The 71859-nt window shown below is 30.7% G+C and overlaps 7 protein-coding genes across 14 annotated transcripts; 5 read left to right on the plus strand and 2 right to left on the minus strand.

Annotated features, from left to right (window-relative positions):
- The first annotated feature begins 1694 nt into the window (after positions 1-1694).
- On the plus strand, positions 1695-4234 carry LOC105773151 (stromal cell-derived factor 2-like protein). The gene is made up of 6 exons (XM_012594876.2): positions 1695-2080; positions 2171-2311; positions 2971-3111; positions 3324-3373; positions 3468-3597; positions 3910-4234. Exons 1-6 carry the CDS (start codon positions 1964-1966, stop codon positions 3991-3993), a joined length of 663 nt encoding a protein of 220 aa, XP_012450330.1. The 5' UTR covers positions 1695-1963; the 3' UTR covers positions 3994-4234.
- A 3796-nt stretch (positions 4235-8030) lies between these two features.
- Positions 8031-9397, plus strand: LOC105773080 (probable CCR4-associated factor 1 homolog 7). The gene is made up of 2 exons (XM_052634003.1): positions 8031-8214; positions 8286-9397. The coding sequence occupies exon 2, from the start codon at positions 8349-8351 to the stop codon at positions 9168-9170; it is 822 nt and encodes a 273-aa protein (XP_052489963.1). The 5' UTR covers positions 8031-8214; positions 8286-8348; the 3' UTR covers positions 9171-9397.
- A 1690-nt stretch (positions 9398-11087) lies between these two features.
- LOC105772926 (CHD3-type chromatin-remodeling factor PICKLE) lies at positions 11088-27412 on the plus strand. 4 transcript variants are annotated; one of them, XM_012594474.2, is made up of 31 exons: positions 11088-11253; positions 14092-14241; positions 14535-14675; positions 14763-14917; positions 14993-15154; positions 15406-15647; positions 15750-15845; positions 15936-16072; positions 16150-16365; positions 16441-16548; positions 17200-17250; positions 17366-17465; positions 17755-17897; positions 18004-18107; positions 18296-18434; positions 18541-18710; positions 19288-19354; positions 19439-19561; positions 20421-20530; positions 20627-20708; positions 21861-22058; positions 22273-22423; positions 22519-22624; positions 22732-22806; positions 23221-23282; positions 23405-23481; positions 23702-23832; positions 24629-25004; positions 25942-26074; positions 26446-26519; positions 26660-27412. In XM_012594474.2, the coding sequence occupies exons 2-31, from the start codon at positions 14095-14097 to the stop codon at positions 27149-27151; spliced, it is 4368 nt and encodes a 1455-aa protein (XP_012449928.1). In that variant the 5' UTR covers positions 11088-11253; positions 14092-14094; the 3' UTR covers positions 27152-27412. The 4 variants fall into 4 exon arrangements, with proteins under 4 accessions (XP_012449928.1, XP_012450084.1, XP_012449998.1 ...); XM_012594630.2 differs by having other exon boundaries at positions 11096-11253; positions 14095-14241; XM_012594544.2 differs by lacking the exon at positions 11088-11253 and adding an exon at positions 11350-11365.
- A 3342-nt stretch (positions 27413-30754) lies between these two features.
- LOC105803315 (probable serine/threonine-protein kinase At1g01540) lies at positions 30755-32680 on the plus strand. Its single transcript, XM_012635438.2, has 4 exons — positions 30755-31303; positions 31421-31480; positions 31627-32062; positions 32139-32680. The coding sequence occupies exons 3-4, from the start codon at positions 31657-31659 to the stop codon at positions 32507-32509; spliced, it is 777 nt and encodes a 258-aa protein (XP_012490892.1). The 5' UTR covers positions 30755-31303; positions 31421-31480; positions 31627-31656; the 3' UTR covers positions 32510-32680.
- A 3797-nt stretch (positions 32681-36477) lies between these two features.
- Positions 36478-39376, plus strand: LOC105772798 (zinc finger protein 3). Of its 4 annotated transcripts, none has more exons than XM_052633271.1 (2): positions 36478-37368; positions 38802-39376. In XM_052633271.1, exons 1-2 carry the CDS (start codon positions 36577-36579, stop codon positions 38835-38837), a joined length of 828 nt encoding a protein of 275 aa, XP_052489231.1. In that variant the 5' UTR covers positions 36478-36576; the 3' UTR covers positions 38838-39376. The 4 variants fall into 4 exon arrangements, with proteins under 4 accessions (XP_052489231.1, XP_012449816.1, XP_052489232.1 ...); XM_012594362.2 differs by having other exon boundaries at positions 38897-39373; XM_052633272.1 differs by having other exon boundaries at positions 36478-37359; positions 38802-38852.
- Positions 39377-41942: 2566 nt separating this feature from the next.
- On the minus strand, positions 41943-43305 carry LOC105772720 (uncharacterized). 2 transcript variants are annotated; one of them, XM_052633079.1, is made up of 2 exons: positions 43080-43242; positions 41943-42814 (listed from the first exon to the last, which is right to left on the minus strand). In XM_052633079.1, the coding sequence occupies exon 2, from the start codon at positions 42745-42747 to the stop codon at positions 42121-42123; it is 627 nt and encodes a 208-aa protein (XP_052489039.1). In that variant the 5' UTR covers positions 42748-42814; positions 43080-43242; the 3' UTR covers positions 41943-42120. The 2 variants fall into 2 exon arrangements, with proteins under 2 accessions (XP_052489039.1, XP_012449626.1); XM_012594172.2 differs by having other exon boundaries at positions 41943-43305.
- A 21798-nt stretch (positions 43306-65103) lies between these two features.
- Positions 65104-66060, minus strand: LOC105772639 (ethylene-responsive transcription factor ERF003). Its single transcript, XM_012594069.2, has 2 exons — positions 65870-66060; positions 65104-65782 (listed from the first exon to the last, which is right to left on the minus strand). The coding sequence occupies exons 1-2, from the start codon at positions 65950-65952 to the stop codon at positions 65305-65307; spliced, it is 561 nt and encodes a 186-aa protein (XP_012449523.1). The 5' UTR covers positions 65953-66060; the 3' UTR covers positions 65104-65304.
- Positions 66061-71859: the final 5799 nt, after the last annotated feature.

Consider the following 71859-nt stretch of genomic DNA (forward strand, 5'->3'; position numbering starts at 1 on the left):
TTAAAAATTCATCTGTAAAATATATTTTCTTTTGTTTATAGTTTTCATCCTCCTGTAGGTGTTTTATAATGTTATATATACTCCATACTCCATAGGCATTGCCTTGATAAATTCAAAAATAAATAGATATATGATAGCTGGACAATAAATGATTTCATATTGTTACAAGAGCATATAAGGTGTTAATGCAGGTTACACATTTCAATTGCAACTTAACTTGCATTCAAAGTACCGTCTAATTTATCATATATATGTTGGCATCTTTTTACCGACTCTTTAATACATTTCTTTGAGGATTTTAAAACAACTAATTAAATTGAAACATGAAAAAGATCAAGTCAAGTAAAGACTTTTTAAAAATTTCAATGTGATCGATTTTCTTTAGTTGAAGAGATTATTTTTTAATAATACCGTATTTAGAATGTCTTTGTTATTTGATTCCATATCGAAGCCCCGCTCGAGCTAAATTAAAGGAAATTAAAGTCCATATTTATTGAAGCTTACAAACATTTTTAGACATACAGTTAATTGATGCTTTAAGAACCGTATATTCGATTTGAGGGGATTTTGATTGCATTGGAAGTTTGAACAAACTTTGATTATTGCTTGGCTCGATTCTTCTACATCAAGTTTTTACTACTGGTTTGTTTGGACAGCATAGAGTAATTCAATGACAAACATGTTTGGCTGACACAGTGTAATTATAACGTAATTATTTATGTTATGTTTGGTAGTATAAATTGTAATTATATAGTTATATCTTTTATATATTTAAAAAATACCAATAACTATAAAATTATTAGTACGATGAAAATAATTTCTAAGCAAGTGCCAAAATTGAAATCAAATCATTATATATATTTTGTTAGTATAAAAAGTGGTTAATAATACTAATAATAATAAAAACATCATATGCGCTTTTATCTAATTGTTTTAGTGAATATTTGTTGGGTTTTCCTTTTTCTAATATTTAACCCTTTCATCATCTTTTAAACATTAATTGAGTTCATCACCATTTGAATTTGAATATATATATTTTTATATTATCAAGATTTTCATTTTCCATGTACTATTTGATGTATAAATCATCTCGATTCCACTTATGATTGAAGTTATGAAATAAGCAACATACTAGTACGATCCAACAAATTTTCATGCCACACTAAGAAGATGTTGTTAATACGAGAATTTTTTTTTTAGAATAACAAATGTCTTCTCAATCACATTTCGAAGTCTTGAATATATCAAATTAAAGAGTTTGCAAGCTGTCTGTAGTGCTTGTGTTGGGTTTAAAATAATTAATTACCTTTTTAATTAAAATATCTAAATTTCCATTAACTTTTAATACCTAAATTACCCCTACTCCTAACTTTTAATACCTAAACTATCCCTATTTACTCCAAATAATTCCCAAAAGAATTAGTTTTATATAATACATTAATATACCATTAATCAGCTAAATCTTTAACCCAAGATTGGATTGGATTCAAACCCAAATTCGGCCCAAAGGTTCACTAAAGCGGGTAAATTAAAGAAACAATTTCCCGACTTCAATTAAGTCAATAGTCAACCCTAGTTCCAACCAACGAAATTCATCCACATCACCATTTCTCCATATGTCAACTTCCTATTGGTCCATACAGTGTAACTCCAACGTGTCAAATGTTCTTCATCTTCCCTCTCAAAAAGCCATTTTCCATTTTACCTATTCTTTCCAGGTCTCAAGCCAGATCCATTAAAAATCCTTCAAAATACGAAACCGTTAAAGACTTTCCGTTAGATCTGAAAAAAAGTTCCCTCCACGGTGGCGCCGTCGGGGCCGCAAGCCCTCTCTCGCAGAAAACCACCACCTTCTTCAAGTCCAGGTGCGAGCAGAGAAGATCGAACAGAACCTTCTAGAAAGAGTCCGACGGTTGATTATCCATTTTGGCAACAGAATTGGTTTATCGGATTACTATTCCTGATGGCGATGGGATTCTTAGGTTTCGCTCTCTTCCTCTTCCTATCTCTCGATCTCGATCAAGGTTCCACTTCCTCCGCATCCGCCGCCTCCTCCTCCTCCACCTCCCAAAACGTCGAGGTTTTTAAAATTCTATTTTCACTTATTTCTTTATATAATTAAAAGCATCTCTTGCTTCCTAATTTTATTAAATAAAATGAATGGGAGCAGATTACTTATGGGACGGTTCTAAAGCTAATGCACGAGAAAACGAAATTTAGGCTGCATTCACACGATGTGCCGTACGGTTCTGGAAGTGGACAGCAATCTGTTACCGGCTTTCCTAATGTAGATGATTCCAACAGCTACTGGGTATTCTCTTTCTCTCTATCTCTATTATCAGATGTTTTAGAGTAGTTTCCGAATGTTTCATGTAAGTGGATTTGGATTCAGTTCGGTAGGAATTGCTTGTAATTACACGTATCATTGTGATTAGTGAGTCTATTAAACTGAATAGCTCTTTAATTCTTAGGGAGGTTGAGATTGGTATTACGCTGGTATTTAATTATGATGAATTTAAATTTTTTTTTTATTTGATGCAATTCATGAGATGAACTAGAGTTAGAATTTCTTAATATTGCAAATGTTGAGCGTTGCTTTTGTTGATTGCGATTGGACTTTTGTTGATGATTAATCCAGTGGATCAATGAAATTTCCAAGTTAATAGTCACTTTTGTTTGTTTTGACACAATTAACCCTGTAAATATATTATTTGCGTCTTTCACTTAGAATTCTTATGATATGGTTCAAGCATGAAATTCTTCCATTGTTTTTGCGATTTCTATGTTTATACTGGCTAGTTTTTTTGTTTTGGTTTCTACATTCCTTTTCTTGCTATAGTTTGTGATCACTTGAGAAAGTTAAATTAAAGTTTGGGCTTTTACTACATTTTGCAGTCAACTTCTCTACTAATTGTGTGATAAGAGTATATTTCATCATCATCCCATTTAATTTGTGATTATGCTTTGCAGATTGTTAGGCCTGAACCTGATACATCTGCTAAACAAGGAGACACCATTCCTAGTGGAACAATTATTAGGTTGCAACACATGAGAACTAGAAAATGGCTGCATAGCCATTTGCATGCATCTCCAATATCAGGAAACCTAGAGGTTAGTATCTTTTACATATTTCAACAGCCAGTCTTAACTGGAACTTCTCAAATTTGTCAACTTTTAAGTTAATTTCATTGATGTCTGTAAATGGTGATGTGCCTCTAAATTTGTTAACAGGTAACTAATAACTTTCAAAAGTAAAGCCCATGTTTTCTATTCATTGAATACAAACTTAGTGATATTAACTTCATCATATGGTGTTGGTGTAGGTTAGCTGCTTTGGAGGAGAATCAGAATCAGATACCGGTGATTACTGGAGGTGAGACCCAAAATTTTCCTTTTACCTAATTTATGCGTATCTTTTTCTGGTTTTCTGTTTTGCTGGTATTTCATTATTGGACAATTCTCATCAGGCTCATTATTGAGGGAAGTGGGAAGACTTGGAAGCAAGATCAAAAGATCCGGCTTCAACATGTGGACACTGGTGGTTACCTCCATAGTCATGATAAGAAATATGCCAGAATAGCTGGTGGACAGCAAGAGGTGAGAATGGAAAAATATTCTAATATTAATATAATATGAAGCACAAATACAGGTGCCTTTATGGTCCATCATAAGTATTAAGTAATTCCCTTCTTAAATTCCACTCTAGGAATACATTTTCCTTCCACTCGTATTTTAATTAGTAATATTTGATACTTGCTAGCTCATCAGTGAGTGCAAAAGCTTACTTTTCATCGTTTTTCTAAATTTAAAAACGTGTTTCTGTTAATGAACTGTTAATGGTGAAGGCAGTTGGCCTGTTGGCTTTTGCTAGTTGTTTGTATGTTCAACCATTTCAACATTTTGGTGTAGGTTTGTGGTGTTCGAGAAAAACGTGCCGACAATGTATGGTTGGCTGCAGAAGGTGTGTATCTCCCCATTACCGAAAGTAAGTAGTATATATGTTTAACGGATCACTACTTCAGAAAAGCAGGTACATGGGTTTTTTGGATTTGTAGGTGGTTGGTGCCTGTTTATTTAGTACCTATAACCATCTTATGAAATCAAGTAGTATATTTGCAGGACAATTCTCTGCTAAGTACTTTATAATGCATGCTTATGTAACTTGAGAGTTGAGACTATGTATTCATGAGTTTAATTTTTTCACTAAAAAGCAGCTTTTCCTCATTTTCCTAAACAGTGTGTGTGAACAAGGGAAAGAAGGGTTGAGGGTAGTTTGGTTCAGTTTGGTCAAGTCTTTTTTTTAAATTTTTTATTCTTGATAACTCAATTTAGTTTTGGTTAGTTTTTTTTTCATATTAAGTTTGGGTTTTAGATTTTATTTTGATAGAATGGGTTTTGTTTTATGGTTTTACAATTAATTGCTAAAGTTTAAATCTTTAGAAAAATTTAAAGTAAATGAAAAATAATATGTATTTTAAAGTTATTTTCAATATAAAATGTTTATTATTACATTATAAAAATTAAAATAACATTAGATACTATTCAAGTAATCATTCAAATAACATGATCTGGAATGATGTTTTGCTTTTTCTATTTAGGAATTTGTTTTTCAATCCTATATGAAAGTAATTGATGCAAGACACTGCGCAAGTAAAACACTTTTTTTAGCCTAATCTGTAAGTTTTTTTTCATTAAAAAGATTCAAATCAGAGTTGAATACGAAGTCAAGTAAAACTTTACAAATATCACCCTTAAAATCAAAGTTAAAAGTAGGTAAATTCTATTCACACATCACGCGGATCACGGGAAGTTATAAGTAAGTGACGAACATGTTTGCCTTGCGAAAGCAAAACAAGTAGAGGTCAAAGTCAAATGCTAGCACCATGCCGTTAGGAATACTAGCGGGGAGGGATCCAAGCCCATGGGAATACTGAAAAATATTAAAATGATCAAACTAAACTATATTCTTCAAATATATAGAAAGTACAATCATCATTAGCATTTATTCTTAGAATGTTTAAATGAGTATATCACTGTAGATATTGAAAGAAAATAATCTTAATTTGAGTTTTGGACAAAAAATTCTGTGAAGGAAATTAACAAAAGTTTGCCCAAGATATTATTTTTGTTATTTCCCAAAATCTCAAATCTGCTTGAAATTTAAGGTGCAGAACCAAGTTACGTACTTGAATGACCACTTATGAGTAGTGAAATTCATCTAACAATATTCCAGGCATTCTCAAGTTTTTAATTTATTTTAGAATCATTCAACTACCTAAATCAAATGGCAACTTAATTTCATCACTCATAAATAGTGAAATCAAGTTAAATGCTATTAATTGAATTAATTCCCTCTCCTTCTAATTAAATAAAGCATGGCCAAAAGTGATCTAAAACCTTCCAATTTATATTTTCCGATTTTTTACATCTTAAGTTTTTTATTTGCACATGCTTTAGTAAAATGATTATAACATGAGCTCTAGAAGTCGGACCAAAGCGCTTCAAAATAAGTTGGAAAGCTAAAAAGTAGTTATGCAAGCTTATGTTGATAAACCTAGTAAGATATGCTTGGATTGTTGAGATCTAGTATCTTTAGTATAGTGATTTTGACTATATACTTGTAATTTTTTGATCAATTTGGTTTAATAAAAAATTATTTTAAATGTATTTTATACATATTTTAATTATTAGAAATAAATATCCATTATATCATTAATATTTTAAACGTATTTAGAATTTTAACAGTTTAAAAATATCATTAATTAGTAATTCAAATATCATTGATGAAAGTTTAATCTAAACAAAATATTTTTCTCTGTTTTTTGAACAATTTTATTATAAATTTTGATCATATCTGTTTTTTTTTAATATATAATGCCTAAAACTACTCATAACCTTTCCTCAACCCATAAATAAAAGGATAATGTGTTTCAACACACTTGAACTCACGTCTTTCTACATTTACAATAATATCTGTGTCAATCAAAATAAATTTGAAGAAACAATTTTCTCGACCTTTTTAACTTTGATGTTAGGAGAAATGTATTTATCTATATCATTCCTTAATTCAAGGGCTTAACTTAAGCGAATCTTATTTAAATAATCTATTTGCATTATGTATTTCATCTCGATGTTTGATGGCACTACAATTCTCTCTCGACTCTCATAGTCAAAAAAAAAAAGGCTATAATTTTTAATAAAAATTAGTTATGTTGTTTTACAAAAGGGTTGGTATTTATAAGAAATTTGTATATTCATATTATATCTATTTTTGGTAAAAATTTCAAATATTTTATATTTATGGTAAATTTAATATATTAATAAAATTGAAATAGTATATTATTTAAATTATTTTTAATCATTTTTCCCATTATTATATCTTGTATAATATAGTAGTTTTATATTATACATTTAGCATTTTATAATAACCATATGCTATAACAACATTTTGCTATAATAATCAATTTCTAGTAGAATTGATATTTTGCGTTTTATTTTAACTCTCTGTAATGATTTTCACTTATAACAATAACATCCATAGTTATGAAGTACATTCTTTATTAAATTAGTTTTCTATAACAACATATTGTCTAAATTTTTAAGTAAAATTATAACTATTTCATACGAGCAACTCTATTAATTGTCATTTATTAAATGAAAATGATCTTAATTAAAATATTGTTTCAATTAAATAAATGAATTTCACGTGAAAAAATCTATCAATCGTATCTTATTAAATGAAAACAATCTTCAATGAGAATCAAACATATCAATTCAATAAACTATTAAATTTACTAATTAAATATTCTATTTTAAATTGGAACATCATAAACTTATAAGTTCATTACTTGAATTTAGCAATTCATGATAATTTAATTAATTTAATTTGATAACTCACATTGATTAATTGAATTTATTAGTTTTACAATCTTTATAATTAATCATGTGAAAAATAAAATATGCATAAAAGCAACAATGCATGCACTTATTATCGACTTTTAAATTTGTTGATTGATTCTCACTTTCTTTTTTTTTTTTAGCATAATTCACACTTTCTTTATTTAATGGAAATTCACGATATGAATTCTATGATAAGTTTACAACAATTATCTCTCTATAATAAAATGATGTTATAGGTGTGTAACAGTCACCTCTCTATAAAAAGCATAATCTAAGCAGACAAATAGGACTATTACAGATGTGGTTGATTGTACTAAAAATCCTATCACACACGTATGTATGTGAAAACCACAAAATTAGATCACAGACGCGTGTTTAAAAATAACCTACAATAAATAATGAAAAGTATGGCTTGAAACTAATTAATCATAATAAAATATGAAATATGCCCGTTACTAAAATAAAAATAGATTAAATTGAGAGTAAAACGAAAATTAAACAAACAAATACATCATATAAACAATTTTAAATGCGCTACAATTGTTTAAAATGTTATTTATAGATACAATTGATGAATATCGTAAATTATGCATATTAAAATAAAAATGAATATATCCAAATAAAGATTTGATTAAGTAGTAAATATATATTTTACTAATTCAATTAGGGTGGGTTCAAAACCCCATAAGCATATTTTAATTTTTTGTTAAAATGAAAAATTAAAGTGCCCTTAAATAAATAATTTATTTTAATTATAGAAGAATATTTTCGTAATTTTTAAATCGAGTTAATGTTCAATTGACTCATTACACCAATTTAATCATGGGCTTATTAAAAATATGGATAGATATACATATACAATGGATGGGGATAATAAATTAGACATATTAAAATTAAAATGTATAAATCATGTTAAAATAAAACTTTATTTTAACCGGTAAATACAATATTTTACCAATTAAATCAGCGTGGGTTTAAATCCCACTATACATATTTTAAATTTCAAAAGAAAAACCCTCGAATAGCTAGGAAAAAATGCAAAGCCAAATACGGCGGCGTATTGGGAACAGCTTGTAAACAGAAACCGCCTATCGCTTTTCCCTTTTAACCACTCTCCTTTTTATAGTCATTTAAGATGACACCCATAAGCAAAGGGGGTTCAAACAGGCTAGGCTGCCTTGTCCGCTTCTTTTTTCCTTCCCTTTGCCTCTGATTCGTTGACCCACAATCACTCGCCTCAATCCCCAAACACGATTCACTGTTTCGCAAAAGAGCTCTTTAAGATCTGTTGTTTTTCGATTTCACAATTCCAAGGTCAAATCTCTTCTCTTCCTTCCCTTTCTTTTTTTTTTTTTTCATTTGCTTCTCTGCATTTGTTTTTCCAGATCTGCTCTCAAGATCGAAACGACACCATTTTCCAGATCTGGGTTTGGTTGTATTTGTCTGGAATGTCGGTTTTGCCCAAAGGTGATTCGGTTCAAATTCGAAAAGTTTGGAACGATAATCTAGAAGAAGAGTTTGTTTTGATCCGTGAAATTGTTGATACTTACAATTATGTTGCTATGGATACTGAGTTCCCAGGTGTTGTTCTACGCCCCGTTGGAACTTTCAAGAACGTAAGTGATTATAACTACCAAACTTTGAAAGGTAATGTGGATATGTTGAAATTGATCCAGTTAGGTCTCACTTTTTCGGATGCCAACGGGAATCTTCCCACTTGTGGAACCGACAACTTTTGCATTTGGCAATTCAATTTCCGCGAGTTTAATATCAGTGAAGATATCTTCGTTAGTGATTCCATCGAGTTGTTGCTTCAGTGTGGGATTGATTTTAAGAAGAACAATGAAAAAGGTATTGATGTGAAACGGTTCGGTGAGCTTTTGATGTCGTCCGGGATTGTGTTGAATGATGATGTGCATTGGGTCACTTTTCATAGCGGATATGATTTCGGGTATTTGCTTAAACTATTGACCTGCAGGAGTTTGCCCGATTCTCAAACTGGCTTCTTCAAACTGATCAAATTGTATTTTCCGATGGTATACGATATCAAACATATGATGAAGTTCTGCAATGGCCTACATGGTGGTTTAAACAAGCTGGCCGAGTTGTTAGAAGTGGAAAGAGTTGGTGTATGCCATCAAGCTGGTTCGGATAGTTTGCTCACATCATGCACATTTAGGAAGTTGAGGGATAACTTTTTCAAATCAGTACAGAAATATGCAGGTGTACTGTATGGCTTAGAGGTCGAGGGCGGGCAGAATTCGGATTAAAAGAGAAAATAATTGGGAAAAAGGATGTAGACTACTAAGTGTGTGAGACTTAATTTTATTTGTATACATTGGCCAAAGAAGAAAGATTGTTGATTTAGTTGTGACTTTTTCTCTTTTGCTTGCGTTGTAACTAAAACCTTTAACTGGTGTTCAAGTTAAAGTCCAGTGTAAATTATGCAGTTAGTGTTTCAATAATAATTGTAACAATTCCCATCTTATCATTTTAACAGCTTGTTTAATCGTTTTATTTAGATGATTATAACATATCAACAGTTTAGCCATAGATAGCTTTTGTTGTTGTAAGAGCATTATTTCTGTATGGCATTATACTTCTCTTTGGAAGTCCTCAATTGGAAATTGGTATCTCTTTTGGAGACTTTATGACTTGAATTTGTTCTGGAAGATGTGGGAGTTAGTAGTGATGAAGTACTCGGATTTCTGCATTCGAGTTCATAGATGTTGCATGGGGTGGTATTGTATTATATTGTTTTGAAAGCTCTTTTTCTAAGAACTTGTTAATATCAATGTTGCATGATTGGTTCTTACAACAGTAATACTTGAAATTGTGTACTCGTTCACGATTAGCCGGACTTGATGTGTGGGGGTAACCCTTTAAGTGTGTGTTTTACAAGCTTTGTTGCATTGGATTGGTAGGTTATGCAAATCAGGCATCTTTACAAGGAAAAGCTTGCAAGGCTTGTACCAGCTCGGAATGCATCATCGGATACATGCTTAATAATGAAAGGCCTGCAAGACATGCATCGACTCGGAATGCATCATGCAATATAGTCTCTATTGCACCAAATCCAGTAGGTTTAGCATACCAAAGCATGCTTTTAAGGAAAACACACGCAACACCTGTACCGTATTGAAATGCCTCGTGCAATACAGGCTCTGTTGCGCTGGATGATTGGATCTGGTAAGTTCGGCGAATCAAGGCATGCTTATAAGGAAAAGCTCGTAATGCCTCTACCAGATCGAACGCATTGTGCAATACAGCCTTGGTTGATACGGTGGCTTCATCTTATCAAAGCATCCATACAAGGAAAAACTTATCGCTGAAGTTATCAAGTGTCCTTACACCTGATACCATATAGGCAAAGGCCTTCAATTCCACCCAACTCATTTCAATTAGATTCTTAACAGCTAACTTTTCCTTAACTACTACACTCAATAGTATAGCTCTGTAGAACAATGTAACTCAAAATTTTCATCTTTTCCTGTGTCTGACATTCAGATAAAAGCTCGTAATGTATAATGAGATCAGACGACCATAATGTTAGTTTAAGTAAAATGAAGAAGTTCAAGATTAGACAGAGAGAATGTCAGCTCAAATACTCTAAAGCCGCGAGTGCAACTCATCCATCGAAAGAAGGAAATATTTAGTACATTCCAAAATGTGTTATTTTTATCATTTGTTTTCCTAAAAAAACCTATATAAATAATTTTTAAAAGTTCAATATGTGTATATTTGTGTCTACATTGTGAGATATATATGCATATATAAATTACTTTGAGATTACTTATATGTATTTAAAAAATATAAATCTGCCGATTAGCTTAATTGACATCGACATTGTTGCCGTGCAGGAGGTAATGAGTTCAAATGTGTTGAAACACGTTATTCTCTAATTTGACATTAAATAAAATCCAAATGACAAGAAATAGTACATTTGACATTAAATTTTGATTTAAAAAATATACATCCTCAAGTGAAAAGATTATAATACCCATACCAATTTGTTGCCCTTAATTACCGAAAAAGAAAAATATAACGCATGCCTGTATAAAATTTGCCAAATACGTCCTCTCAAATGTCATTTACAGCCTGTAAATTGCAAATTAAAGGACAATAATACCCATCCTAATAATCAATATTATCATGCACCTCATAGTAATTACGTCACTTCATAGCCCCAATAAAAACCGGCGGTTCAAGTTAATTTTTTTTGCACTGTATCGGTGATTTTTTTTATCGTTACTTTCCTCTTGCCCCCAACCCCGGTCCACCACCGTCTCTCCGGTTCTAGGGTCGGGTGCTACTTCAACGTACTTGAAGGGAGTTCAGATCCCTTAATTTTCGGTAATTCTCTATGCCTACGTTGTACATTTGTTTTAACGTTTGAAATTTCAGTTCTTAGATTCTAGTGCCGAAGAATGCTGGGATTTGAGCTTTTAATTTTAACTTCCACGAGGTCTGTAAGTGGGGAATGTTTATTTTTGCACGGAATTTTGTGTGTCTATTGAGATTTTTTTTTACTTAGATATGCTTGCTTTAATTTTTGGTACTTTGTTTACTTGTCAGCTTGGAAGTTCATTTTTAGGGTTGAAAATTAGGTCATTTCTTATTTCTTTTATTTGTTAAAGATATGAATATATGTAAGTGTGTGCCTAGCTTTCTTGTGCTTAGAGCTAAATTTGGTTCAAAGTTATGGATCAGTTTAAGAAACAGGTATGGAACCTTTAGTTTATAGTTGTTTGATGGTGGTTATGCATTAAGCTTCCGCGCCTAGGGTAAATTTTAACTATAATCTCCCCTTTATGAACATCTATTTGGCGCTCTGAGCTAATCTATGTTGTTGCATGTTGTCACTATGCATGTTTTCCTTCCTTCTCCTGTCCATTTAATTGTTGTTCTCAGTTTTTTATCGCGCCATTATCCAATTAGGTTTTCCAGGGTGTCTTCTCACTTTTGGATTTAAACTACATGCCGGTTTATTGACTTAAACTGTTTTTCATCGTGATCTGAGTGATTCTTCTCCTTGATCATTTCCTTTGTTGTCCTGTAGTATTTGCTGCAGAAAGCTCTGCCTGTTAGGTTATTTTATCATTCAATGTTTCCTGTGCTAGGTAAAGGTGGCTGTGATGATTGGACAAACTTGTACAATTATGATCTATTGAGAGTTAATACACTTATGAAGTATGGTCCCTGCATTTTTGTTTGACGTGCATGCCCATTTTTTGCATGGAACACTTTTAATTTAATGAACAATGAGACAAGGAACATGAACGACCGTTTATGTTAATTTGTGGTTTGCCATTTTTTTTGAATGTGGGTTGGCGGGGAGCAATTACTCCTTTTATCAATTTCATCTTAAGCACGTGTTTCACGTTTTAAATGAAAGGTTGTGTGTGCTCTTTTTTTTTCGAGCTGGAAGTTTTCCTATTTAAGGAAGTACTTAGATCGGTAAAGAAAAATTATATATAGAAGTAGATTTAAAGAAACAATATGCTGCTCGAATCCATGTCGGTTGAATTTATTGACTAAGTTGTGTTTCTTCATAATTTCACCCCTCACTTCGATAAATATTTGCACTTTTTGCCCCTATGGATTTTTGTCTGCATCGAAATAATTCTCGTGTAAAGCGTGTTAGGATTTTCACATTGTTTTGCATGTTGTTTGAGATCCATTCATATTATCGCTGCCAGTGCAACTGTAGGGATGGCAGTAGCCAAAAGTGTATGTCTCTCACTATGTTGCTCTGGCCCTTCATTTTGCTTGAAGTACTGAATACCCATGTCCGACACATTCCAGGGCATGGTTATGGGGATATGAACCTCCAAAAACATGGAAAGCCGTAGCAAAAAACTGAACATGTTTGTGCCGAGTGTATACCCATATCTGATACTCAGACTCGAGTTTGAGTAAGATAGGTCTCTTATGCATTGAAAATGATAATTAAGTTGTATGTAGTTAGTTGCACAATTCTGTGTGGATATTAGCACCTCTGTGGTGCACAGGTATCATAATATGAGGACTTTATTAGCCTTTTTTTTGGCATTTCAAAGATATATAAAAAAAACCACTTCTTTGCATCAACATAATGTCAGATTATCAGAAATTTTTGGCACAAACAGAAGAGTACTTCCAATCTGATGAAGGCCACTGAACTTAGAATTTTTGCTGGAAACCTTTTTCTCAAAAAAGATTTTTGAGTATCAAAATCTAATTAAATGTGAATTATCTAATTTTATTCTTGGTGAAAACTTACTGGGAAAGAAATAGTCTGGAAGAACTTTTTCGTATTTAAAAAATCTGGAGGTAGTTTTTTTTTTTTTTAATCTTGACATATCTTCAATATGGTAATTCACAATGTTATTTATTTATTATTATTTTTAAACTTTTTTTCTGGTCTTTCTTACAATTGTTCTCTCTTTGAAGTTCATTTGATATGCATGAAGCTATATTAAATGTGATATGATTGACTAAGATCTTGAAGATTTTGCAGTTTCCTTGAGTCTTCGAAACTTATTCTTCATTTCTTCTTGGTAATGACTAAGGAGCCAAGTACCTGTAAGATACCACAAGCTGATAATTGATACTAAAACGTGATTGAGACCATTAGAATCATCAAAGATCATAAAGTATTCATAAGCTGAAGAGAGAAAGGATCTTCAAGTGACAGCAAGGCTTAGGTTGGCCTTGTGTTATAACTTAAAGTTGAAATTGAGTGTAAATTCTCTGTAAAGAAGGTAGAAACCTAGTTATGTAATGAGTGCAAATTCATTGCATTCAGAATCTTTGACTGCAATTTTGCCGTATCTGGCATTTTGCTTATGGTAAAATTTAGACCTTGATTTGCTTTGGTTAACTTGTAAAAGTGGGTGCTAGCTTTGGTACTGCAAGGTAAAAGAAGGAAACACAAGAATTTGTTGTTTTAGATATGCTTAAATTAATTGACATTATAACATCTCAATAATAAAATGTGGGGAAAAGACTACAATCCTTCTATCTCTTATGTAGTTTTTGAATAATCCCCATGTTTTTGTTTTAGATTGGGTTTGATGCTTTCTTGTGAATTTTAGTAATTTCTGTTTTTATTGTTTAATTCATTCAACAGCATTGCACAAGTTATGTAGGTGAACAGTAGTCTTGCTACTTTAAAGTCTTCAAAATACGTATATGTTGTCTTTTTTGCAGAAGATGAGTAGCTTGGTTGAGAGGCTCCGGGATAGATCAGATCGAAAGCCAATTTACAATTTGGATGAATCAGATGATGATGCAGATTTTGTGTCCAGAAAATCTGGTAAAACTGAAGAGAAGTTAGAAAGGATAGTCAGGGATGATGCGGTTAGTCTCTTTTTGCTTCTGTGATATTAGCTTTTATGTTTCCAATAAAAGAATTGCCTCTAATTAGGATGACTTTTCTTCCTTTCCATATTGTATCAGATTTAAGCTTTATATAGTCTATGTTGTGAAAAGCGCTGATTCTCAATTGCTGAGAACAATGTTGACATTCTGTTACCTTCTTTAGTTTATGTTTTTGTTCATTCTAATTTAGATATGGAACATTCAGATGGTTGTTGTTGTTATTATTATGATTTTTACTTTCCACTTACCACTTTTAATGATTAAAATCACAGAAAGAAAACACGTGCCAAGCTTGTGGAGTGACTGAGAATCTCTTGAATTGTGCAACATGTACTTATGCATACCACCCAAAGTGTTTACTTCCTCCATTGAAAGCTCCTCCTCTTCCTAACAACTGGAGATGCCCTGAATGTGTATGATTAAATAGTGTTTTCTGATATTGCGAATACCTCTATATATTGGATACACAGCAGCTTAGGATTACCTTTTTTCTCTTGCAGGTTAGCCCTCTGAATGACATTGAAAAGATATTGGATTGCGAAATGCGTCCTACTGTGGCTGATGACAATGATGCTTCCAAGTTGGGTTCAAAGCAAATATTTGTGAAACAGTATCTTGTAAAGTGGAAGGGATTATCTTATTTGCATTGCACTTGGTAATTTTCTGGTTAATTATGTTTGTAATAATGTTTTTAGCAAACATTAACTATATATCTACTTGGCTGTGTTAGGGTACCTGAGAAGGAGTTCCTAAAAGCTTTCAAGTCCAATCCTCGTTTAAGGACTAAGGTGAACAACTTCCATCGACAAATGGCATCAAAGAATAGCTCTGAAGATGACTTTGTTGCCATTAGACCTGAGTGGACAACAGTTGATCGAATTCTTGCTTGCAGGTTCACCTATCTAATAACTTTATTATATGTATATACACATATGCATATTATACATTTAAATCATAGTTCTATGTCCTTGATTTTTATCATTTGATTTCAATAATCACCCTCATGTACATTATCATCCAAGTTCTGAATATTGATTTACTTACTGTTTGTGAATCTGGCTTGGTATTTTTGTGTGCTGTTTTGAGCATTGGTTTCTGGTTCAGTAGCTAATGTATGTCTATTACGTATGCTGACTTCTTTAGGGGAGACGAGGATGAGAAGGAGTACCTTGTTAAGTATAAAGAACTATCTTATGATGAATGTTATTGGGAGTTCGAATCAGACATATCTGCATTTCAACCTGAAATTGAGAAATTCAATAAAATTAGGTCCAGATCTCGTAAATCTGCTAGGCAAAAAAGCAGCCTTCGAGATGCTGTTGAGTCCAAGAAAAAATCAAAGGAATTTCAGCAGTACGAACAGAGTCCTGAATTTCTTACTGGAGGTACATTCTAATGCTTTTTCCCTGCAATCTGGCAATTGTCTGAGTAGGCTCACACATACACGGTCATCATTAATTGCTGACAGCATTTTCCTGGAATTCTAGGAACGCTGCACCCTTACCAGCTTGAAGGGTTGAACTTCTTGCGATTTTCTTGGTCCAAACAAACACATGTAATTCTTGCTGATGAAATGGGCCTTGGTAAGTCCTGTTTGAAGACAGGTTGCTTTTTGAAGGAATTTGAGTAGCTTATATAATGGGTTGCAAATTTTCTGTCTTGTTTGTGTGCAGGTAAAACAATCCAGAGTATTGCTTTTTTAGCATCTCTTTTTGAAGATAACATTGCTCCTCATTTGGTTGTAGCACCACTATCAACATTACGGAACTGGGAACGGGAGTTTGCAACATGGGCTCCCCAAATGAATGTTGTATGTACATGAAAAATATAAAATTACATGTTATGATTCCCAATATATGCTATTTGATTGTGAATACTATGATGCAGGTTATGTATGTAGGCTCTGCTCAAGCTCGTGCAGTAATAAGGGAGTATGAATTTTATCATCCTAAAAAGAGTCACAAGAAGATCAAAAAAAAGAAATCTGGCCATATTGTTAGTGAAAGCAAGCAAGATAGGATAAAATTTGATGTTCTTTTAACATCATATGAGATGATTAACTTGGACACAGCATCATTGAAGCCAATAATGTGGGAGTGCATGGTAAATCTTTTTGCTCATTGAGTCTGTTTGGTAGTTCTTGTGTGAGTTTTTGATCATACATGATCTATTGTGTAGATCGTTGATGAAGGACATCGGCTTAAGAATAAGGATTCAAAGTTGTTTCTTTCATTGAAGCAGTATACCACTTACCACCGCACTCTTTTGACTGGAACTCCTCTTCAGGTTTGTTCTTTGTTTTTGGTATTACATTGGAGATCTTGAAAGCTATCGCAAATAGCATTGAAATTTGTCCAATGAGTTATGACTTGCTTTCCAGCAGTGGCGCAATTATTTGCATGTTATTCTTTTCATACCATGTTTTGCTACATAATTCTTTTGATATCTCAAGACCAATGCTGCTTTCCAAGCCTTTTATTTATTTATCTCTTTTATTTTCTGATTATCTTCTTATCTAAAAAGCCATTAAATTCTTATCAGAGAAAATTTTCGAATTTAAATATTTGATGTTAAGAAATAAAGTCAGGCTGCATATGCCACTTTTTTAAGAGCTGTTGCTAACTTTTATGATTAAAATACGCCTGCAGTGTCTTGTATTTGTTTTTAGATAAATTGATTTAAAATGTTCGTATTAAGAAGTTCCTTAAATAGCATTGTTTCTGTTTATATTGTACTTGCTCTTCAATTCTTTCTCAAGGATGCAAGAAGCTTACCAAGTTTGTTCTGGTTCTAGCTTTGTGGTTGCTGGTTCTAAACGTTTATGATTATTTCAGTTTGTCTTTGTTTTGTGATTATCTCAGAATATGCATACACACATACTTCTGTATGTTTAATATTATGATTTATGACTTACTCGTGGAATCTGTTTGGTTTTAGAACAATCTGGATGAACTTTTCATGCTAATGCACTTTCTTGATGCTGGAAAGGTTAGTGTCAATTTACTTCTATGGAATATGGATTTTCAATAAAGGAGAGTTGCAGGAAGATTTTATAGATTTTTCAGCATTTTCTAAAACTTTTTTTTGGTTCACCTATGTGTAGTTTGGAAGTTTGGAGGAGTTCCAGGAGGAATTTAAGGATATTAGTCAGGAGGAGCAGATTTCCAGGCTTCATACAATGTTGGCGCCACATCTCCTTAGAAGTATATATCTTACTACATAGGATCATATGCACTATTCTCTTGCTTAGTTACTTCTTTGTTCTAACTTGTCTGAAGAATGTAGTCTATGTTGTTGTGGCTTTAATTCAATACCCTCGTATCCCGCGGATAACATTACTGTTTGTTCAACGCCTGCTCCTGCAAAGCAATGCAGGCTCTCACCTTGGCGCATTTTTAAAAATTATTTTTATGACTCAGTTGCTTTTGTTTTATAGGGAATAAATATTTTTATTCTTGTGGACTTGCTTTAGCTGATTGTTTATGAATGCAGGAGTGAAGAAGGACGTCATGAAGAAACTTCCTCCAAAAAAAGAACTCATTTTACGTGTTGAATTAAGTAGCAAGCAGAAAGAATATTACAAGGCAATTCTGACTCGCAACTATCAAATACTTACCCGACGCGGTGGTGCACAAGTAGGCTCACTTGTTTTAATGAAATAAGCCTCCACTTTCCCGCATCCCTTAGCTAGTAGGGTGCATTGCCCTACTACTTAGCTGACATATGTTTTTCCTGGATTAGATATCTCTAATCAATGTGGTTATGGAGTTGCGGAAGTTATGCTGTCATCCTTATATGTTGGAAGGGGTTGAACCAGTTATCGAAGATGCGAATGAAGCTCACAAGTAAAGTTTTATTCGTGTTTTTTGGCTAAAATTTCTATGTATTATCAATTTTGCCAAATTTTTTCATCTTAATCTACAATTGAAACTATTCTTTTATATGCTATATCTGTTTTAGACAGTCAAAATATTTTGTATTGATCCATTAAATGCCTGTCTTCTGCTTCTACCTTTTCTGTATGGCTCTACAGACAGCTCCTGGAGTCTTCTGGGAAATTGCAACTATTGGACAAGATGATGGTAAAGCTTAAAGAGCAGGGACATAGAGTTCTTATATATTCGCAATTCCAGCACATGTTGGACTTACTAGAGGATTACTGTACTTACAAGGTGTTAATATCTGCATTAGCATGATGTTTTTATGGTTAAATAGTTGGTTTGCTGATAAATGAAGAAATTTTACTTATTATCTTGTTGCCCCTTGTATATTTTACAGAACTGGCAATATGAACGGATAGATGGAAAGGTTGGTGGAGCTGAGAGGCAGATACGCATAGACCGGTTTAATGCCAAAAATTCTTCTCGGTTTTGCTTTTTGCTTTCTACTAGAGCTGGTGGCTTGGGTATAAATCTTGCAACTGCCGATACAGTTATCATTTATGACAGGTCAAGCAATTACCCTCTTATATATCCTTTTCTTTTTTGTTTATTTGTTTGTAGTGGGAGATTTATCCGATGGAAATGCTTTTTCCCATAATTGTCAATTGGTTTAGTTTTATGCTTTGTTTCATTTAAGTAGGGTAAATCTTGACTGCTGGTTAAGATAAACTAGTGTGCGAATTGGGATTTGAGCATAAAGCAGTAAAAAAGTGTTTTCATGGATGATGGATAAAGATCGCGAAGATGAAAGCACTTAATTCCAGAATTTGATGTAAAAGTTGTAGCAATTCAGTATGTTGCACATTGTGTTGTAATCACTACCTGAATGGTATAAGGACCAGAAATCTGATATTGTCTATGTGGCAGCATATTAGGTTTCTGGTATTGTAGAGCAAATGATATAAGGACTGTAATTTGATGAACTATTACTAGTCCTCTGATATGATGTTGAAACCTCCTTTTGATGACTTCTATTTTTGTTACCTATTTGTATATTGTTTTAAGGTTTAGGTTTAGGGATATTACATGCTCCCTTTGGTATTTGTTTAAGTGAAAAGTGAAAATATGGGTAATGCCTCTACAGTGATTGGAATCCTCATGCTGATTTACAAGCAATGGCAAGAGCTCATCGACTCGGCCAAATGAATAAGGTGCAATTTGATTCCTTGATTTTGTAAGGCAAGCCATTCTCTCTCATTTTTATTTTTTCCTATAAAGAGTTTTCTGTATTGTAGGTGATGATTTATCGGCTCATAACTCGAGGATCCATTGAAGAAAGGATGATGCAGATGACTAAGAAGAAAATGGTTTTGGAGCATCTTGTTGTTGGGAGGCTAAAAGCTCAAAATATTAATCAGGTATTTTTGTTTATCACATAGCAGTTTATAAAAGGATATAGAAATTAACTAATTTGTGGGCTGGGTATGAGGTTATAATGGTTACATGGTTTAAGAAAGATCTAACTTATCAGGCTCTAAATGGTATTTTCATATATTATTGGAGTAAATCTCAAAACTGCACATGAGCTTTGGTCCAATGTGCTATGGAATATGGGAACTTTGATTTGATGCAATTGTACACATGAAACTTTGATTTTGATTCAATTCTAAATATCAACTTCGATTTTGGTTCAAATTGTACACAATAGAAAATCAAATATATCCAACTCTTTTTGTGTTGCATAAATATTTTTTGTGTGTATGCAGTAAGTAAATTTAAAATTGTGCCTAGTAGGAATAGTGTTAGTGGTATGTGAAAAATAAATCAAAATCAGAGTTTCAGGTACATAATTGCACCAAATCAGAATTCCTATATTTTGTTGCGTATTGGATCAAAGTTCATGTGTAGTTTTGGGATTTTTCCCTATATAATTTTGTTGGAATAAACTGGGTTTTAGAAGAAAAATTAGAAGAACCCTAAATGAACAGATTGTTGAAGAATGACAACACGGTTGAAGTTTGATATCCCAACCAATTATGGAAATGCATTTGTCCTTGGCTGCCCTTGCTAATTGTCCGTGTGGAGTGACTTCTTGAAGTTTTAGCCCTCTGTTTCTCATACTTGTTCTATTGAATGGAACTTGGAAGTCTAATTTTTTGGTGTCTATTGGTAGATGTTAGGCTAACGTAGAGTTTATGGTCAGATCTTGCTTCCTCTCTGGAAAGAAAAGGTTGCAATTATTTAGCTAAAGTTTTAATTTGTTATTATTTGCTTTAGGAAGAGTTAGATGATATCATCAGATATGGCTCAAAGGAACTATTTGCTGATGAAAATGATGAAGCAGGAAAGTCCCGCCAAATTCATTATGATGCTGCTGCTATTGATAGGTAACCTATTATTCACTATTGTTGCTACAACTTGATTGATGTATGGCCTCAGCAGATTTAAAGTTAATTTTTTGGTTTTGTTTTTCCTTTCGATAGATTACTTGATCGTGAACAAGTTGGGGATGAAGAGGCCTCAGTGGATGATGAAGAGGAGGATGGATTTTTGAAGGCATTCAAGGTTTTGTCTATTTTTATATCTTGTTTTAATTTAGCTGTTACTTATTGGTTATGTATTCTTCTTTTATTGGCTGATGAACTAAGATGGCTTATTGCATCTTGAATAACCGACTTTAGGCTTGACACTAATATGATCCGATACATGTTGCTAATTGATTTTCGTTTACTGAAATTCTCATCATTAAAATTCCAAATCTAGCACATTTAAAATTTACATTTTTTTGGAAGAAAGAATAGAATTTTCATCTGTGTGCATCCCTAATATATTGATTTTTTTTTTTGGAGTGCCCAAATTTAGTAATTGTGGAGTCTGCCTTTTATGGTGTTTTATTTTGCATAATATCTCGACTAATAGAACATTCAGAGCAATGATAGTAGACTGCGCTCTTGAAGGTTTCAGTGTTGGATTTGAGTACTTAGATTGGTCAATTAATTGTCTAAGGTATTTTACTTTGATGAGACTTCTTTCGCTTGGAATTAATCAATACCCCATCATAGTCTTTGCCATATAGTTAAGGCTGTTTATTTCTCTATGGGCCCAGTTATGTTAGGGTAATCATCTGTCGGAACTCAATTGCTCTTTTCAAATGTTTGATTTCTTAAATACAGGCAAGTTCAGTAAGTAACACCATAGTCGTGCCATATATGTAAGGCTGTTTATTTCTCCATGGGTCCAGTTATGTCAGGGTAACCATCTGTCAGTATTTCCGTTACGTACAGCATCATTTTAAAAGAGCAATATAGTTTTGAAGGTCAGTTACATGGATTGTTGGGCGTAATCTGTTCCAATGGAAAAATAGAAGCTGACGTAAGCATTGGGTTTTTCTTGTTTTTTCTTTGTAGACAGTTCATTACTAAGAAATGGGCGTATCCTGGTTTGGATGTAGAGTATCCATTTTTGGCCATTTTCAATGAATGGCATTTAAAACAGTGGTAGGTATGAAGTAAAAAATGGTAAAAGTTCTGAGCAAGTCTGACCTATCATTAGGTAATTGACATTCTTGGTCTGTGTGTGTGAATGGACCTGCCAAATAGAGAACTTTACCATGTATGCTGCCGACAATATATATTTGGTGTTGCAAGTTTGTTGAATCAAATGAAGTCACAGCCTTTTAGACTCACATCTCTAAATAACTACTGTTCTTTTCTGCAGGTAGCTAATTTTGAATATAAGGACGAAGCAGAAACTGTTGTGGAGGAAGAAGCTCAAAAAGTGGCCGTGGAGGATAAAAATACCATGAATAATTCTGAAAGAACAAGTTACTGGGAAGAGTTGTTACGAGACCGATATGAAGTTCATAAAGTTGAGGAGTTCAATGCTCTGGGAAAAGGAAAGAGAAGCCGTAAGCAGGTATGTATTATGCCATAATGGCAAAACTCAAAATTAGATCGAGTCAGATATTGGTTTATTTGAGGTGTCTCATGAGTCAGCATAAGTCTACTCCGCTTATAGATTTTCTGGTTACAAATATTGCCATGGTACTTACTAATTTTCTAGCGTAATCTTTCGGAAGATATATTTTCTATTCTTTTTGCCAAGACTTTTGCTCTTTAAATTTCTACAGATGGTATCTGTTGAAGAAGATGACCTTGCTGGTTTGGAAGATGTAAGCTCTGATGGTGAGGACGATAACTTTGAAGCTGAACTGACTGATGGTGATACAACTTCATCTGGAACTCAATCTGGTAGAAGGCCCTACAGGAAGAGGAATCGTGGTATATTTTGCCTGTCCTCAAAGGGTGTTAATGCTTCAACGGCCATAAATTATTCATATGGTTGTGATAATTTGTCTAATTTCTAATCATTGCAGTGGATAGTACGGAGCCAATTCCTCTAATGGAAGGTGAAGGAAAGTCATTTAGAGTGCTTGGTTTCAATCAGAGTCAGAGGGCTGCATTTGTACAGATATTGATGAGGTCAATTTTTTGTTGATTGTTTTATGTGTTATTTGATTGAGTTAATTTCCCCTAATATTCCATGCCCCATCATGTTATTTTGATTGGTATATTTTATATTGCATCAGGTTTGGGGTTGGGGACTTTGATTGGAAGGAGTTTGCACCTCGTTTAAAACAGAAGACATATGAAGAAATAAAAGAGTATGCAAAGTGGCTTTTCCTTATTTGTTTATCTCTTGCCAGAGTATGTATATTGTATATGTTTTAAACATTTGATAGTTAAGTGTTAGCTATTATTTTCCTAGTGGTGACATTTTCTGTTGGGTTTGAATGGTCTGCGAGCATGTCTGATTGGAATGCATATAAATTATGGTTAAGGAGTTTTTAATTTCCCATCAGTTGGTGTGCCGTATAATGGGAGGTGGTTTGAATTCATGCTAATGAGAATACACTTTATGCCTTCTTGATCTCATTCTCTTCTAATGCCAGTCTCGATGTCTGTTATTGCAATTTGCTTGTGCAGATTTTATTCTCCTGTTGTACTTGCTGCATGTTGAGAACACAACAGTATAAAGTGTTAATTTATAGTCCTTTTTTTTCCTATCTTATTTTCAGTTATGGTGTTCTTTTCTTGTCACATATTTCTGAAGATATAACCGAATCTCCAACATTTTCAGGTGATTGATCAATGCTGCATGGCATTCTTTTTCTTTCTTTCTTTCTTTTTTTTACTTCAACTTTTGGTTTCTTCCCTGGGTGTTTGGCTTTTGATCTATATGACGTATTTCTTTGGCTGTAGATGGTGTTCCCAAAGAAGGTCTCAGAATTCAAGATGTACTGGTTAGGATAGCTGTCCTGCTTTTAGTAAGCAACAAGGTGAGCATGCCAAGTTGGATTCTTGGAGTTTGATTCTTAGAGAGAGATTAATTTTTTAACTCATCTTGTTTAATTATAAAATGTCCTTGTGCATTTTTAAGGATACTTTTTAGTGTTTTGGGAAACTAAAACAATATGGAAAATATGAAAGTAATTTTAATTAAATTACCCATGAGATAGGTCCGTTGAATATTTTATATTGTTACATTTGAAATAACAGGTGAAGACTGCATCAGAACATCCTGGGACCCGCCTTTTTACCGATGATATTATCATGCGCTATCCAACATTAAAGGGTGGGAAATTTTGGAAAGAGGAACATGATTTGTTGTTACTGAGTGCTGTTCTAAAGTACGTATCTCTGAAGTTCTTGGACATACTCTGAATGGCTGCTCCTATATTTCCTATGTTCTTTTCTTTTTCCTTTTCCTTTCTTGTAGTTGATGAAATATTAGTGACTGGACAATGAGGAATTATATTTTTTGACTGTCAATATTTCTCAAAGGTCTTTTAATTGTGGAGGTGCAATTTTGAAAGTGCATCCTCCTCTGGAATAAATCACACTCTGTTGACAAATTTGTGGCCTGTTTTTTGTACTCTTGAAGCTCATGAAATTGGGTACCCTGATGCCTATGACGCCCCAGGAATACCTTTTTGTTGACAATCTAACTCTAACCTAGATGATTTTGGAGTTTGGATGGATGTGCTCTATCCGTAGTGAGCCCTCTGCATGGTGTGACTACACTGTATGTAGTTTATGGTAGGGAGATCTTAGATGTTAAAAAAAAGTAAAGCATGTGAACAACATTAAGTTAGATATTTCTATGTCCGCATAATAAGATATCTTGGGAGCTACATTTCTTCATTTAGCTTGCTGGGACTAGTGTTTTATGTTTCGTTGCTAGTTGCTTCCTCCTTTGTATCTTACTTTTGGTGTACCAAGGTAATCAAGGACATCTGTCCAAGTTTTTGAGTGATAATTTGCATACATTCATGATAAGCATGAGAGCATATAAAATTTATGCATGATATGGTAGGCTCTTTCTTTATCTACTGTAATGTCATTCTTATGCTGCTATGAGTCAAGATCTGAATTGGCCATCATATTAATGTTTTGTTACTTACCATTTGCTTATTTGATTGTTAGGCATGGGTATGGAAGATGGCAGGCTATTGTTGATGATAAAGAATTGAGGATTCAGGAGGTCATTTGTCAAGAGCTTAATCTTCCCTTTATAAATCTTCCTGTTCCAGGGCAAGCTGGTTCTCAAGTGCAATATGGTGTTAATGTGACCAATATAGAATCGACCGGAAACCAGACTCGGGGAAATGGATCTGGGAATGATGTAGGAGGTGAGGTAGGCCAGGGAGCAACTGATGCTGGAAACCAAGCACAAATATACCAGGATCCTTCCATTTTGTATCATTTTAGAGATATGCAGAGAAGGCAGGTTGAATATGTCAAGAAAAGGGTGCTTCTCTTGGAAAAAGGGCTCAATGCTGAGTATCAGAAAGAATACTATGTAAGTTGAATGCTTTTCTTGGAACAATGGCATTGTCTGGCTCGAGATATAATACCTGGTTAGAAGTTCTGGCCTAAGCAATTATTATGAACTTTAAGCTTGTAGTGCGTTATATAGTTTTTGACTTAGTTTTAATAAGAGAGGAGAAAGGTATATCATATTGCCTTCAAGAGGAAAAGTAAAAATTAAAAAGGAATGCTACCAAGTCAACAGAGAAATATGTTAGCTTTTATTTATCTATTTATTAGATGGAGGAGGTGGGTTTTTTGGGTGGAGGAACTGTTTCTAATTACACCGTTTTTTCACTTGAAAAGTCAGACTGCCGACACATTCAAGGATTTTGTTTGGTGCCTTAGCATATTTTCTTATGATAATATGAGCCTAGGAACAAGTCCAAATTTTTACTCCAGTAGTGTGTGTTTATTTTTTTCACCGTTGAACTGATTGTTGATTTTGAATTTTGAGAAGTCATTTCCGAATGATCATTAAAAAACATGATAAAAAGAGTTTTGTTATATTTATGCGGTTTTTGGAATGCGACATATATTTGGAGCTTTGAAGTTTGAAAGTGGGATCTTGGCCTCATTTGAAATTGAAATTAAAACTTCGACATGTCTTTCATCAGGTACATTAGTAATCTGTAGTGCTGCTTGTACAATTCTGCTGATGCAGTGTGTTCTGGTAAATTATAGTTTGACTTCTTGCACTGCTGTCAGTATTTTAAGATCATTTTACAAGTCCTTTTTATGTGTTCCAAGGTTGCAAGGCTTTTCATAATTTATTTGAAGACAATCCATTTGGTCGTCCAATTGTTGGCTGTGCATACTACTATCTTGTAGTTCTTGTAACATGGACTCCTGCTTTCATGTTGAATCTATTATAAACTTCAAGATGATCATGGACTTTCAGTATGTTCTCATCCATAATTTTCTTTTAGGGTGAATTAAAAGCAAATGAGGTGACAAGTGAAGAGCCAGACAATGCACAAAAGGTTGCTAGCATGCCAAGTACAAGCTCAAAAGAGATGCCTTCGAAAGTGTTTGACGCGTTACCTTCAATAGAAGTTATCGGTAGGCCATAATTTCTTCAAACATAAAACTCATTGAGAAAAATTCTTACCTACATACCATATATCAGAGAATATTATCATATATGAGTACCATTGTCATATACAAGATAGGATGAATTCATCCTGGTGACTATTTCTTCCTTTTTTAACTATAGGTAGTTTGCTTTCCATATGATCTGGTGTCTGAGTAAAGAACAATTATATATCGATAGCTAATGCTCTAAAAGTTAAAAAAAAAAAAAAAGGTGAAAAAAATAAAATAGGAAAAAAAGAAAGAGATATCTGGTCCTCTATCACCCGTACTTCACCCTTATGTGCTTGTTTTCTGTTGGTTAAAGAGTTTCTTCCTAGGGTTTTATTATCCTTGTGCAGATTCAGAAGAAATTTCAGCAGCTACTTGCGATGATGATGCAGATCGATTGGAATTGCCTCAACATTACAATAAGGTACATAATTGTATTTGAGGGGGCTTGAATTTGCAAAGATCAAGTGGAAAGGATGTTGCACTTTGTTCAACATCCTAGAAATGGAAATTGTAGCGAGTGTCTGTTTTGAAGCTTTCTTTATTTTATCCAATTTGTTGCAGATATGCAAGATCTTGGAGGAGAATCAGGGTGAGAATCAATCAAGTGTTGATTTGAAGAAGAACCTCCTTTCGTTGGAAGAAACTTGTGGGGACATATCTCGGATTCTTTCACTCTCGGAGCCTCTAGGTGGCACAGCTGCAGGTTCAGAGAGCACAACTGCAGTTTCACCACCTAACCAACAGCCTGCTGATGTGACCGAAATTGAGATGGAGGATTCACCAGGCGAATCTGAATCAGTGAAACCTGCTGGTGGTAGTGGAGAAACTGGAAAAGGGTCAATGGGATCGGATCCGGTTAGCAGAGTAGTGGATTCAGATGCGGCAGATTCATCTCAAATAGACCCAAAAAGTTTGGGAACGACTACTAACACAAATGATGACGTGATAATGGAAGAAACAGGGAATGAAGAGTGCAAAAGTGATGGTGTGGCAACTGAAACTGAAACCGAGAAACCTGAAGCAGCAGCTGGGGTTGTTTTGTTGGATGATTAAAAAGCATTGCTGCGTAGAGGTCAGGTGATTTGAGCCTAAACTTTGAGTGACCCTCTTTCTTTTTTAATTATATAATCCGGTTAGACATGATGAAAAGGGTTCTCCCTGGCACTAATCCATTTAGGAAACCCAAAGGATTTAGCTAATTAGTTAAAAGCTTTACCCATCTGCATGACATGTAGACATTTGAAGACATCTTATTCATTGCTGAACTGAATATATTTATATTTATATTTATATATGTGGTCTTTCTTTTTATAATTATCGATAATCTTTCAAGCGAACCATCCTTTTTGTCAAAAATGTTCTGTTTTCTACTATTTGGAATCCCTTGGGAATTTTATTTATATTTGTCCAAACACATACCATTGAAAGCCAAACAGTAAATACATCCTCCGAGTTCACCCAAAGAAAAACTAGTAAATAGTTCAAGAATATTGGATTGGGAATTAATTTTCCATTTAATATATAAAATAATGTAAGCTTTGTGACACCTACAAATGTCACCCAACAACGCTTATGCATTGCACTAAAAAGGACCTAAATTGAGTTCAAATCCACACTCTAGTTGATCAGGAATAAAAATATGACTACTACCATCATGGGAGGATAAAGGATGAAAATGTAAAAAAGAAAGATTAATAAGCAACTTGGTGGTGGATGTACCATTGAGATCTGATGGATGAAATTGAAAACTATACCTGATCAAATCTCTGACGAGTAATCATAAATTGACACTCTCTATATCCTAATTGTACCTTTTACCAAATGAATCCCAAAACTGAAGCGTAATATCTACCCATAGTGTGTGTATGTGTGAAGGATCTGTCTATCAACAGGTATCTTGGTCCCAAAATGGTTAAAATTGTCTTAAAATTATGAAATCACAATCAATTCTCTTTATTATAATAGTCTTATTTGTTTCTCCAAATTTTGGAAAAGTGGTTGTTTGAGGTTCCATTCGTGTTTGATTTTTTCTTTTAATTTTTAAAAAACTCCAAATTATAATATATTAATTAGTGGGAATTAAAACACATCTTTAATACAATTTAGATTCTATTTATTCAATATTATTTTTATTTAATAAATAATATAAAATTTAAATGTTTTGAAACAATATCTTAACTAAAATTTATTATTTTTACTTCATTTAGGAATAGGAATAATTTTACTAAAATATGACACGAGGTTATCATAGAGAATTGATTTAGTAAAGAGTGTACCTCATATTTTATGGCGGTTGCTGTTGTAGATGAGAAGTTATCATAGAGGGTAAAAATAAAACATGAAAATTGATTCTACACCAAAATTAACTGTTGTAATAAAATCTTGTTATAGAGAATTGTTATTCACTATTCAATTTTAACTTCAACTAATTTTAATGAAACTTTTTCATACTTTATTTCAGTATTTAACAATAGTAAGTTAATTAATATAATATTAAAATCAGTAAAATGGTTGTTTTTTAAATAAAATTATTTTTATATTATTTTTCAAGTACTTATTTAATTAAATAAAATCCTAAATTAATTTATACAATTTTAATATTTATAAATTAAATTATTGTTAACTATTTTGAAAGAATTTTTAATTAAATTATGTTTTCAAATCACGAGAATTAATATGGAGTAGTAAACTCTAATTAAAAAATCAAAATTAATAACAAAATTTAATAAAATTTAAAGTTTAGCAGTAAAATTTAATCACTAATAAATTTATTCATTTTTCACGATACAATAACAAATATGAATAAAAATAAAATATAATGACAAATTTTAATATTCAGATGATAAATTTTCTTTTAACCCTAGACTAGAGGTGTCCTGGGCCGCCCGGCCGTCGAAATATGGGAGGGTTCGGGTAAAAATATAGGTCCGAAATATGGATTTGGGCAAAAAGTGAGGCCCGTTTAGAAAACAGGTCGGGCCGCAGGCACCACTTTTTTGGCCCGGGTCCGGTCCGGCCCGAATATAATAAATAAATATATTTTTTAATTTTTTAAATTTTTAAAATACTTTTTTTATTATTTATTTTTTAAATAAATTTTTAGTGTTTATTAAAAAAAGGGACCGGGCCGGGATCAGGCTTAGAAATTTTTTACCCGGACTGAGTCTGGACAAAAATTTAGGCCCATATTTCGGGCTGGACCTAGGACACGGGCTGAATTTTTTCTGAACCTGGCCCAGCCCATGCCCTAGACTCTAAAGAAAATTTAGTGATGTGTCACTTATCATGCCATCTTTATATGTAGTTTAAAAGTAGTTGATGGATCCCTTTAGAAGTCATGTTGTTGAAAATGTAGACTTGGAAAAGCAAGACAGGGAAATCTACATAAAGAGATCTGATGACACTATTAATTGCCCATTAAATCATTAGCCTAACCTTAATTATTGTTGTCCAATTTTAAAAGTTTGATGCTGCTTTTCTGCCTTTTCCTCGAAAAAATAAATTTAATTATATTTTTTATATAATATTTAGAGTTATCTATAGTCTCTTTTTAATTCATAAATAAGAGAATAATACGCTTCAATGCACTCGAATTAGAGATGTGCATGGGCCAAGTCTGGCTAGGCTCAACTAAAAATTTAGGCCCGTTTGCTAGGCTCGGCCCAAAAAATGGGCCTAAAATTTTACCTAAGCCTGACCCGAATAAAAATGCTAAAATCTAGGCCCAACCCGGCTTGCCCATATTGATTTTTATATTATTTTAAAATATATATAATACATCAAAAATACTAAAAACATCAAAATAAACATTTCCCAACAAATAGAAAATAAATTTTAAAAAATATGTCTACTTAAATAACACTAAGATAGATACAACTTAACAAGTAAATGTCTCTAAAATAATAACAAAATTAACAAATCTCTTTAAAATAATAAAAAAATTAACAATAAAATAAGTTTTATATAATATCCAAACAATAACAACAAAATAGTAGTAACATAATAACAAAATGATAGCAAAATAGAGAGAAAACAACAAGAAAATAATATTTAAAAAAAAAGATTTCTTTTGTCGTTTAATGAATTCGGGCCGGGCTGGACCCGAGCCAAAAATGCCTTACCCAAGGCTTGATCTGTTTTTAAACAGGCCTTATTTTTTTGTCCAAGCCCATTTTTTGGGCCTATATTTTTTTCCCAAACCCTCCCACATTTCGGGCTGGCCTGGTACCCCTACCCATGAGCAGATCTAACTCAAATCTACGTCCTCTTATATTACTAACAATACCCATATTAATCAAACTAAAACTCAATCGACTTATCCATAAGTTTTTACTAGAAAAAGACATTATATAATCATTCATATGTTGTTGGATCCACAACTTTTTAAAATATTTATAAGCATCATGTGATTGAGTATTTATAAGTGTTAATGGTTTGGATTTAGTAACATAGGATGACACTGTCACAGCATGAGGGCTCCACATCAGCTACACAATTTCTTTGTCGGCCATTTGTAACTGGCCCCAACACCATTAAGTTTCCAACAAATCCAACCTACATTTTGACTTACATTAATGGGGAATTTCTTTCTAGTTTACATTTTATAGCTTTAAATATCCATTTTCTTGAGAATAACTTAATATCCGGAGTCCATTACGAAATTGAGATGCAATACAAAGTCTTGAGGCTATACCAATTTACAGCATAAACTTCATACTTTGGTTCATATGATTTGCATCCCCATGCTTGTGGCGAATTTATGTCGAAACAATTCTGCCTTTTCTCTTTTAAGTTTTTCGTTGAAGTAGTAAAAGGATTTTATTAGAATTACGACTCATGCTTTCTTTTGGAAGTTGAGTAGTAGATATTGTAACCACGATTGTGTCCATTAACCTCCCTGATAATAAAAGTAATTGCTGATATTACTAAGGAAAAATAGTAATACATGCATAGTTGCTTGAGCACATTAAAACTGGAGTGGTGCTAGACATGTGATCTTATGTTTAACTATGTTGCTCGAAAGAGTTAAAGACATATGTTAAAGTACTTGCATTGTTATGTAATTTGATAGTTTGCTCCTTTGAATTCATCACTGAGATGAGTTGTGACTGTAGGTCTTCAAAATGGCCAAAGCACTACAACGTTTTGGCATGAAAAGAGCATTAGTTGTGCACTCAGAGGGTTTAGATGAAATGAGTCCCCTTGGTAAGCTTCATTTTATTACTCATTTCCCTCGGCTCAATCATCGGCTCATGTCGTCTTTGTTTGCTGTTCCTTATATCTAAATCATTACAATCTCACAACATATATCCATCCATACAGGGCCAGGGCGAGTCCTTGATGTCACTCTAGAAAAAATTGAGAAGTTCTCATTTGATCCATGTAAGATCCTGTTTGTATTTCATGATGTTTTCTTCCTTCCTTTATTGATACCATAGATGTATTTTATTGAATGATACACAAGATTTTGAAACTGCTGTATTTATATACTGATCAAGTTGTGCTAAGAAAATGCAATGTTTGGACAGTGGAATTTGGCATTCCTCGTTGTGCTCTAGATGGACAGTGGAATTTGGCAAAGTTTTAGGTTCAATTTAGAAGAAATAGAGACTGCAACTCAGTACTTTTCGGAGCCGAATTTGTTGGGAAGAAGTAACTTTGCTGCTACATATAAAGGGTTCCTTAGAGATGGATCAGCTGTTGTGATTAAAAGCATTAGCAAAACTAGTTGTAAATCAGATGATTCCGAGTTCTTGAAAGGATCGAATGTTTTAGCATCGTTGAAACACGAGAATGTAGTCCGGTCAAGAGGATTTTGTTGCTCAAAAGCACGCGGTGGGTGCTTCCTCGTTTATGATTTCATCCCTAACGGAAATTTGCTACAGTATCTCGACGTAAAGGATGGTGACGGCACAGTCCTAGATTGGTCTACTAGAGTTTCCATTGTTAAAGGCATAGCCAAAGGTTGGTCTCTAGTTATGTTTTTTTGCCTTGTTTTAAGTGGTTCCTATTAGCTAACTAGACATGTTTGTTGCAACAGGGATAGCATACTTGCATGAATACAAAGTAAACAAACCGGCTCTCGTTCACCAAAACATATCAGCCGAGAAAGTGCTCGTCGACCACCGGTTTAATCCCCTACTTTCAGATTCCGGCTTACACAACATCCTCACCATTGACATTGTCTTTGGTTCACTCAAAGCCAGTGCTGCCATGGGTTATCTCGCACCCGAATATGCCAACACGGGTCGTTTCACCGAGAAGAGCGACGTTTACGCGTTCGGGACACTCGTTCTCCAACTCCTTTCGGGTAAACAAAAGGTGACCAGCTCGGTACGTTTAGGAGCTGAAACTCGTAAGTACCAAGATTTCATAGACTCGAACCTTCACGGTCGGTTCTTTGAAGCATAGGGGTAAATTATTAGTTAGTCATTCAATTTTTAGAGCATTTTCATTTTGGGTGACTAAAATGAAATCCTTGCAATTTTGCTACTTAACTTTTAAGGCGCTTTCATTTTAGTTATCAAAGCGTTAAATCTCTAATGGCGGTTAACTATACACGCCACATCATGTTTACACTTACATTTTGCTCATCCAAAAATTTTTTTAATTATTGATGGGGGTAAAAATATATTAAAAAAACTGAAAAATGATAAAAACTAAAATAATGCATTAAAAATTGTTAAATTGTACTTGTTTGCCCCCTTGCTCAACGTTCTATTTTTTTTCAATATTGAAAATTTAAATTTCAAAGCATCAAAATCAATTAAATAAATTATTGAAAAATTTTACCCATTGATAGTCTCAGTTGATTTGTTACTATAATATTGAAATCAATGAAATTAATTAATTTAATCTCCTCCTAAAATTTTAAAATTTACTTTATGTTTCCAAATTAAAATAAAATAAAATAACTCATCTTTAATAATTATTTATGAAAAACAATTCTTTTGATTATATGATCTTGAATTTTTCATACTAAGCTAGAAGTTAAAAAAACCTTGCAATTAATTTAATTAATTAATTTTATCTTCCAAGACAAACAATACTGTAACTTTTCATCACTTCTTTACTCAAAAGAATTTTAAGTTTCATAGGTAATTATTAAATATGAATTATTTAAGTTGATTTTGTTAAGGATAATTTGAAAGCATAAAAAATTAAAAGGAGATTAAATTAATTAATTTCAATATTATAGTAACAAATTGGTTGGCACTATCAACTAATAAAAATTTTCAACAATTTATTTAATTTATTTTGATGTTTTAAAATTTAAATTTTCAATATTAAAAAATTAGAATTTTGGTAATAAGATAAACAAGTATGATTTGACAATTTTTGTGTATTATTTTAGTTTTCACCACTTTTCACTTTAATCTTTGATTTTTTCCCAATCAAATACTTATAAAAAGATATTTTTAGGTGACTAAAATGAAAGTGACTTAAAAGTTATGTGACCAAAATGAAAGTGTAAACATTATGTGGGATGTATAGTTAACCACCATTAGCGATTTAATACGTATATGACTAAAATGAAAGTGTCCTAAAAGTTGAGTGACCAACTAGGTAGTTTATCCCACATATGAATGACATTGTTACCCATGGTGTATTGACCTTAACTAGTTGCTAAATGCAAAAGGCAGGGTATGAGTAGAAGTCACAATGGAAGTGGGTACTTCTGCTATAATTGTGTCAACCACAATAAAACAAGAGAACAAAATTATTTATGTAGATCGATTTCCCTACGTTTGCGAAGCCTAGTTTAGTGAGATGAAACCACTATCTACAAGTACTGCTGTGCACCCACAGACGAAGGCATATTCCATCTACAGGTACTGTTGTATATCCACAGCCGAAGGCCAATTCCAACGGTAGGAATATGTTGTAAAATCTACAGCTAAAAGCAAGTTTCATTTGCAGTACTTATTATTGTGAACCCACAGACGAAAAGATATTCCAATTGCAGGAACTTGTTGCAGGAACTCCCATTATGATGTGTAGCAATGGGGTAAGATATATTTTGTTTAAACTCGAAATTGTATGACATTTTATAAATCATGTGCATACAAATCTGGAAGTTATGTTATGAGATATATATATACATATATATGTGTGAAAATATACATGTGCGTATGATTATGATTTTTTGTAGGCAAATTTGAAAACTTGGTTATTCTGAAAACTGTTATTGTGAGCTCTGATATGTTAATGATGGTTGCATTGAAAAATCGATACTCTAAATTGAATTGAAATATATATGATTATTTTATGCAATGTTAATTAATCTGTCTTAATATTTGTTGCATTGATTTTATTGTAATTGAACTCACATTGAGTGTCAAAGCTCACTCCTCTTTAAATTTTCATCCTTAGAGATAACCAATCAGGTTAGGACGTGGACACAACATCTAGAGGGTCTCGACACCATCTATTTTATTTTCAAGTTATTAATGCTTATTCTTATTATTTATTTTATTATTCGAGAACTGTAATATGTTATTTTGAACCGTGATATAGGATTTATGACTTAGATTTGTTTTTATTTTGCATGACAACTTATTTAAATTCTTAAGACATTATGCTATGATTATTAATTAGTATGCATGAAACCTAATTTTATTAAATACATAAGTAAATACCATCTTTTACGTTGCTAGAGGATAATTAAAATGTTTAGGAATAATTAAACGACATTTAAACTAAGTTTTATACTAAATTAAATAAATGTTTTAAAATGTTTGTTTTCAAAAACTCCGCTAATCTTGCTAGGCCATCTCGGTTGCTAATGTAGTCTCTCAAATTCGGGTCTAACGTCTAAGCCGGGTTGGAGAGGTTACAACTTTGATAATATTTTGTAATAAATGTAACTTGTGTTTATTTCATTAAAAACAATTTTGAAAAAAAAAATTGCCAAACAACAAAAATATTTTACATAAAATCATCTAATTTTTAAGGAAACAAAGGCAAAGGCAAAAGTATCATGAAGGCCTTTATACTAGGAGTAAGATTGCATTATGTCCCATTTACTCCAAAAATGGACAAACTAATTCTTGTATGTTAGATAAAAAATAAACTGGTATTTTCTATTAAAAAATCATCTATTTCTAGTGTTAAAAAGTTTGTGTGACTAACAAAATAACTAGACGTCACATGTCCCTTATTCAGACGCATATTAATTAATTTTTAATAGTAGGGGTAGATGAAATTTTTAACAGAATGATTAGTTTACGCTTTGACATAATTTACAAAAATTAGTTTATCTATTTTTAAATAAAAGAGACAAAATATAATTCAACTTTTATTATAAAGGCTTCTATGATAATTTTACTCGAACGGAAGGTAAGTAATGTGATTAAAGCGAAACCATTGGCGGTTGATGAGAGGGCCGCTGTTTCCATATTTGCGCCCACAAAATGCGCCAATCAGCGTTTCAAATCAAATCATTGATTGTCCAACACATTTCTATATGTAGCATTCACTTGAGTTTGTGCATTTGTGTTTCCATGATATATGAATAGAGAGTATTGCAACTTGAAAGTGTGGGCTCCTAAATGCCAAAGCCCCACAAAAGGTGTGGAGGTGCACGCTCGAACTCAAACTAAACTGCCCAGCGACATATTGCTATTCTTAGTACTTACGAGAGTTGTCATCCACGGTACAAAGGGGTCCCATTTTTGTCTCCCGATGATTGGGGTCAGTTTTAACACTCCCAAAGGAGCTTTTCAATTTATCACAACCCTACACCTAACATATATAATCACAATCAATTACATCAAAAGAATATGATTAAAGTTATCTTTCGGCTGAGTGACATACTAATTTTATTCAACAATTAATTACGTTATACGTCTCTAAACTATGGTCTAGTTTCTTAATTAATCCCCATACTTCTAAATGCTTCGGTTGATTTATTAAAATATTAGTATCATATCAATTAGATCCCCCACTAATTGGTGTTAGTTTGGATTTGACACGTAGAATATTTAAAGCATATAGATCAAATTAATTTTAAACGTGTCTGCACCTATCGAATGGACAACTTGGATATCATGTTAAAGAAAAAACTAAATAGTCCTCTTATATTTTAATGACGTTGTCTATTTCATTAAAATGTTAGATTCAAGTTGTTCATGCAAGAGATGCACACGTGTTTTAAATATGCTCCACTTTTGTTTTAAATAGGCCAGTGAAAGGACATAATTGATATGATTCTAAGGCTTTAAGGACTCAATTTGATTATTTTGAAATTTAGGGATCAACTTGGAATATTCATCATAATTTGGGGACATCTTGTGGAATTAATCCCTTATTTAATAAAGGTATTATTCAAATGTTCCATATATAGCATAATGTTAACAGGAAACAAAGATTTTGTACTTTTATGATAATCAACAAACCATCTTCATCGTCTATCCAACAAAGATTGAGTGTGTGAGACTCACAAAAACAAAAACAAAAAATCTCTTTTTTAGGATCCAATGGAATCTGTGAGGAAAGAACCTAGTCCCTCTGAGAGTACCTCGTGTGTCATTTCAGCACCAGATGCCCCTTCAATTTCAGATGAACAACTCAAAAAGCCAAAACCCAGACTCCAACTAGATCTAAAGCTATCCACAAGTGATTCTGATGTTCCTGCCTTCAATTTCAACCAAGAACTCAATCTTATTGGTTCTTTGAACACACCAGAAACACCCCAACCTGCAGATTCTGAGCAAAGAGTTTTCTCATGCAACTATTGCCAAAGAAAATTCTACAGTTCTCAAGCTCTTGGGGGACACCAAAATGCCCACAAAAGGGAGAGAACTCTAGCTAAAAGAGCTCAAAGGATAGGAGTTCATGCAGCTTTTGGAGGGCACCCATATTTCCATCACAATCACTGTTCTAGCTTGGCTTCTTTTCCACTACAAGGTCCACACAATAGATCTCTGGGAATTGAAGTGCATTCTTCAATGATCCATGAACCTTCTCGTATGATCTCTTCATCAGCTGGGTTTGGAAATGTGTATGGGCACCCTAGTTGGAGTAGGCTTCCTATAAACCAACAACCAGCAATAGGGAAGTTATCAACGGAGAATTCCCATGCAATCTCAAGACCAGGATCAACCTCTCGAGCAAGTCTCGGCAGGTTCGACAACGTAATGAGGTCAAGAATGATGGGTTTGGGTTCTTCAGCTGATGATGGTCAGGTGATTGGTAATTCTTGGTGGTCAAATGGTGGTGGTGGTGGTGGTAGTCTGAATCGGAAGACGGAGCTGCAAGAGGTACACAAGGTTGACCTTTCCCTCAAGCTCTAATTCACTATTATGTTCTTAAGAACATTTTATTTTATTTTTTTTCTTCTCATTATAGATCTTTGTTTAATCTTATTTTCTTTGGAAGTAATTGTCATGTATATACATGTGTATATATATCGATCATATAGACTTGGAAGTTTGTGTATGGCTTGCTTTTTCAAAGGGAAGCAACAACTCTGATTTACATTATAAATCCCATCAATTTTATTCGAATTAATCGATTTGATAGCAGTGTTAAACCTCATCGTCAAATCATTGATCTAGAGAAGTAAGTAAACAGGATAGTTTGGTGTTACAAACAATTGAATTAGCTTCCCCATTTTCATAAAACAAGTTTTAACAAATTAAAAGTAAAATAAACGGATTGAAATGCAGAATGATCCAATTTCATTTCCCTGATTTGGAGTGGAAATGTAATTATTTGTCTTTAGGGAACCAAAGTCGCATTCACCGACTGTTACTAAATCTAGGAAAGATTTGGTTTTATGATAATATAATCCCATACCTTCAATCACGTTTTTATTTTATATCAATTAAACAATTGATTTTTTATTCACCCACCATTGCTTTCTTGTTCGAACCAAGCTATCCTGATGGCTCAGTTTTAATTATACACCTCCATTTTAACCTGCCCCACCATTTTACAATAACTTTTCAACTTCAGCTTCTACCTTCAATCACGTTTTTATTTTATATCAAAATTTATTTGATTAATTAAAAAATACCAATGATTTCTTAACTTATATTCCATAAACCTTCAAACACTTTACTTAAAGTTGATTTTCAATTTCTCGATCAAATGACCTAAATTTCTCAATTTAGAATTCATTAGATATAAGTTATACATACGCTGTAGAAGTGGATGTTCATACACTCTCATCTCTTATTTTGGGTTTTTTTCCTCCTCTTTACCCTTGTCATTCATCAATTTGTTTCTAGTAAATGATTATTAAATTTAAATATTAGTAGACTCATATTTTTGTTTTTTAAGTCATCGATTCTGAAAATAGAATCAAACTCTTAATTATTAAATTTAAATATTAGTTGAATTATATTTTGATCTTTGAAACCTATGTTTGGTCTAAGCATTTTTTTTAGAGCAATCAAACCAATTTTATGGTGTACCCATTCATTTGTTGCATCGTAATTCTTTAAACAAGTGAGTGATGCGTTTTTGGGCAAAATTGATATTTTATATAATAACACTTATATTTTACTTGTTTAACACTTTAACCAAACAAGGTAAATTAACAATCTATTTATCAAACAATGGGCTATTTAGTCATCATGTTAGTACACTAATTTTTCATGTTAAAACATATGTATGTTATTACAGTAGTGACCAAACGAGGCATTATATCATTAATTTTAAAACTTTTAAGTTGTGATCTTTTTTTTTTTTTTCCCAGCGTCCTAGTGATATTAAATTTCAAATATTGGAATAATAGAGGGAGTGAGGGCAGAATTAGACCCAATTGATTCTAATTCGGCTATCATATCTTAGGGCTGAAGCAGATTCAAGGGGAAAAAAGGCCCATGCTTGTGCAAATCTGGTTCCTCAAGTTAAGCAATGAAGACCCTGTGGTCAACTTCAACTGAGTCAAACTGATAAGGGTGTGGATTGAATCTGAAGGAGTCATTTTCAAATAATATACATAAACTGCTGATGTTTATCCAATTATCAGCAATCAGCAATGCCTGACTTGGACGGATAATACTGGTTCCACGTCTCAATGTATATGCATGAAATATTTGTAAATTATACGTGAGCATTTGCTATATTGATAGTGCATTTTTATAATTCCGCAGATGTGTCACGTATCCTAATTTTTATATATTTATTTTTTAAAATTTTACTACACTTTACATACTTGGCTATTAGTGTACCAAAATTTTCCTTTTTTTGGTATTACATTTTGGATTGAATCCACCATGCTATTGCTGATGTTCCCAACAGTCGCCAAGTGACAAACAAAAGGAAAAAAGCCGAGGAGGAGGAGAAGAAGGAGAGGCTAAGTTTAAAAGATTTTGATGTTGTAATTATTGTTCGGAAATGTTAATCAACATATAACATTGAGGTAATATTTATAGAAGGTAACTATAATGTATTCTCTATTATAAAGTAACGAGAAATTAACTCTTAACCATATTTCCTAATTAGTTTTAATTAATTAAATAAAATTAATAAATGGTAACAGCAATGTAAGGTTTATGGGGCTTTTTTGTTTCAACTAGATTTATGATTTACGGTATAGTGAGTCAGAATTTTAAGATTTATGATTTTAAAGAAAAGGTTAAATTAGAGGTTTTAGGATTTTAAAATTTTATAAAATAGATTATTTTCAGAATTAAAATAATAATTTAATATTGCTTAATGTATTATATTATTCATGTTCTCTTACAAAATACAAAGTCACATTATTATTTGATGCCTAAAAAGTTGTTTTTTTAGACCATCTTAATCTAAGTTAATTATTATTATCGATTCGCTCACATAACAATCTAAATCCGACCGATGAGGTCATCCAAACAACCAGCATTTGGTGATGTACACAACCAACAACCAACGATCTGCTGTTAACTTTAATTTGAATTTTGAGTTATTTTATATATTTTTATAATTTTTAAAAATTTTTAAAAAATGGTTGCATTTCTATTTTTTAAAATTCTTACTGAAAAACTTCTATGATTTTTCTTGAATTTTAGAGAATCTTTTATGCTTTTTGTTTTAAAATTTTGAAGAACTTTTCAAGTTTTTAAAATTATACTTTTCATCTATAATTTATTTAGATTTTTTAATAATTTTCAAGTTCTTTGTGGACGTGACATACAATACAAAATAGTGTCATGTTAATAAAAAGGATTGAAGGCCAATTTGCTTCAAATAAAAGAACTAGAATCAAATTAAATAAAAATATAAAAGTCAATAATTAAATTATCAAAATAAACACTTAACATCCCAATTCTAACATAAGAATTAAAGACTAATTTATCGAATTTTTAGTATAAACACTAAAATATAGAATAGGTGGGACACATTTGCACCTTTCCTTCTTCTAAAAGAAAAAAGGAAGAAAAGGTTTAAACAAATGACAGCCTAACCAAATTTTATGTCATTCCCATTGCCAAATTGTAACGCGCTGAAGTTGAAGTTGTAGACAATTTGGAGACGGATTTATGCCTAAGTTTTGAGTTCCGACCAAGTAATTGTGTACAATGTTATCCTATTCAACCCACATAGGCTCCATTTTGTTTGCATATAAAAAGTTGTATGAAAAACATTTTTGTTTATTTAACAAAAAATAATTTGATTAACAGAAAATAACTTGTAAGTCAACGTAAAATAAGTTTTCTTTCTGTAAAATAATTTATCATTTTGAAAAGCATAAGTCATTTCTGGAAAAGAGCTCTTCTATAGGTAATATTATTTTTATACAAAATTAACTTAAATCAAGCTAAATATTATTATATTGATAATAAATTTTATTTTTATTTTTAAAATATTTAAAATTATTGAAATATTAATCAATATTATTATATTTTTCAATATTATTAAACATACATATTAATTATTTATATTTAGTCATATAATTTATTATTTTAATAAATGATTTAATATTTCAATTTTATTTTAATAATAAATTTTAAAATAAATATATTAAAATAAATATTTTCTAGTATAAAGGTTAAAATATATCATAAGTCTATGAAGTCTTCACAAATTTGCAATTTAGTCTCTGTAATTTTACTTTTAAGAATTTAGTCTCTCTACTTTTCATATTTGAAAATCAAGTTCAATTCTTGACATTGTTAAAATTTTTTTGTCAATTTTGTTGATGTCACATTTTAAATAAAAATACACACTTGGTAATTATGTAACTAACAAATGATGTTGTAATAAATTTGAATTTAACAAAATATTTTTAATATATGTAAAAATTATAAAATATAAAATAAACTCAATTAAACAATAAAAAAATAAGAAAATCTCAAATGTATATCTATTTTATATTTTTTTAAAAATTATTAAACAATAAAAAATATTTTATACAAATTTATCTAAACACCAAAAAAAAAAAACACTTCAATTGAAAGTAAAAGGAATCCTCCATAAGGTTAAAATATACGGTCAGAAATCCAACATCTTCAGTACATGGCAGAGAAAGGCATTAAAGAAAGAAAAACAGTCATGTGGTCAGACATCAACACCGACAAGATTTGGCCATTTCTCACCATCTTCGGGTACATCATTGTCGACCCAGTACGACATCGTCGTGTTCCTTCAGCACCCCAAAATTTAGACTTACCTTACCCACCGACGAAGTAACTTTCAGTTTTAGAGATCCAAGACACTGATCTACCTTCATTTACCTTTTACATGCATCCAACTAAAAAGCTCATGCTACAGCTAGACGCACCCTGACATCCAATTTGTCCTATGTTGGAAACTTGGCTAATTTCCCATTACGAAACCACTGTTTCAATCCAAATCAAACGGCTAAATCCAGAAATGGCATACAGCAACTAAAGAAAAAAAAAAGAAGACAAAATTATGGAACAATTGGTTTTGTTCATTAAACCTGTATGGCATCTTCGATTACAAGCAAACTGGGAGATGTCAATGAATCAATCAATCTCTCCCTATAATTTTGTTTATCCTAATGTAAAACTTTTCTTATTCTACTATGTTCAATAACAAATGGGTTAGTGATAAAAATAGAAAAATCTTCACTTTTTCCAGGCGTAGACAAGCAAAGAGAAGCCGGTAGGAGCACTTAACTCGCTCTCCTCAACGCTTGCCCATTCCAGCACCGACGAGCTTCCTCCTGATGAAGCTGAAGACGTCGATATTGAAGAAGAGGATGAGCTTCTAGCAGTCATCCACATGCTTTTCCTCATCTTTTCCCCAATACTAGGTGAACTTTGTTGACACAAAAAGATCCCTTCCTTCTCCTTCAAAGGACTCACTGCTTCGTCATTCTCAAACTTAAACATGAAAACTGCATGCCCATTGTTTAATTCCTGATCAAACAACCAGTTATATACGTCCCACGACACTTGAACTGAGACCCCATCTACTTCAATCCGCTCATTCCCTCTAAATTTCCATTTTAATCGCTTTATTTGTAATACCCTTTGGTTATCAACGCTAAAACAAAGCTCTGCACCCTCCTTCATGGCCTTACATTCAATGGAGATTTCTTTCCTTTTGCTACCAAATCTGGCTTTTGTGGTGTACAATTTGTTGCCATATAGATGCTCTCTTCTCGAAACAAGAGCTTGGGGTTTCCCAGGCTTTTGAACTCTAGTTCGGGCATAAGCTTCTTTGATAGAATCACCAACAAGAAGTACCATTTCCCCGTCAACAACAAGAGCAACATAGAATCCAGATTCGGGTTCAGGGCCGGATCCAAACTTGGCCCTGGAAAGGTCCCAAAAGACATGGACATTAGAGGTAGTATCGCAGCTGAGTTTTTTATTCCCATATTTCTTCCAAAAAATGAAGGGTTTGATATGGAGATGAAAAAGGAGGGTGGAGAAGGAAAGGGAGGTAGGCGAAGAGGGAGAGAAATGAGAGCAAGGATAGAGGTGGAGGAGGAGAGAGTGACCAAGGAAGGTACAGGACCAGGTGAGGGAGAAAAGGCCTAGATTTGTATGGTAGAAACTTGTAGCAAGGTTTGTCTTACCTGAGGTTTGCGGCGGCGGCGGCGGCAGAGGAGGAGGCGACGGCAGCGCTTTGTGGGTGTTGTCAACGGTGGGGGAGGGGCGGAAGCAGGAAGGGAAGGAGGAGGAATGGTGCTGGCGTTGGAGGGACATTATTATTTGCGGATTTGAGTTTTCGGCTTTCGAAGGGTTTCAAGGCTATATATCAGTTGGGGTTTAGAATCTAAAGGACGGCGATTTTTCTTTTTAAATAAAAATAAAAGACGGCGTTTTTAAGGGGTTGAGACTTGAGACTCAAATTTTAATTATTCAACCATTTCTTTCACATGAATTTGAGAAATTTTAGTATTTATAAAACCTATTATTTATTATGTAATAAGTTTAAGTCCACTAACATTTCCAAACCAAATTTTGATTCACTTTAATCAATTTTATTATTTTAACTAATACACACTCAAGTTTTTAGACTCTACAAATAAGGTTAAGCGTTGACAAGTGTTACTATAAAGGTATCATAAAATATTAAAATATAAGAAAAAATTTTATATACTATTCAGTAGAATTTTAGACTTCACTAATAGAGTCAAAATGTTATAGCGATATATTAAAATATTTAAAAATATATTTAAACATGTAACAAAATTTTAAAATTAATTATGAAATAAAAAATACACCAAATATTAACCCATTATATATATATATATATATATTGTCACATTAACTTAATCATAATTTTATTAAAATATTGTTATGTTTGGTAGCAGTTTAAAAATGAGAAATTTACATTTTTATTATCGTAAAAATTATAATTTAATTTCAGTCCTCCTTAAAACAAATTTCCTGGCTTCGCCCCCGGTTTTAAGCACTCGAACTCACGCCCTCCTGCACTAGCAACAATATCGATGCCAATTAAATTAAAACTCAATCAATTATTATAAACCCAATTGTTGAAATGTAATGTGTTTTTTTGTCCCTAAAATGTTTTAAGTAATTATCCACGTGAATCGTTATTTGAAGCCTAAGTCGTCCGTTTTATAGAAAATTCAAAATAGTATGCTATTTGATTTTGTCAAATACTAGAAAATTACTATTTAAGGTAAAAATACAAGCTCCCTAGACGGAAAATGGATTGTTGCATTGCGTGCATGAAGCCAAATTAATGGACAATTTCTTAAACCTTTTACTAGTTTATTAAGGGTTTAATTCTAGTCCCAGTCCCTTTTACTTTGCACACTTTTTAAATTTAGTCTCCTTATTTGTCTGATTTGAAACTCGACATTGTCAATGAATTCCCGTAAATTTAAATATTCAAATATTTAATTGCAAAATTAAAATCCAATTGAATAAAAGTTTATTAATAGCGTTACTAGTAACATGTGAAGAAGGGATTAGGAATTAAAAGCAAGAGGACTAAGTTTGAATAGTCCGATAAGTACAAAGAAGAAAACATAATTAGACAATATGGTTAATCATTGCTCCTTAAATTTTGAATTTTGAAAAAAGATATCGACATCCATGAATTTGTCTATTTTGGGCGGCCGCAATAGAAACGAAAACAGCTGGTAACCGCACCTGCCTTTCCACTTGCGCTCCTACTCTGTACGTATCTGGAATGGGTTCGGACTTGGGAGATGATCTGTGTGCGGACCGCTGAGAAACTATATGAATAAATGGCTAAAATCTCAAAATAAACCTTTCCAAATTAATTAAAAAATCCATTAAACATTTTCTCCAAAACTTCATTCATTTGGTTTGTTTCTGATGAATTCATTTTCTTTTGAAGCCTTTATTGATTTCTCTATTATTTTACGTACTTCTGTTATATTACAATAACTTAATTGGTTATTTACTCCTAATTTTTCTAAAATATAAATTTATTGAAGCACCATTAAATATTATAAATTATGATAAAATATTATAAAAATTTGAGAAATTATTAAAATTCCAAAAAAAAACTATAAATAAGTTATAGAATATTATTAAAATAAAAATATTAAAATTTGTAGAAAAATTTGTTATTTTGTTGCTTTGGATTTTTTTTATTTTAGTAATAAAGAAATGAGGAGATTGAAGTGTGATAATGATCAGATTTGAGTGACGATGAGTTCACTACTTGATAGCTTAAGCTGCGTGATGGGTAGAGGTATTCATTTACCACTTTGATTTACTATTCAAAAATAATAATTTTATATTTATATTTATATAATAATATTTTTATTACTTTTTAATATAATGAAACAAATCAATTTGGTGGGCTAGGTCTAGTTGGGCTCAAGCCTGGAAATTTTTTAAAAATCGGCTTAAGTTCAGCCTAACCCATGAACAATTTTAGTTATTGGCAATGTTTTAGTTGACGAAAGATGATGCGAAGGAGCTTAATGAACATGAGCTGAGGTATGATGTAGAACCGTGTATGAGAGAAAAAAAAAAGGTGTAGTCATTTTTAATTTTATAATTTTTCTTTAAAATTTTTATTTTTTATTACTTTATATGTTTTTCCAAAAAAAAATTGTAACATTTATTTATTTTTTATATTTTTTATAATAATTTATAAATTTCTAATAATCTTTATGTTTTTATAATTTATATTTTTTTTAAATTAGAAATTTTAATAATTATTTTACTTAAATAATAAATTAAGCTCTTGTAAAATCATATAAAAATAAATTAAATCCTCCACGTCATCATTTTTCCATCTCAACTTGCTAAGTTAGCTGTCATGTCATCATTTTTCCATGTCAATTGTCACATTAGCTTGCCACCTCAGTTACCACGTCAGCACTTAACGATATTGATGAAAAAATGAATTCAAGGGGTTGGAATCATTGTTTAAATTGTTCACTATTCGATGAGAGACTTGATTTTTTTAACTATTTTCGAAAGACTTATTTAACATTTTAGCCTAGTTATACAAAGGTCGCATCCATTTAATTATTATTGTTATTATTAGTTTCTCTTTCACCGTCTCATAACCAAAAAAAAAATTATTTGCATAGTAATAAATTTAATCTCAACTAACAATTCTTTAGTCTTAGCGTAACGATGGGGTATTAGGTTGTAAAATGAGAATTTGGGTTCAATGTATAATGTTTCAATGCTGAGGTAATATTTTATCTTGTATCTATTCACAAATAATTAAAAATTCATACAAATTTTCAATTTTTTTTTAAAACCGTTCTAAAGAAAAATAAAAACCTAAGCGCAAAAAGCTTTGAAAGATTATAAAGTTTTAATTTTCAATAAAATTATAAAAAACTGTAAAAAGTTTTATTTTTATTTTTATTTTTTGAAAATTTAATTGAAAATATATATTTATATTTGACTATTTCTAATCTTATGAGAAAATCAAGCATAAAATAATCAAAATAAAAGAATACTTTTATATTTTAAAAGTTTTAAATTTTGAAAAATGAAAATTCAAAAAAAACCTATAGACAAGTTTTAATTTTATTTTATTTTCAGATTTTTTATTTTTATAAAATTTAAATTATTTGTTCACGTAAATATTAGATAAAATAAGGTCATTTCAGCAATAAAATACACATCGACCAAAAGAAATTGATTTGTGTTGGATGGGTGATTACTACATGGCATTATTTTGAGGGTCCAAAAGATTATTTTAGTTAAAATACACGCTATTTAATTCCAATTGCCAGCTGGAAAAAGAAAACAGAACAAATATGAAATTTTATTTATTTAAATTTTAAAATATTAATAATTTGAGTGATATGTGTGACAGCTCTTTCATTCATTGAAGAGGCAACCATAAATTAACAATATTTGGGTAAAAGTAGTAAGTAAAACCTTTGCAAATTATCATATTAAAAATAGGTATACATTAAATTAAAATTTTATTCATTTATCCTATTAGAAATTGGTTCTTATAAATCATCGAGTACACACAATACGTCACTTATCAATGTCTAATTATTCCGTCAATCATATCAAGTTTTAATAGTATGAATAGATGAATTTTTTAATCTAATATAGAGAGAATAATTTACTCATTTTTGAATAAAACAAATAAAATATAATCTAATTTTTATTGTAAAGTAAGTTGAAATTAATGGTAGATGTTGGTGTAGCCACGGAAACTAATCTCACTAACGAAGCTGGCATTGTCTCCACACTTCACTCTGTGTTCCATATTTTCTTTGAATTACAACAGCTGGTACTTCCACGTACTTGCAATTTGTTGCTCCTTTTTTTTTATTTTAGATTGTATTCCTTCATCACGACACATTCCAAAAATAAATAAATAAAATTTCCCAATGTTTGAAATCTGCTTCTACTATATATAAATTAATTACAATCTAAACTAATATTATTCAAAAAGTACTAATATTGTTTACATCTACTCATGCTTGTTTAAGTTCGAATGTCTGTCCGAAATTTGGGTGGATTTGTGCAAAAACATTAGGTTTAAAAACTAGGCTTTATCAAAATAAATTAAGCCCGTTTGAAATATGAACCGAGCTCAGGTTTAAACATTTAAAATCCGAGCTTGACTTGGCCTGACTCGTTTTTTAAGTTCATAATGTTTTATATTATGTTATTTTTTATATATTATATAATTTATAATACAAAATTATATTTATAGTTGTATATAATACTACTACAAGATAAATATTAAAAAAATGTTAAGATGATTATATATAATATTTTAATAAATAAAAAAATATAACTATTAAATACTAAACTAAAAATCATATAAATATATATATTTTTAAATTTTTTAAAAATTAATATGAACGGGTTTAAGATGAGTTTGGGTTAGCTATTTACAAATATGAGAAGGCTTAGACAAAATTTTAAGCCTATATTTCAAATTGAACTAGACTTAAACAAACATAATGTATATTAATATCATACCTACATCTGACTCCACCTTCCCACGATAAACACCTTATTCTGAATTCAAACTCAGATACCAACAATTAGCTCTCAAAAATCTAACTAGGGATCTACAAACGGTAATCAATTGGTTCGGTCGATTTTTTCAATTTAACTGACTTAACTAACCATCATATATAATAACTAAACTGGCCGACTTATATAATGTAAACTAGTCTAACCGAACCAACTTAACATCCATCAATTTAGTAGATTAATTGACTTAAAATAAATACATTATAAAGTATATTTAAAATAATGAATATATTAATGCATTTAACTGGTTTAACTGACTTATATATTATAAAATATAATATTAAATATTAAGTGGGTTAAGATGATCGGTTCGATTATGAATTTCAATAATCGATAGCCGACTAACATAACCAAATAAATCAATCCTATAATCAATTTAACCGCCAAAATTGACTAAACTGAATTTTAAGTCGATTTAGACAACTTATGCGCCCCCCCTAAGTCTGACCTAGGTCAGGTGCACCATACAGACTAGGTGCATTGTATGGATTGCCGTCAAATGTTGATATTGCTTCATACTCGTACAGATCAACCAAGTTTACATTCAGATTGAAGTCTAACTCGCATATGGAAGACCTTTTCCCCCATCCCAGCATTTTTTATTTTGGAAGTTTTAGCTCAACAAGCTCTTACAAATTTTAATTCACCAAACAGTACAATTAAATGGTTTGACTACCCAATCTTCTATTTGTGCCCAAATTAGCTCTCTATTTACCAAACATCCCATCATATTTATAAAAAAAATCCTTATTTCTTAAAAATTTGTTTAAAAAAAGTTTGCAAATTTGAGGAGAAGTAAATAAATAATAAAGAAGTAGAAAAAGAATAATTGAGAAGTCAAAGTGTGTGGGAGAGGGAAGATATATGGCTTCAACCGTTGAGACCGCGTGGTCTCAACCAAAAATATTTATCTTTCTTATGTTCAACTTCAACAATTGAAGCCTTCAGTTTTATTTTGCGACTCTTTGACTTTTCCGATCTTTCCTTTTGGGCTTTGGCTATTCTTTTGCAAGTTCTAAACTACTCAATTTTTCTCTTTCTATTTTTGTAATTATTTTTAGTTGATGATTCTTCGACCTAGTTTAGAATTACTTTTGAGAAATACTTTTAAAAGTGTTATGAAAAAGTGATTTTGAGAAATATTTTTAAAAGTTTAGTTTAAGATTTAAATCTTTAGTATTGCTATTAAAAAGTATTTTTGATAAATAAAATATTTTTTAAAACATTGTGTTATAAATAAATAAATATGCATTTAAATAATGTTCAAATTTGTTAATATTATGATATTTTAGTAAGAATATAAAAAATAATTTATTATAATTTGTTGTTAATATTTTAATATATGAAATATAAATTTTAAATATTTTTAAGCAATTAATATTAATTATTCATAAAATTTAATTGAATATATAAACTATATTTTAAATAATAAAATATGACCAATGAAAATTTAAATATATAATATTATATATAAAATAAATCTTAATAAGAAAATAATTACATATACCATATAAATATTATATAAAATACACTATAAAAGTTAAAATTGTCATTTATTTCTAAAATCACTTTTACCAAAAGCAAAAGCTAAAAGAAAAACTGACTTTTGGGTTGAAAAACACTTCTGACTCAAAAAGTTGTGCATTGCCTCTGACTTCAAAAATACTTTTGACTTTAAAAGTACTTTTGAGAAGCAATGTTAAACAAAACCTTATTGATATATAATATCAACGGAGGTTAAGATAAAGAGAGGGATGGTGTCCTCGTCTAGAAAATAGAATCTTTAAAACTACCCAAATCATGAATATTTCGGATTGGATAATCAAATTAAATTTCGAATCAGATTTTGGGAGGAATTTTTTTTTTCTAAGGGAGAAAATGAAAAAATAAAATTTAACGGTTTTCGCAAAGATAAAAGTAAAATAAATAATGTCCATTTATTTTTGGCTCAAGGTCAAGAATCCCGTGACATGATTGAACAAGAAAAGAGGTTATGATGATTTATATAAAACTTATCTAGTTAAAATTACTAGCCATATTCACAGGTCAGTAACGGTTGTTAGGTCGAGTGGTAGAAGGGTTAGTCAATGCAGAGTCTGAAATTTTTTTGGGTTCGAATTAAATTGTATATTTTTATAACAGTAAGGGTGTAATTTTATCATTTTAATAATTTATATCTTTATAATTTTTAAAAGGTTAAATCAACATTTTATCAATTTAGGAGAGTAACGTGTAATTTTACCATTACTAATTTAAAAATTTTATAAAATTTTACTATCTTAGGAGGCCATGACCTCCTAGATTTCCACTACGTTACGCAACTGGTTTTCGTAGGAACACAATGTAGCTATATGACCTAACCATTTAATAATTGAATATTAGAGAATCATTACAAATAATAATAATAATAAGAGTTTGTTAATTCCATCAATTAGTATTGTGTATAATAAGAAGGCATATTGCACTTTTAAGAACAAAATTAAAATTCGAACTTTAGAGATGAGATTGTTTAGAAAAATAACCAATGAATCGTAAAATAAATACGGAGAAATTATGCAGGATATTAATTTTAAATACAAAAGTAATGCAGTATTTGTTGAACCGTAAAGAAAGGAGAGTGGCGAAGGGCTTGGGAAAGTAAATTGTGAGGAGGAGAAATGTTGACCCAATTTCCTTCATTTCATTGGACCACTCATAGCACTTTACTCCCACGTTAAACTAATTAATACGTGCTTTTTAGCTATATATACACTGAATCTGAATGTTTTTGTATATAATATATATTAACTAGTACGGATTTATTTTATTTAATATAAAAAAGTATATTTAATAAATTTATACTGTTTTTTTACATAAACATAATAATATTTTATAAGTGAAAAAAATAATATGTTAATTTAGTTTACCTTTCTGCATGAATTTGGTGTTAAATACACAGAAATTTTATTTTATTAAGGATTACATTAATATATATATATATCTTTTGTTATATAGCTCATTCAATTCCTTAATATCTATTACTTCATCTATCCATTTTGTTGTAATAGAACAAATTCTTCTTAATATTTTTCCATTAAGACTTTATATTGTTGATTTATGTTGTATCTGTGGCTAGATTTTCAATTCTTTTATGTAAAGCATCCATCTAAAAATTCCCAATAATGATCTATTGTTAGAGTTGTCATACCCGGATCTCGTTTAATCTAGTCTTAAAAGTTTAAGGTGTAACTTACTTGTTATAGAAAATAAAATAGAGAGGCAAAACAGGGAATCTGTGGGGGCGAAGGCCTAACCATGCCACACAAGTTGAATCCGTATAAAACTATACTTCTTCTATCTCTGCCATATATTCCACCATATAACCCTGAAAAGAATGCCCCGATCTTTCACTTTCCTGGAAAAACACTCTTGATCCCTCAGGTTAGTAACAACCCAATTCTTTAAATCCATCTACATAAACTCCACAAGCTTACTTGACTTGACAACAAGGCACCACACTGACAAAGTTGCAGTACATTGGTGCAAAACATGACTTAGGGTCAGTTTAGTATTGCTTTTAAGAAGCATTTTTGGGACTAAAAGTACTTTTGAAACAAAAACCATTCCTAAACAAGCTGTTTTTTTTAGAGAGAAAAGTGCTTCTCTCAAGCCAAAAATTGGCCCAAAAGCATTTTTTCCAAAAGCTGAAAATTTTAGCTTCTTCCCAAAAGCACTTTTGAGAAGTAATACTAAACTAAACCTTATACCCCCTATCATATCACTACATAACTAACATCAAGAATTCCACGACACATGCTTACGTACTCTCTCAGTATTGGTGAGAATTCCACCATTATAGACTAACCAAAAGAAAACTTTGATTCGCTGAAGACCACGAAGTTTCCACACCCATTTCCAGCTCCCACGACTGCCTTTGCACTTTGTCTTTCATAAGCAAACCTCAGTGTAACAACTCAGTTTTGACCCTAGTCGAACAGTGGTTTTGGGACCACAAATCCAAGTCAGAAAAATATTTTAATATTATTTTCTGTGCTTATAGTATGTGAATTGACATGTGTAAAATTTTCGTGATTTAATTTATCTGTTTGTGTGCTTAATTTGGGAAAAAGGGCAAAATCGCATAAAAAAATAAAAGTGGCATTCTATATGTTAAATGTGCTTAATTGCTATGGCTTGTTAAATGGGAGGTCTTTATGATGTTATTATACCATTAATAGTTTGAGTGAACCTTTATGGACATATATTAATTAATTATCATGTTTTATAATAAAGAAGAAGAAAAGGAAGCTTTCATGCGTTTTAGGGTTCGACCATGTTAATGATCAATTGAAGGTTAGTTTTTGATCTGTTTTTGATTATTTCTATGTTTTTGTGATCATTGCTTCGTGTTCTAACAAGCCCATGCCTCAATTTTTGAAAGTGTTGATGATTTTGAAAGTTGTCATTAATGAATTCATGAGTTCTATGATGCTTGATGATGAATTATGCAAGCTTAGTGTTTGATATACATGTTTTGTAAAGTGATTTTTGACAAATGTCAATTAGGGATTTAATTGTGAAATTTGAAAATTTAGGGGCTTAAATGTGAAATAAATGAAATATATGGGCTGCTAGAGACCATATGAAGATTCAGCTAAGGCATGGTCTTGATAAATTTTGTACATTTTGTGATTTTATGAAATATGGACTAAATTGTGAAAAATGTGAATTTTAGGGGTTGAAGTGCAAATTGCCCAAATCATGTGTTTGTGGTTAAATTGAATGAAATGTGTTATTAAATAGCTAAATTTGAATTTATTGAAGATCAAGAACAAAAGAAAACGAAATTAGAACGGGAGAAGTCGAAAGTGGTCAAGTAGTTGATTTCATCCGCTTGTCTTCGTCCGAGGTAAGTTCGTAAGTAAATAATTGAGGATAAATTTAATGTATTTATTTTATACATAACCGAATAGAAATGTTTGTATGTATACTACAATGTCGAATTGTATTTTAAAATAGGATGATTAATTACGAGTTTAATTTGATTGATTTATGATATCCACAAGTCATACGAACCACAGGAATGTTGAAATGTGATATCGTGTAAGACCACGTCTGGGACGTTGACATTGGTTTAAGATTTACGTGTAAGACCATGTCTGGGACACTGATGTCATATATGATTACGTGTAAGACCCTGTCTGGGACAGTGACATCGTTATTTGATTACATGTAAGACCACGTCTGGGACGTTGACATTGTACGAGTTTTTCGACCCGTCCGAGTATCTTTTCTTTGAATCAAAATGGTATAACAGGAAATTATATGGCAAAACCGAATGTGAGTTTAAATTAAGCAATTCAGGTGAGTTTGAGTTATACAAAACTTGATAGTAAAGGTAAGGATTATGTATAATATGAAAAGATGAACTAAACACTTCACTATGAGTATATATGTATGTGTACACTATTAGTAGAATTCGATTTACTTGTATAATTTATATGTGTACTTAGAAAAAAATTATTTGTTGACGACTTACTAAGCTATTTAAGCTTACGGTGTGTTTGCTCATTCATTGTTTTATATATTTTGAAAGCTAGTTACGAGCTCGGGGATTGTCAAGGAAATCCGTCACAGTATCAATCTCTATTTTGGTATTTTAAAAGCATTGAAACTTTGAACATATGGCATGTATAGACTAGTATTTGTTTTGTTTGGTTTTGAAATTCGTATATATATGTATATAGCCATGTGAAAATGGCTTGATCATGATACTAATGTTGGTATATATATTAGGTCATGTTATAAGCTTATTTTGGAGGTATGCTTCTTGTTAAATATGTTTATGATGTTGGTTATATGATTCGGCAATGAGAAGTGTTAATGATGATGTATAATCGGTCATGCAAGTAGCTCATTTTAGAAGTATGATTTGTAACATATTTGTGTGGTGATTGATTATATATTTCGGCTTACGTGAAGTAAATATAGTTGATAGATGTATTTCGGTTGTGGCTTATTATTGATTTATTTTGGATGTATGATTTGTCTTGTGTAAAGGTTTGAAAGTAGTAAATAATGTGTTTTTGATATAATATTTATGCTCACCTAAGTTAAATTATATATATGAGTGATAGCTTGCATATTGATTGTTAAAGGACAACTTGTGATGGTAAAATATGAACATGTTTTGTAATTGATTTGACGGTCATTTAGGTACGGTTATAAATGGTACAATTAACTTTGATATGAGATTGTGAAAGTGGTAGTTATTATTTTGGTAAGTGTGCATAATTTGGTAAAACCAAATTTTATACTTGACCATTATGAGATGTGGTTAATCTGCATATATATATATTAATGTTTAATAAAACATGTGGTATGGCTTGACTTAGTAAAATGTGAAGAGTGCATAATTATAAATAGTATTTTTGGGAAGAGTATGAATTACAGAATCAAAGCATGCTAGATTGATGTAAAATTATACTAGATGAGTAGAATTGAAATGATTATATTATTTGGTACTTTAATTGAAATGAATGTCTATTTTGATTTGTATTTTGGTCGGTAATGACTCGTAACCCTAATCTGATGACGGACGCGGGTTAGGGGTGTTACACTCAGGGTAAACTAGCACTTACTATCCTATCTCCATCTTGGTAAATCATCGATGTTAGACACACAAGGCGATCATATAGTTTTGTGCGAATAGGGTAAAACAAAGTAAATTATGGTACTAAAAAACCACACTAGGTTCATTTCTTAAAAAAGATTAAAAGGGTAACAGACAGTCCTACTTAAAACTCAACCTCCTAAACATAATCGATTCGGAAAATTACACCTATGTTCTCAAACATTACAAAAGATACAAGTAAAAAATGACAAAGAAAAAGAGAGGAGAAACCACCTCTATTTATAGTAGTACAAGCACTCCACAACTTTGTATTTTTTAGATGTGAGATTGTGTTATTTCAACATATAACAATGATTCTAAATCTCACAGCTATAGGCAATAATGTCTAAATGTAATCCCATTTCCATTCTCCATCAAAAGAAATCATATTACTCACGCGAAAATGCTAGGTATGTGTAAGAGTTAAGCTCAAACATTCTTGTATCAACAAATCATCTTCCCCTGTCCAAAAATCAACACCGTTCTCACTGCACACATTTCAGATGATTCCTTTTTGTATATCGTTCCATACACCGCTAAGGCCTTTCCATAAATAAGAGTAGTTTTGTAAAAATTCGGTTTTAAATAGTATTGTAAAATTCGGTCTCTAACCAAATTAATTGAGTAAATTTAGTAGATAATTAAAATAGAAGAACTATGAGTCAAGTGTGGATTAGAAAAGTCAAATTATTATGTGATATTAAATTGAATCGGGTAATAAAAAATAATATAACAACTAAGCATAATTATGTTTAAAATTAAAGGAAAATGATTTCTAATTAATAGGTGTATTTAATGGCAATTAAACCAAATTAGAAGTGAGTTAGTGGAATGATATGGTTAAGTTCATGTTTAATTATTAATATAGTTTATATGACATATAATTAATTCAATGGTCTTTCATTAATTAATTAACTTGGATTAATTAAGTATAAACAATCCACTAGTCAAAGTATAAAGGTGTGTGATAGTGGAATAAAAGAGAAAGTTAGTTCGAACCCTGTGTATTGACATGATGGTTAAGGTATTCATTGTTCTAGGTGTGGCCTGGGTTTGAGTCACGTTAATCGCATTGTTGTTAGGGCTTTTACCTCCTCTTGTAATTCACAAAAAAAAAGGGAGAGAGAGTTAATTCTCTTCTTCTACAACCGGATAAGTAACCAAAAACAAAAGAGAAAAGAAATTCTCTCAAGTCTCCACCATTGCCATAACTTGCCAAAGAGAAATTAGTAAGTTTCTTTGCAATTTTATTGTTAAATTATGTTACATATGAAGAACCCAAGCATTAGATTAATGAATTAATAAGTTTTATGTAAATTTTGGAAAATTTTGGAAAGTTAATATAAATAAGATAAAATTCATGCAAGTGAGAAGATAACTTTTATGATGAAAGCATGTTAGAAAGGTGATAAAAAAAGTATGAATATAAATTAGGATCAAATGTGAATTATTTGATTAATTGTGTTTTAATAAGGACTTAAGTGAAAAGGAGAAAACTTTAATGAATAATAAAAATAGGAGTCCTTGTACTATATTTATTAAAGCGGATTTAAATTGATCGAGTAAATTGTGAAAAATGAGTGTTTTGGATATTAGGACATATAGGACTAACTTGAATAAAATACATTCATGTATATAATGTATTGATTTGTATTTGAATTGTGTGATTAATGAATTTCCTATATCTAAATTTTATGCGTAACTAAAGACGATGCGAGATGTTGAAAAATAAAAGGAAAGGCAAAACAATTGACGAATGACTAATTTAGTTTGTACTATCATAATTCGGGTTTTATAAATAAGATTTACCAACTTTAGATTTTAAATTTTAACCAAGGTAAAATAGTAAATTTAAAATTTAGAAAATAAATAAAAATAAAGATTTAAAGATTTATATAACAAACAAACTAAAGAAAAGAAAAGACAAAATCTCTAAAAGGTTCGCAAACACAACATTATGTATATGTTTTATTAAACTTTCATTTTATATATTTAATAGCAGATGATTTTTTGTAGATTTTCTATCATAATGTTGTAGATAAATTTGTTGGTTAATGTGTAGGATAAATTTTTCTTTTATTTTATATTTATTGAATGATGTAATTTTATTTGTGAAGTTTATTGAGGATTATTTTAAATAATTGATTGATATTTTTATATTTGAAATGATTTGATCTGATTCATTTTTTATTATATATATTAAGTTGTTTTAAAAAATATTGATAAATTCAAAATAATCCATTAAAACAGGCCGATATACATACCAATTCCAATGTGTCCGTGGATGAGAATGAACCCTGTTTTCCAAAATAATCCTAAAACCCACATATTTACCCATTCTTTTTCAAACTGACGTATTTGCCTAAATTCGGCCCTTTATGGGTCCATCATGTGGCTAAAGTCTGCTTGAGCATCTGATAAGGCTGAGAGGTAAAGGGTATTAGGCCTTTACTGGTACTGTTCTGATTGATTCTAGGAATTAGTTTTTCTTCTAAATTTCTTTCCTATCTTTTTTTTAAATTAATATTTTAATAATTAAACTGTTATATTTTATATTTTATTAATATAAATTATGCATGTCAAATTTAATGTAAGTTAAAATTTATATTTATTTGTTTTATGTAAAAACTTCCAACTGTTCAATAAATATATATATATATATATATATATATTATATTTTAGATCGATATGATAGAGATATTGAATCGGTTTAAAATTTTGGATGTATGATAAGTACAATTATATCGATAAATTCAACGGTTGAATCGTTAAAATATTAATTGTACAAAGAAATATATAAGAATGTAAAATTTATATTAATGTATGTAAATTCCTCCTATGTATGTATATATATATATATATATAAACAACATTATCAAGAATACAAAGCAACATAGCTTAAGGAAAGTAATGTTTTGATGTCATGGGACCAATTTGTTATTTAATAATCGTAACACTAATGACGTGATAATCAGTGGATCCAAAGTTTAATTAAATGCTAATAGTTATAACATTAATAGTGAAAATTTATTAATAAAATAAATATATTTGAAATTATTTTATATTTTATGTAAAAGCACTAAAAATAAAAAATTACAATTATTGTTATTTTTTAGTAATAATATTTTATTATATTTATTTATAATATATATAAAACACAATTTGAACAAACTTTTGAGTTGACTAGAATATCGTTTATTTTCCATTATATTACTAAATTAATTTTAAAAGTAATTATAATTTAACTTATAATTTTAATTAAAAAGTTGTGCTAATTTTAAAATAGAGTTATTATTTGAATAGAACTCAAAATATAAAATATAAAAACGTTTATGATAATTGTAATTATAATTTAATTTATAATCATTAATTAAAAATTTCGACATAAAAAATATTGTGTTAGTTTTTTAAAAGAAAAATCGTGTTAATTTTATTGATGTAAAATAGAGCAACTATGACTTAGTTAATATTAAAATTATATACCCATAAATGAAGACTTTTAGTATTATAATAAATTAAAAAATATATAAAAATGGATAATTAAAGCAATGATATTTTGAAAAATTAAATGATATTGTAACTTTTTGGTTAAGTGACTAAAACGAAACTTTACTTATAATTTAATGAATGATGATAATTTATTCTATTTAATAATGAAGAGAGAGTATATATTTTTGAGTGGAGTTGATGAAATTTGAGTAATAGTGGGATTATAGGTCATGCACAATTTGGTTAAGGGATAGTTTCTAGCTGTATTGTTGCATTCATGACTGACGGTGACGGCACTAAATGAATGAATGGTGCATAATTCCATTAATCATCGATGCCATCAATAATATGTATGATCATGATTTATGAAGGAAAAGGAAAAGGAGAGAAGGAAGATGCAGATGTTTAGATATTTTAAACATGAGTAAAACAAAATAAGATACGAGATAAAAAATAAATGTATAAAATAATATTTATATAATATTAAATTATGACACATTCACGATGTGGATAAAAATTATATTTATAAAAAAGTTAAATAAAAAATAATGAAATTTTGATTGAAATTGTAAATTTGAGGTTCGAGTCTCAAGTTTTATATTTATTTTAGGTTTAAATTGTCTTTTTATAGACTTTATATAAAAAGATAAAACACACTTACAGTAATATTTGTTTTAAGTATTTCCGTAATTAGATTGATGTTAATTGAATTCGTGACATCAATATTGAGTCAATGGCTTAATGATATAGATAAATAATTAAAGTGTTATATTTATTTGATAAATTAGAAACTTATTAATCCTCAAAATAGAAATACAAATTGAGAATTGTAAACTCAGTTTGGTTTCTAAAAATATTTTTAATACGAAACTCTAATCCAAAACTTAATAAATCAGGATCATCATATCGATTATCAAGAACAAAATTAGATGCGAAAGCGTGCCTGAATCCATCAATTTCTAAAATCTTCAAATAATGTAGTTTTGATATTTCAAATTAACATGCAAGTAACTTAGAAAATAGCTTTCTCTATTCTAAAGATGGAATATCGAAAAGTTACATATATATAATTTAGGACTATAACCCTAATATATAACTTTGCACATTAACCTTATTTTCTAATAAACCTATCATCAATTAGAAATTAGTTATTAGGGTATCTACACATATTTGGTCCATGCTTTACTTAATAACTGAAGTGGGCTAACATTTTATGATAGTAAATAATAACATGTAATGATTTTTATTACATATGTGATGTCTATATTTTTCTAGCATAAGACTCTAAATTTTAATTATTCAGATCTGAATCTCACCTATATAAACTATGTATAAACGAATTAGCTTGAATTAAGTTAAATTTAGTTGAGTTCTTATAATAATTAATTCTGATACTAAATTTTTATATTAACAATAGCTTTTGATGTAGTCATATCTTCGTGAGTATATGTGTATGTGATAAGATTCAATGGATTGATAGATCAAATCTAGGAAGGATTTATAAGGGGGAAAGTGGTTGCCTTTATATCCTAGTCATTGAAAAGGAGTAGTTAAGACCTAAACCATGTGCTTGTATGTTAGCATTCACATGATCAAGCCATGTGGAGAGGGGATGGAACGATAGAGGAAGAACATGATCGTAAGTGGTAAGGACATGCCATGCATCGCACCTTGAACCTAATTACAAACAATAACTCGTCTTCATCTTTATCTAAAATACTATATACATAGGCCCTGCCCTACATAAATTTTAAATAATTAGGGTTTTTTTTTCAATATTTTGGCCTTTTCAGATGGTTTAGGCCACAAAACCTTTGTTCTAAGCATTCCGGGGAAAAAAAATAAAGTATTTAGGCTTTTGGATCACTCGATCCAACACATCAAAAACAAACAATGATAAATCTCCCATTAAGAAGACAATCTCAGCACAAATAATTTTGGGGGTTTTTTTTTTTTTGTAAACAAAAAGGGTTTTGAAGACATGAATATGATTGTCCCTTCCCCAACATTTCCACATGAAATTCTATACACCATAATTGGTTTTGACTACTTTTTTTTTGTTTTGTTTTTTTTGCTTCATATCCAAAGATCTAACCTTTTTGACTCTTGAGTTTTTCCCCTCTTAATTTTCACTAAGCTGTGCAATTCAAGGGAAACCCTTTTACTCTATGACAGTTTGTACGACCAAAAAGAAAAGGTTGCTATATTTACTAGGTTTATCATTCCCTTTGTTAGACAAGACAAACTCTTGTTATTTTCAACATTTTATTTCCCAAATCTTGATGATTCCAGACAGTGTTGCCTCGTGATTAAGTTCAATTTTCAAACGGGCTTCAAGCTTGTCGTATTTGTGACCGTTTATATTTACCGGGGGGCCATTTGTTGTGTAATTAACTAAACATGTAATGTGATGTAGTGTCCTTTTCCTGACAATAGAGCAAAAACCGGTTTAGATATTAAATTTGTAAGAGATGATTGAGAAATCAAGGAGTAACCAAAGGAAATGATTGGATTAGTTGTGTTACATAAGAGCCAAAACTGACCCAATAATTTAGCCTTAGGGCTACCTCTTTGACTTGAATGATTATACATGCATGTGGAACAAGTCTTGGAGCTATGTATTCTTTTTTATTATCAAGGGAACCAATCTCCAGCAGGCTACTGTAATAGGTAAAATTGCAACATGCATTTTTCTTGAGATACTGAAAGTGAAAGTGGTAGATGAAGTTATTGTATTTGTATGTAACGTAATGTTAGCGAATTGTGATGAAATAAAATATTTTTAAAAATCATTAAAGTAAAGATAATAACTGTGTATAGATTAACTATAAATTCTGTTAGAGTTTGTATGTTTTGAATCTCGTCACTTGCTGAAGAAATAAATACAATAGCAAAATAAGGGGATTTGTGGGGGCGAGAGGCACAAAACTTCAGTATGGACCATATCGCACAAGTTGAGTCCGTATAGAATTCTACTTCTACTATTTGACTTTGATTAGAATATGGTTTTTCAACCTTTAAATAGATGTAATCGAAGCTCCTCTTGTATTATTCGTTTTTCAGCATTAGTGAATTTCTTCTCATTTGCCGTGATTTTTTTTCGAAATGGTTTCCATATAAAATCCATGTTCTTATTTCTTCTTTTTTTCTTTTTCTTATTGTTTTACGATCATTCTATTACATATTTATCATAACAAAGATAAAAATATAAGAGAGGCTAAAGGTAACAAAAAGTTCAAACTATGTAATGATGATAAACTCATTAACATGCCATTATTTAATCAACTTTGCTGAATCAAAAGTAAAACTATATAATGAGATAAAATCAATTTCCAAACAGGTGAAACATCATGGAATTCCTTTCCTAAACCCAAACATTAATTTTAAGTCTTGAGAAAGTTGAAAAACAAGCAAATATTGGTTTGGGGTTGAATTGTAATATTTTGAGGGATTCAGAACATAATTTTTCTTATTTTATTAGTTGTAACTTTATACATTTTAAGGGTTTAAAATTTTTTTGTCACCTGTCTCGTGGCTAATTATGTTGTTTTCTTAAAAGAAGAGCAAGCTGTTTTCATAACAACGAAATAAATAGACATGAAAAGACAGGTCAAATTTATCAAATCCTTGTAGAAACTTTATGTAAATGGTAAAAAAGATAGCAATTTGTTGTCATAACACAACCACTAATTGTAGTTAATCAATGTTTTAATTAGGAAATGCTTGGAGATACTCTACTTTTTTATGTAAAAAAAAGGCAATTCTTTTAATGCTTAATAGATAAATTTATTTAAAAATAAAAATTAAACTCGCAAAAAAAATTGTAGCTTTTAATGAGTCATTCACTGTCAAACTTTTAAAAGAGTCATAATGATTTTTTAATGAAAATACTAATTAAAATGTTAATTTTAAACACAACAAATTGCATGATAATTTTCGTGCACTCCATATACTATTATTTTGAATTTTTTATGAACTTTTTTATAATTTTAATTTTAATATTTTTTATTTGTAAATTATTTGTTGACGTAACATATAAGACAAATAGAGTTATGTTAACAGGATGAGCACAATAACTGTCATGTGAGTGAACAAGCCAATAACATTAAAAATTAATGTTTTAATCACTATTTCTATTAAAAAAGCAATTTGACTCTTTTCGGATGATTAAGGGCCAAATTTAGTTAAAGAAAGAATAAGGTCCAAATTGACAAAAAAATATAAACATTGAAGGTTAAAATTATCATTATGCCTTTACGAGAACAAACATGATATAAATTACTTTTTTCTTGAATTCAATAGTATCTAGAAAGTCACCTAATAATTCGATTTGGTGTAATTGCATGTAATTACAAATTATCATTATGCCGTTATAAAAATGAACATGATATTAAATTACTTTTTTCTTGAATTCAATAGTATTTGGAAAGCCACCAAGTAATTGGATTTGGATTTAATTGCATGTAATTGCACAATAATGGCATGCTTGGGAAACCTTGTAATTGGTGGATCCCATGGAATTTGGTGTAATTGGAGCACCTCAATTACACTTTTTCTTAGGAGAAGGGGGAGAAGTGAGGATTGAAAAAATTACACCCGAATCTAATTTTTTTTAAAAATCATTTTATACAACTTATAAAAATTATATTATAAGTATGAATACCTATGAGCATTTGGGAGCTATGACAAAAAATTACTTATATTATTATCCTAAAATATATATTATAAAAATAGTTTGTGTTTTTTATAAAATTATAACAAAAATATATACTATTTAAATCTTAATAAAAAATTCAAGTTAAGGTCAAAAGTTTATTATAAAAACAATTTACATATTATAAAAGTGTTATGATATATTTATTTATAAAATTTATGGCTAAAAAGTATGGACATAACTTATTTATGTGTCCATGATATGTATTATAAAAATAATATACTTAGTTATAAAAAATATTATAAGAAGTGTTATGAAGGTTATTGGACAATTTATAAAACCTTACTTATAAATGTTATATATTATAAATTTTATATTATTATTGACTTAATTTACATATTATAAAAATAGATATAACCTAAGATAAGTCTTCCATTAAGTTTATATCGGTTTTATAGTTAAAGATACTGAGCTATTTAGATTATGAACCCAAATATTATTAGGTGGATGCTAATTATGCAAATACAAAAGTTTTCTTGCACTATATTATAGAGTATGATACAAATTTAGAAAATAGTGTAAAAAACAAGCACCATAAACAACTCACGTACTCTTTGAGACATTTAAGGCTCTGAAATGTGGTTGAAAAGACATTTATTATATTAAAAAAATTTACATATTAACATCATTACCTTTGAATCGTAGTAGCAAATTGTATAGTTCATAACTTCAATCGTATTATGAACTACTTTTTAGACTAACATAATACATATGATAGTTGGATTTTAATTTTGCTACAAAAATATTTTTATCATACTAATAATTTTATAATAATTGATATTTAAAAAATATAAATTATGTAACTGTGTAATTACAATTTGTACTGCTAAACATGATATAGAGAATTACGATATAATTATATTTTGCTAGCCAAACACGTATGAAAAATTATAATTTTTTGTAATTACACTTTTGTTCAATTACTCTGTATGGTCTAAACAAATATGTAATAATGTAAAAAAAAAACTGTCTTAAATTAATAATTCTATGTGCATAGGTAAAGCAAATAAATCTAATTAAGGGAAGCAGTAAAATTTATGTTTGAGCTGGAAATAAAATTATAAAATTTTGAAGAATTAAATTCAAAATAAATTATTAATTGTAGAAAATAAAAACATTTTTTATTTAACTAAAAGCTAAAAGCTTTTGAATTTTTTAAACAAATTTATTATAAATTTTGATTATATCTACTCATTTCAACTTATAGCCACAGAATTCGAATCCACATTATAAGAAACTTTTCCCACCTCCACTTTGCCCCTTATGGCTTATGTAATTAATCATTCAGATTTATTTTGAATTTAGAAAGAAAAAAGAAAAAAGAACAGCTACTATTTAATTAGTACATATAACGTCAATTAAGCAGAGTTGAAAATTAGAATAAGGGTGGGAAGTGCTTGCCAGTTTCTTTATTGGGAGTGAAAAGAGAAGAATATGCTCGTCTTGGTAAGTGTGGGTACTGCCTTCACAGTTCACACCCAAAATGCATCACATATTTCACATTTCTTCTTCACCTGGAAATATCATACAATTGGTTTATTTACGTAATTCAATGAATTTTGACAGCCACGATCTAATGATTCAATTCAATCCAACATCTTAATTTAAAGATTATATCTTTAAAAATATTTCCCTACCATTAGATACCATCTGCAGGGTGGGCAATCAATCACATTCAGTGTCCCCTTTTTCTTTAATCTTTTTGCAGCGCCAATCCCCAACCAAAAGCCTGCGCATCGTTGAAAACGGAACCTTAACCCCCTTTCAAACCTAACATCTCTACCCAAGTTGGTCACTTTTACCATCCGTGATCCCCTCACTATGGAATTTTGTCATCATCTTATGTTTTTCATTTTATTCCATTATGCTTTCCTAAATCATCTTAAGAACTAAGAAAGTTGTTTGTTTAAGAAACATATATGTTTCCCCTGAATTCAATTTCCTTGTATCAAAATTCCCATTATACATACAACTTGCAAAAGAAGCAAGGCTAAAAAGTGGATCCGCCCATCACGCAAATCCCTGTGATAGACAGTAATAATTTGGTTGATATGTTGTTTGTTTACTGTTATATGCTTATATCCCTACAGGTTGAAAATGACAACCATGACTCTGTCTAGTTCTAGACAGCTAGCTTGAATTGTTTAAAATTTGGCAATGAAAGTGATTTATCATACAAGGTTAGGAACCTTGTAAAGCAAAAAAGTGAAAACAGAAATTCCCACAATTCATACTCACAATCCATAATTGGAAAACAGAGCAGTGGATAAAAATATCATAGTAACATATATATCTCATAACAGGGCTTACTGTACATTAACCATCATCAAATGGGGTCACCTGATAGGCCTAAATGGAGGGGTTTACATGACTTGTGAAAATAGTGATAAGGTTGTGAAGAATGAGTTAAATTAGCAAATGCCATTAGCATGGAAGAAAGGCTGATAATAATAATCATAATATCCTATTGGGAATAGACATTGCATAGTTCAATGGAACCATAGTGAAGCAGTTCCTCAATCATTTGTTCAATATGATCCTCTTCAAGAGGTTTGAACTGCTGGGTGGTTTCAACTTGAGCTGATTTGGCCTCTGTCTCTGCCAATGATCTTTTTTCCACTAGCCGAACTCCGGTTCCGCTGTCCCTTGCTGCAATGCCGTCGTCGTCGTTGTTGTTGCTAATAACAAGTGGAGTGAGCGCCTTATTTTGTGGCTTCTGAACTGACTTCTGTTTTGTGATTTGAAGCGAAGCCATGTAGCATTTGTGTAGTTTCGCAGTCAAAGTTGCTGAGAGAAGCTTGGATGACGACGACTGAAGTGCATTGGGATTGTAAGGGAAGTTGGTTCTAGCCCTTGGTCCACACATAAGCCTTGCTGCTTCATCGTAGGCACGGGCCGCATCTTCCGCGGTTTCAAATGTTCCTAACCAAATTCTAGTTTTCCTGCACAAACGCAACATTTTTTTCCATCAAGGACTACAACAAATCATGCTCAAAAACACTGAAGCGTTCACGATTTTTTGAACTTACAACAGAGGGTGGCGAATTTCAGACACCCAAGAACCCCAATGCCTTTGTCGTACACCTCGATATCGTTGTTGTGGTCTTGCCATGTTTGTGGGGAAAAAAAACAAACTGTTTGCGGAAATGCCTGAATGAACAAATGAAGCAAAGAGAGTGATGCTAGGCAGGGAAGGGAAGAAGAGGGCCTTTTTGTAGTTGACGCTTTGGCAAATTTACTGTCATCCAACTTGAAAGCTTGTTGGGTCCCACAAAGAGTTCAAGGGTCTTCAATCTTGTGTTTTTATTTAGTTACAGTTGGAAATTTTATCAAGTGATGATTATTGAAATAATAGTAGACTAGGTGAAGGGGAAAATTCAAACTGACCAAATTCAATTCACATGATTATAATAATAATAATATATGGTTTCACAAACAAACAATAGTCTAATATTAAAACTTTTGCTTTATCATTACCCTTCTTTGCTCATCAAAATCTAAGGTCACATTCCAAAAGATTCTTCATGTGAGTATGGGTCTTTTGAACTATAAAACAAAGAATAGAAAAAGTTTATACCTTGTTTTCAACTAATAAAAAAAACCCCATTTTTATTAAGCAATTCTTGTAATGAAATTAAGGGTTTTTAAGAACTTTTGTTTTGGCATGTTTGTTGATGACCAAATTGGCAATCATGTGAGTGGGTTTGCACACGGATTATTTGATATAAAACCAGCAAAGCGAATGGTTCCCTCTACGAAAGATTCTATACATCAATTTGCTGTGGGGAAAAAATGATTGAGTCAATCTTAATCTTGGACTGCCATCATTTTTTGATCAAATCCCATTCACTATTTATCACATCAATTTTCGCCCCCACAAATCACCTGATCTTTTTTGGCATAAACTCAAGAGGGCTATTTTTTTAATCCTTGACATAAACATCACTAATTAATAATTAATCAAGCAAAAATATGAAGGGTGATGGTGGTTCAACACGGAAGATAGAATTTTTTTTGTATAAAATAACATGGCTTACTTTACAAGTGGGATATAAATTATGAAAAATTAATTTTTGATTTAGTTGAGGACCAACTTGCAGGTTCTATATGTACTTTTCTGATATATTTTTTATTGTTTTTTTCACTTTCTTCATTCTTTACTCTTAAAGATAAACCTGATATATATATATATATATATATATATAAAATATTTCATAGGATAAAAATAGGAACAGACAAAAAAATTATAGGTAAAGATGGTGCAAATTGCAGCAAATTTGAAAAGAAAAACATAAGCATGTGTGCATAGATTGCTATGCATTAAACAAACCTTCCTCAGGTTCTATTATTGTTCACGTCTTCTCTAGCTTTAGCAATCCTCCATTGTGAAAATGGTAAATACTAACGTCATGTATATAGTAGTTCTTATACATTCTACGTGAATTTATATATTTTTTGGATGATAAAAAACTGAAACCAATTACAAAATTATTCTAGTGTCATCGCGCATAAGCCGAACATTCAATTGTAATTGTTCCACAACCTTTGTCAGAGTCTTCTAGAACGCTATTGAACCATAAAGGAAAACTCTCATCATCTCAGCCAATTTATGTGCAGTTATATTGGATTCTCTAGGAGTCTGTTGTATGACCACTCTTCATTATCTCCTACATAGTTCCTGAATTCTCAATACTAGACCCTTGTTCAAATGCCCACAAGACTTATCTAAAATGGCTTCCACAACTTGAGTGTAATCCGTTTCGACTCATATTTATTAATATATTTTATTTTCATATAATTAAGTAATTAACCACAATTAATATTATTTAAATTGTTAAATATAATTTGAATATATTAATTATTTGGGTTAATATGTAGTTTGCCTCGTGAACTTGTCTAAAAGTACAAAGTTGGTATCTGAACTTTTTTTTGGACCTAGTTGGCACCTGTATTTTATCACCCAGGTTTGTACCTCCCCACCGTTAGTTTATACTCTAAGCAAGGTTTTCATAACCATGTCGATGATCAAACCGGCCAGACCATTAGATATACAGTTCGATTAAATAAATCATTAAAAATTTTTAAAAATAAAATAAAAAACCAATTCAATCGATTTTTAGCCTAGTTCAACCGGTCCATACTAATTCGCGAGTCAACTAATCTAATGTTTTTCTCTAGGATTTGGTCGATCCGTTCAAACAATGATTCTAAGTCTCTTTACACTTTGTCATTTGGAATTTAATCCTCCTACTTTAATTTTCAATAATTTAATCACTCTACTTTTTAGATTTAGAAATCCGCTTTCAAAAAATGTATATAACCACATAACATTTTAATTGAAAAGTTAACAATATAAAGAGTAAATTACGTTAGAAATTAAAATATAAGTATTAGAAGGATCAAAATTAAAAAATTATCATTTTCATAAAATGCAAAAAATAAAATAACAAAAATGGTAAGTATGCGCATTTATCAACAAGAGGAAGGCCGAAAGTATTTTCCTTTAATATATAGCTAAATTAATTGAATGAAAGTAGGGGTGAGCAAAATTCGATTCGACTCGAAAAAATCGAAAAAAATTCGAATTTCGAGTTAAACGAATCGAGTTATTCGAGTTAATCGAGTTATTGAATCAACTCGAATTTTTTTCAATTCGAGTTCGAATCGAGTTGAGTTTTGAATTGAATAACTCGAATAATTGAATAATTCAATAATTCGAATATCAAACTATAATATTTTACAGTTTTACCCTAAACTCTCAAACTTTTTTACTTTTCCCTCAAAACTTTTACTCCTTCCCACTTTTCCCCAAAACTTTTACTCCTCCTCCCAACCCCAATCTACTCAAAATACATTTCCACCAAAATTTTACTCTTCCATTCATTTTTTTCAAAATTTTACTCTCAAAACCTTTAAAACTTTTTATTTTCCCCAAAATTTTTACTCCTCCCACTTTTCCCTAAAACTTTTATTCTCTTCCCATCCCACCTCCCATCTACCCCAAACCCTCCCCCTCCAATTTTTTTTTTTAATATTTTCCTCCAAAATTTTACTCCCCTATTTACTTTCCTCAAACTTTTATTCCCCAAAATTTTTATTTTCCCCTAAACTTTTACTTCTCACCTTTACTCTCAAATAAAAATCAAAATTATCCAAAAAATCACTAAACATAAATAGTAATAATTTTATTTATATATACTATTTATATTATTAAATTAAATTTCACATTTTATATTATTTATATTATTGAATTGTTTAGTCATATTGAATATTTATATTAAAATTGAATTCTTAATTATGCCATAAAATATTCGTGTTAAAATTTTATATTGGTATCGGTTTCAAATTTTATTTTAAAATAAATTTTATTAAAAAATCATATTTTATATTTAATATATTTTTAATTCCAAAATATATAGTGACAAGAATCCGAAGATAATTGAAACAACTAAGCAAACAAATAAGCTAACCAAGATATAAAAATTAATAAATAAATTATGAGGTGATGAAAGTTAATAAAAAATTTGATTAAGGTGGACAAATTTTATTATGATGGGTGACAATGGTTACAAGGACCTAAAATTATTTTTTAAAATTTAACTCGAACAAATATATTCGATTCGATTCGATTCGAATTCCATCTCACTCGACTCGATTCGAGAAAACTTCAAATAAAGTTAGGATGATAAAATGAGATTCGAAAACTCGATTAACTCGAAAATTTTCGATTCGATTCGATTCGATCGAATGCTCACCCCTAAATGAAAGTGTAACTACTATCTCTTTCTTGTAATTATAAAGGATTGTAATTTCCTAAACGTATTTAGGTAACAGAGTGTAATCACAACGTAATTTCTTATATCATATTTGGTAATATAAATTGTAATTACACTGTTATAGAATTTATATTTTTGAAAAATATTAATTACCATAAAAAAATTAGTATGATAAAAATAATTTCTAAGCAAGTAACAAAAATTAAAATCAAGTCATCATATGTATTATGTTAGTCTAAAAAAATAGTTGATAACACTATTATTAATAAAAATGGCAAGAAAAATAAACATCATACACAAATTTATCTAATTGTTGTAGTGCATATTTGTTGAGTTATTCCCTCTTTAATATTTAATATACCCATTCTTATTATCATTTGTTGGTCATTGATCGAGCTCATCATCATCTGAATTTGAATCTGCATCGTTAAGATTAATATCTTCCGCTTTTATGTACTCTATGAAGCATGAATCATCTCAATTACACCTATGATTGAAGTTATGAAATATGTAAAACACTAGTACGACCTAACATTAATTTTTATGCTATACTAAGGTGATGTTAATATGAGAATTATTTGTTTAGAACAACAAATTTCTTTTCAACCATATTTCGAAGCCTTGAATGTCTTAATTTAAAGAGTTCACGAGCTGTCAATGGTGCTTGTGTATGGCACCATTCTCTCAAATGGTATCATAACCCACGATATGGTGCAAAATATCCTTTTCTATTTGCATAATTAGCATCGATTTTATAATATTTGGGTTTACAGTCCAAATAATTTGTAGTTTTAATTATAAAACTTATATAAACTTAATTTAGAGAAAGATTTATATTAGGTTATACCTCCTTTTATAATACGTAAATGAAGTAAAATTAATATAAAATTTATAATATATAACCCTTATAAAAATATTTTATAAATTGTCCAAAATTTTCATAACATTTCTTATAAATAATATTTTTTGTCATAATTTTAGAAATTTATTTTTATAAATAAGTTGTGTTAAAAGAATATTATATTTTTATGAATAAATATTTTATTTTTATAATATATAGCATAGACACGTAAATAAGTTATGTCCATATTTGGTCATAACTTTTATAAATAAATATATTATAACACTTTTATAACATGTAAACTAATTTTTATAATAAACTTTTGACCATAACTTCAGAAATTTTCTAGGATTTAAATAGTATAATTTTTTGTTATAACTTAATAAAATACATAAATTATTTTTATAATATAATTTTGTAGAATTTATAATATAAGAAATTTTTACCATAACCATCCCAAACATTCATACGTATTTATGCTTATAATATAATTTTTATAACTTGTATAAAATAATTTTAACAAAAAAATTGGATTTGGATATAATTACCTACGTAATTACTCCAATTCTTACCCTCGCCTAAAAATTGAAAAGTGTAATTGGGATACTCCTATTACACCCAATTCAATGGGACTCACTACTTACAATGGTTATCCAAACATGTCATCATTGTGTAATTACAAGCAATTATATCTAAATCTATTTACTAAGTAGCTTTCCAAACACTATCTAAATATATACATTTATACCTCAACCTCTAAGAAAGCGTGGAATTATTATTATTTTTTAAATTAATAATCAAATCACTAAGAAAACATACTACTTTAAACCTAATTTAATCAATATACACAATGTTAGATATTATGTGACTCGAATCTTGTCACTTGTTAAAAAAAATAAATACAGTAGCAAAAAAAGAGGATCTGTGAGGGCGAAAGGCCATAGCCCGTCATAGATCCCCATTAAGCACAAAACTGGACTAGGGTTGCGACCGGGGGTGTAGCCCCCATTGTACGGACTATGCAGCACAAGTTGAATTCGTGTAAAACTATTTTTCTTCTATTTTACTTTGATTAGAACAGGGTTTTTCAATCTCCTCTTTTGTCCGTGGTTTTTTCCTGAAATGATTTTCACGTAAAATTATGTTCTTTTTTTTATTACTTTGCGATTGTTCTACCTCCATTATCGACATTTATTATAACACACAAATGTTTAAATTTTATTCCAAGGAGATTAAATATATACGGTAATTTTCAGAAATATTAAAATTAAAAAGGTTGTCGGATATGGCAAAGTGAAAAGGTATTCTTGAAATTATATTCATCTCAGCTGCTATTTCTGACTTTACTTCATGACAATGACCCCTCCTTTCTTAATTTGTTGTGCAAATTGAAGCAATATCA

Source organism: Gossypium raimondii, chromosome 7, assembly GCF_025698545.1.
Source record: "Gossypium raimondii isolate GPD5lz chromosome 7, ASM2569854v1, whole genome shotgun sequence".
Classification (NCBI taxonomy): Eukaryota; Viridiplantae; Streptophyta; class Magnoliopsida; order Malvales; family Malvaceae; genus Gossypium; species Gossypium raimondii.

Bases quoted from the DNA above. Each gene is read 5' to 3' on its own strand.
- LOC105773151 (XM_012594876.2), top strand. From the start codon at position 1,964: ATGGCGATGGGATTCTTAGGTTTCGCTCTCTTCCTCTTCCTATCTCTC. The intron at 2,081-2,170 runs GTTTTTAAAATT...GAATGGGAGCAG, and splicing joins CCACCTCCCAAAACGTCGAG to ATTACTTATGGGACGGTTCT. The intron at 3,374-3,467 runs GTGAGACCCAAA...AATTCTCATCAG, and splicing joins GATACCGGTGATTACTGGAG to GCTCATTATTGAGGGAAGTG.
- LOC105773080 (XM_052634003.1), top strand. From the start codon at position 8,349: ATGTCGGTTTTGCCCAAAGGTGATTCGGTTCAAATTCGAAAAGTTTGG.
- LOC105772926 (XM_052633165.1), top strand. From the start codon at position 14,074: ATGTTGTCTTTTTTGCAGAAGATGAGTAGCTTGGTTGAGAGGCTCCGG. The intron at 15,648-15,749 runs GTACATTCTAAT...CTGGAATTCTAG, and splicing joins TCCTGAATTTCTTACTGGAG to GAACGCTGCACCCTTACCAG. The intron at 22,059-22,272 runs GTATGTATTATG...AAATTTCTACAG, and splicing joins GAAAGAGAAGCCGTAAGCAG to ATGGTATCTGTTGAAGAAGA.
- LOC105803315 (XM_012635438.2), top strand. From the start codon at position 31,657: ATGGACAGTGGAATTTGGCAAAGTTTTAGGTTCAATTTAGAAGAAATA. The intron at 32,063-32,138 runs GTTGGTCTCTAG...TTGTTGCAACAG, and splicing joins TGTTAAAGGCATAGCCAAAG to GGATAGCATACTTGCATGAA.
- LOC105772798 (XM_052633271.1), top strand. From the start codon at position 36,577: ATGGAATCTGTGAGGAAAGAACCTAGTCCCTCTGAGAGTACCTCGTGT. The intron at 37,369-38,801 runs GTTGACCTTTCC...TTTTTTTCCCAG, and splicing joins AGCTGCAAGAGGTACACAAG to CGTCCTAGTGATATTAAATT.
- LOC105772720 (XM_012594172.2), bottom strand. From the start codon at position 43,209: ATGTCCCTCCAACGCCAGCACCATTCCTCCTCCTTCCCTTCCTGCTTC.
- LOC105772639 (XM_012594069.2), bottom strand. From the start codon at position 65,952: ATGGCAAGACCACAACAACGATATCGAGGTGTACGACAAAGGCATTGG. The intron at 65,783-65,869 runs GTAAGTTCAAAA...GCGTTTGTGCAG, and splicing joins GAAATTCGCCACCCTCTGTT to GAAAACTAGAATTTGGTTAG.